The sequence below is a fragment of the Strix uralensis genome, chromosome Z (assembly GCF_047716275.1).
Source record: "Strix uralensis isolate ZFMK-TIS-50842 chromosome Z, bStrUra1, whole genome shotgun sequence".
Taxonomy (NCBI): domain Eukaryota; kingdom Metazoa; phylum Chordata; class Aves; order Strigiformes; family Strigidae; genus Strix; species Strix uralensis.
The window spans coordinates 34030780-34102868 of record NC_134012.1 but is presented as its reverse complement, the minus strand read 5'-3'; the positions used below and the strand labels follow the sequence as shown (position 1 = coordinate 34102868).

General features: G+C 38.4%; 1 protein-coding gene across 1 annotated transcript; it reads right to left on the bottom strand.

The window, feature by feature from the left end:
* Positions 1-27060: 27060 nt before the first annotated feature.
* On the bottom strand, positions 27061-51676 carry LURAP1L (leucine rich adaptor protein 1 like). Its single transcript, XM_074855647.1, has 2 exons — positions 51090-51676; positions 27061-27965 (listed from the first exon to the last, which is right to left on the bottom strand). Exons 1-2 carry the CDS (start codon positions 51312-51314, stop codon positions 27591-27593), a joined length of 600 nt encoding a protein of 199 aa, XP_074711748.1. The 5' UTR covers positions 51315-51676; the 3' UTR covers positions 27061-27590.
* Between the last annotated feature and the right edge of the window lie 20413 nt (positions 51677-72089).

The following is a 72089-nucleotide window of genomic DNA, read 5'->3' as shown; positions in this document are numbered from 1 at the left end:
CAGAGAAACGTTAGAGCTTATTCAGACCTTGCCTCTACTCAGACGTTTCTTTCTATGTTTGTGCTTTCACTACTGGCTCACATGGAGGCAAAGCATTTCATCCACATGAGCGCTCTTTCAGCACAGTAATTGCTGTGTCCTAGATTCTCGTTCTGCTACTTTCAATGAATGCCCCACTTTTTTTTTTTTTTTTTTTTTTTAAAGAATGTTAGAAGAAAAGCTCTTTCATAACAGATGTAAAACTTTGTCTTTTTCCTTTAGATTTTCAACTCCGGATGTTGAATATTCACCCCGAAGTGGAAACAGGACTCAGGCACATCACCTTTTTTATCCTTTTTAAGTCACTTTTATCCTGACCTTGATGATTAGTTTTGTGCCAATGAACAGTGAATGCTATGTAGATGAATTTTATATGTAGCTATAATTTTAACTACAATAATTAAAAGTTCTCTTAATGATGTTTGCATTCCTTAAGCCCAGAATAGACAAGTGCATAGGAAAAGAGTTATAAAACATTTCTGCATGTGAATATTAATAAAATAATGCTTATTAATGGATATTGCTTGTGGAATTTAGAAAGAATCACACAAGAAGTTTGTATTTTCAAACTGCTGTACAAAGTATGAGATCAAAACGCATGGGACTTAATATATTTATTAGAGGATTAGATACTTCCCACATGTATTCACCTGAGTTCACCCTAAAGTTTTTCATTCACTAGCTGTCAGGCAGAAGAGCTTGACTATAATGCCCTTTGTTGTAGCACAGAGAGCCAGGCCATCCACATCAACTGTCCAACTTTTGTTGCTAGTGCCTCTCTTGCTTCACACTCTCCAAGTCTGAATAAGCCATCCTACATTTTCCTACAATATCACGGTCACTTATCAGCTCTCTGAAGCCATGGCATTTCAGCTCCTTCTTCCTTGTTTCTTAAATCAAAGGGTACTTTATTGTTCCATGAGACCCAGACAACTCTTTCAGCTCTGGTTTTATCTCAGTACAATAACAAAATATGCCACTGTGTGAAATCAGAGACTAAGCTAATTTTTTAGACAGCCTTGAGTGACAAAAATGAGTTTCCTTAGCTTACTCCTTTATTTCCTCCTAATGCTTTCCCCTTTCTCAGACACTGTAGATATTCCCTTCACAGATTTAGACTAGCTTCTGAGTTATCTTGAAAGTTTGCATCTCTGTTCCAGATTTTCAATAATTAGGGAAACTAGAGAACCCTGGTAAATGCTACATTATAAAAAATACTCATAAAATTTAGGCTTCTCTCAAAGTCACAGCAATGGAGAAACCAACTATGTCACATACACATCATTTGCAGACTGCAAAAACTCCTTTCTATGTGGAAAATTTCAGATTTTCCTCTGGTGTAAACAGAAGAATCTGAAACAATTTTCTCAGGAGACACAGATGTGCCAAGGAACTGGAAAAGAAAAGGGGAAAAAATGAAAAGGGAAAAGTTAGGAACCTTTCACAGTGTGATTTATTTCATATACATCCCTACTGCTTTGACTGCTGTTTTGAGAAACCTGGCATCAAAATTGTTCTGTTTTCCTTCTATCTGCAAATTTCTTTGACATACCAGACAGACACTGTAAAACTCAGGATGGATAAGCTTCTTCAGCAATGGCATTTCTGGTATTTCATTGTTTATATAGAGAGGAGTTTCAGTCCACGTGATTCAACAAAAAAGAGTACCAAGGCTGTGTGCTTTTCAGACTCCCAGTTTCCTGCAGTGAACTGTGAGTGTTAGGTATCTAAAGCCAAAGTATGAAGAGAGAAACAACACGTTTATCCTAGTGACACAAGTTTTTTTCCTGTTACATTGTCAAGCCATGAGGCTGGTGCACCTTCAAACAGCTAAACACAGGGGTGCTTTGAAGAAGTCCTTAAAGAGACATTTGGTGAAGATTTACCTTTCTAACACTTGCTCAATCCTTTTGAATATCATTTACAATATTGCATGTTTTGGGGAATGGTGTGTGGCTGTGGGGCTTCTGACAAGGGAGAAAAATGGAGAGAAGTAAATTTGCAAGAAGTGCATGTGAGAGCTCCTTGAAGTCACCGTTTTTTTGGAACACTTCATGGTACTGTGGTAGGCAGATGAGTTTCATGGGGCTGCAAAGGGAAGCTGCTCACGCATGGTGCAAAGCTCTATCTTCGAGGAGGGGTTTTTATGTATAAAATTAAAAGTAGTTTCAGAATTAAAGGAAACTTTGAGTGCTTTCTCTTTCCCTCCAATTATTACTCAGTAATTAAAGGCCATGTTTACCAGGTGCTTAAATACTCAAAGATGTATCTAAGTGGATAGTGACTTTTTAAAAATTGTGCAGACTAGCTTCATGAAGGTGTTCAAGATTAACTTGATTTTAATGTTGTCCTTAATTTCACTGAAACCTCTTAGATATGCATACCAAGATGCTTCTCAAACTCTGAAATTAATCTACTTGTATAAAAATGAATGTAAATTAATCTACTTGCTTAGAAATTACTTTCCTTTCTTTCATATTATTAAAGGTACCAACCATGTGTCAATGACTCATGTACCAGCAGTAATCCATGTGGATTCCCTGTGTAATGACACCAGCATCTTCTAAGAGAGCCTATAAACATGAGAATCTCATAACCTTTGTCACTGGCTCTTAAAATCAGTGTGGCCAGCCCTGAAGAAATCCAGAGGAACAAAAAAGTTTGAAAAACATTAATACTAAATAATTTTCATGGAGGTTAAAGACTCATTTTGAATCATAATATGGAAACTAAAACCTTGTCAATTTTATGTACAGATCTACCTCTTTATGTATGATAATGAGTTCTGAAAGAAAGAACTGTTTTAATTGGAGCCTATATGATTTTTTCCTAATTATATATTTGATTTGGAAGGGATTATTTCAGTTATTCTTGTCTAGAGGTTTCCTGGGTTGACTGATATGGGACATTAACAGTGGCAACAGCAAGAGCCACCTGGAAGTTCACAGGTTTCTGAGGAAATAAATGAAATTCTTGAGTATTTTAAAGCTAGATGTTTTGCTGGAGTTCACAGATAAAGGGTAGTTTGCATTCTACAAGTATTGTATTCATTAAAAGAGACAAAACACAGTATGCATATAAGGTAATGACTCTTGCCAGGACTAGAAAGCTGTAAAACTGTGTCTGAAACACAGCTAAGGCTTTATAGCTAGGGCAGTCATCAACTTTCAGTTGCTTTTGTCAGTTTGTTTACTTCTAGCTCTCTTCCTACTCATTACTTTCAGAATCATGGTTACATTCTTCATTCCCACCTCTCGTTCATCAGATTAAATTTTATAATATCTAAACTAGCAGGTGAGGACTATGTTACACGAAAGATCAAGGTGTGCTATACTTTTAATTGAATATGTTGTTGATCAACGATTTCAAAAATTTAGTTAAATTGTTACTCATTAATCACTAGTGACTGCCCAGATGAGACAAAACATGGAAAGTGCTGTACAGAATTCTGCTACCTCAGAGCTGCAGTAATTTACATGACATCCTGCAGAAAATGCAGTTAACTGGTAACAGGGTCTCCTGTGCTAAAGGCAGACTCTTATTATGAAAAGCAGCAAAATTGTCCTAATGCATACTATTATCCATTTTAGATAGAGAAAAAGTGGAAGTGACATTCAACAAATACCAAACTTCACTGCTTACAAAAGTGAAAATCAGATAGGAATACAACTTGCTGCTTACAAGTCTGAATTCGCAAAACCTGCATTGCTACAAAAAAAAAAAAAAAAAAAAAAAAAAAAAAAAAGACATCTTTTGCAGGAAAAAACAAAGGTCCTGGAGACTGAAATTACATTTAAAAGGAGGATCCCTGTCCTAAACCATGATTTTTTATCACAGCCAAAATGTAGCCTGTGATTTCTTTTTTAAACACAGACCATTTAACTCAGATGCAATGCTGAAGTACAGGTCAAGATATTCTTACTCATTCTGTAGAGGTGAATTTTGAGACCATATTTTCATACTACCATTGACTTCTTTAATTTCTGAGTCTAGTGACCCAGGACTTATGATTTAAGAAACTGCAGACAGCAGAAACTAGTAAGAAGAATAGTTCTATAAAAGCTTTGTGAACAGGAAAACAACTGTTTTGTCTTGAGAAAGCTGAATAACTCTTACTTACTTTTAAAGTCTTTCACCATGTTCTTACATGATTGTCTTATGAAATGTGATACATACAGATATGCATAGGAAGCAGAAGAGACATGTATCTGTTGTTATCACCTGGAGAATCTTGTTAATCTTGTCATTTTTTGTATTTTGAGACTTTGACTCAAGGATCTACCATGACGGAATTTCTAACATTGTAAAATTCTCTGAATAAGTAGCAATATATGATGCTTTAGTTGTTATACTATAGACTTATCCTTGTGCAGCATTAGAAACCTATATCTTATTTGTCATTTCACAGGGTTGGACAAATAAACACAATTTTATAGATGACAGGTGACATATGGGGATTTAAATATTCAGCCTTCCAGACGATGATCAAAACATTTTGAGTTTTAGGAATGAATTCTAAAATGTAAAATATAATAAAGATGCATTCTATGTGCTCTAAAACCAAAGATCAGTGGTAAGAGCAAAACCATTCCTGTTTAAAAGTTGCACAGGAAACAACATTATTCAGGTTCAGAATTCAGGGTCTTAATTCACAAGGATTTTGTGTTATAGTTAATTGGTCTATTCAATTTATTTTTAATTAAAACTACTTGCTACCCTAGGTTTAGGCTAATCCCTAAGAATTATAGACACAAACAGATATATAAACCAGAAGAGAGAAAATAGTTACTCGGGGAGAACAAATCTGGTCTCTTCAGGTTATCACAAGTGAGCTTCAGAAGTGAGGATTAACACATAGGTGGACATCCAAGATTTTGTTTCAACCTGTAATAAAATAACTTCGAAGCATGAAGGTCTGCAGTTTTTCTTTCACCTTGATTTATATAGCTATAGCAAAGCAATACAAGGGGGCAGGGGGGACAGGGGATAAGAGACAGTGGAGGAAGGAGGAAGGAAGAAAGAGGAAAGGAAGGAAATGAGGGAAAGGAGGGAAGGACACTCATTTATCAGCATGTTCTGTCTTTGGTATTCTCTCCATTAAACATTCCTAAGCATTCTTCCTTGGGGTATAAACAGTCCCATTTCCATTCAGGGCTGCTGCAATTTGCATTGGGGCAGGTAAACACACAGTGATGATTCTGGTGGTATGTTTCAATAATTTTTAAATAATAACAATTTCAGAATTGTTCTGCTTGTTGCAGATAAAAACAAAAAATATCACGTAAAACATCTATCAACTCTAAATTGCCTTTACTACATAGATGCTGTAAACTGAAATGTGTTTAGATGTCATCTAACTGACATGGATCAACAGTAGTCCTTTTAACCAGAACTATGCCAATTCACAGCATAATGCTGTCTACATTAAAAAGCCTTAGTGACTCACAAATACAGTAAGGATGATAGAACAATAGTGTGCAAGAAGAAAAGTAGGGCAAGGAGCAAGTAATAAGGTTAGATACCATTTATTATATATTTTATTATCCTCAATCCTATAGAAATAGCTAAGATTTATATGACTAGTCCCTGTTAATGAAAATCACAATACTGTAATAGCCCTGTCCTGTTTACAAGTGACTAGTAACTCTAACTGAAGTTAAATGGAGCAATTTGGGGATGAAGGTTGTAGCTGTCAGGCCACTGTGTCACACTGTACACATTCTGAAAAACCTAAGCATTGTTTCTAAGAAAGATTCAGAACAAGCTTATAATTTTCTTTATCTTCCATCAGGGAAGGCTTCCATTTCCTCAGGAATTACTCTTACTGTCTTGTCTCGGTCTTTACTGCAAAATGCACAGCATTCAGGATACCTGAAGGATCTTCTTTCTTTTTTCTTATTTTGGCATGGGGATGGATGAGATATGTAACATTATCTCAATCTATGGTTGATTTCAAAATCCTCATATCACCTAGACGTGTGCTGTGAGAAACATAAGGTAAACTGAATGACAGATATGAGTGTAATGTTGACCTCATCGAGATGTTTACAGAACTTTGTTCCCCAAGGATTCTCATGGTGACAGAGTTAACGTGTGAATCATTTCAATGTGGAAAGGAAAGGAAGAAAGACCTAAATTCATACTATTAAATGATAACAGGATCATTTATTAAGATGAGGCTTTGTTCTTAGTTTTGAGCAAGCATAAAATGAAACCATCATGCGTATTGGTAAAGATCATCTGAAAACTATACCTGTTGCTGCCAGTAGAATGTAGATCGGGGAAGAAACTGTTTATGAGAGTATGGCCTCTTCTTTCTTCTGTTCTAAATCTATTGTTGAAGGAAGTACTGTAGACAGATAACTGTTAAATGGAGTTGCCCTTGCTCCCTTATTAGATGACTATCAAGGAAAAGCTCTTATATGCATAAATAACTTTTGATTCTCCACTGAGTTATGATGAATGACTTCCATAAAATGTTCTCTAAAAAAATTCTTTATCTCATCCTAAGTATGTTGATCAAACTTGGAACAAATTGGCAGCAAAATTTTTGCCAATGTGTTGGCAGGAAACAGAAACATTTGTCACTATGGAAGCCAAAGGAGCTGCTAAAATGAAGAATTATTTCCATATTGTTTCTCATCTCACTCTGCATAAGCCTTCTGTCTTTTTTAATGGAGAGAAAGACAAAGTAAATGTGACATCAAACCAATTAAGTGAAACAGAGATAAAAGATAAACCTTGAAACAAGAAGCAGAACTGCATTAAGTACCTTTATGTCTGCTCCCCAGTCTGAAGTAACCTTGCTTAAAATCATGACTTTCATAAGATTGAAAAACTCCTGGCTAGGACCTTGGAATGCAATGCACCTGATTTGTTTAGATCCTTCACCAGCCACTAAGATGCCAACTTTTGATAATTATACTTTATTAACTGTAGGAAATATCTTCCTAATGCTCACTGATGAACAGCTGTGATAGCAGCCTCATGAGACCACTGTTATCTGCCAGTCCTTCCTTTCTGCTCTCTATGTTCTTGTTTGTAGGTAAAGATCTGGTGTACTGACTTGAATAATTGTGCCTTCAATTGAATGTATTAAAGCAATTTACAAGCAAGCATTCATTGATAATGAAAAAATGCATAGGGAATTAAGTATTCTAGTTTATTATTTTTTAACATCCTTATTTCTGATTTGGAATACTAGGTCAACACCAAGCACATAGTAAACCAGAAATACAGTATTAATTCACTATATATGTTACTCATTCCTTCACCTTCCACGATATAACTAAAATTTTCAGTGGACTTAAACCCAGCACATTTTAACAAAAATTCAATAATTCTTACTAGTTTGGAACATTTTACTGTCTTCTTGTCAAAACTGTTACAAAGAGAACATCTTCTAATATAAACACACAAAAAGAGGATTAAGAACACAAACTTTTAAATAATAAATACTTTATAAAAGAAGAGATATAATGATTTTTTTTAATGTCTTGGCTATGGAATATTGTTTTTCAAAACATTTTTATTTCTCTTTCAATTGAGTAATTTAGAAAGGCCCTCTGGAAACAGATTAAAAAAAACCAAAACAAAACTATGTAAAATTGATTTATCAAGATTAGTTGTCTAAATGATCTGTATTTATACAAAATGTCCACACAGCAGTATCTGAAGAAAGCTATTACAGAGTAGAATCTTAGTCTTCCTAACACTCGAGACATACACTTTATGATGTCTAGGCTCTCTACCAATAAACAGAAAATCTCTAATGGGTGATATTGCAGTTATTCTTGTAACAACAATAGAGGGTTGTTTAACATCAGAAATGTCTTAATTGTGAAGGAAGAACTGATGATAAATCCTCCTGAAAGACACTCAGGAGCCTAAGGCTGTTCAAAAGGTTAAGACACAACAAGAAGCTATGCATTGCTGGGGAAATAAATAGCGGTTTGGGAAAGACACAAATCCTGGGATACAATGCTCCTGCTACTACATCAAACCATGTTTTTCAATGTTCAGAGCAGCTTTTCCACAATTTCACCTCCATTATCTCTGCTTCGGGGTTCAGGGAATACAAGCTTGAATGACTTGAGAGCTAATTCTTAAGGTTGTCTCTAGTTCAAGCGAGCAAATCCCACGGGATGTCTTAGTGCCTATAATAATTTCATATATCTTGACCAGTCTCTTCTTTGAAAATGAGGATATACCCACTAGGTAACATGCAAGAAGCAAAGCACCCAGTATCCATGTCATACCTTCAGTATTAGCTTGTAGACATCAGAAACACCACTGTGCATGGAAAAAATCTGTAGGACTTCTGTCCTGTGACATTCTGTCTCCTGAGTTATTTCACACCAAAAGTAAAGAAATCTCAGACACAGGCAGTGGAACAGGCCAACACCGAAGTACAATCTGAAATTTACCCAGTCCACGTAGCAGAAATTAAATTCTGAACAACTGTATAACACTAGTGGTTTTGCACTAAAACTATCATTTCTGTTTGAATTACAATGTATCTTTTGAAAAGACAGCTTGTATTGATTTAATAATTTCAGGTGACACAGAAACTACTCCACTATTAATATGGTGCCTTATTTTTAGTTTGCATTCACCTCTACCAGCTTTCTTCTCTTGATATTTTGATGCTTTTTTTCTGCTAAAACCCATAAATGTCTCCTATGTAGATGCTTTGAAAATGAGATCAAGTCATGGGCTAACCTCCTGTTGGATTATTTGATGGATTGATACCTTAAATCTTCCACAGTAGAAGGATCTTAAAACTTACGCTATATAGTCCATTATTCAGACTTCAGACCATCTCAGCAGACCTCTTCCAATTTTATATATTACTTTTAAATATGTCTGCCAGACACAGTAATAACCTCACTGATGTTATAAAGGGTAAGAACATTCTCCTTCTCCTCCTAGTATTCTCCAATGGCTCTGTTTTCAGATCATATTTGAGACATGCTTCTCAAAATTCTTTTGAAATCAAAGGACACCTCTTTTAAAAAAATATGGACCTTTAATGAAAGCATGCCATCCTTGGATGAAAATTTCCCATTTATCTTTTTGACTGAGTTTACCCATTCAATAGAGGCTATACTTACTGTATAGTATGTTTTTAATATCAGAAAATGTGAACTGAGCCATACGCATTCTTGGTCTGACTTCCTTTACAGTGAAGATATCCTACTCTGCAGAACTGCTTTAAGTATTAAAAAATAAGGTCTTAAATCCATAAAGGACTGCAGTGTTGCTCTGTAGCATGCTCTTCTCAAGCAGGTTGTAAATATTTTTGCAACTCTAGACACATGTGAGCCACAGAAAGGAAGACACAATAATGTTCATATCAGAGCTTTACTGAATACACAAGTGTCACTCCCTTGAGGTGAAAATAAAAACTGTCCAACCAAGCCTCATGTTGCTATTCAAAGAAAGGGTAAAACCAACACACTGCAGGTCAGTAAGCATACCTGGTGCAATTGTTCCCTGAAACATCTTTTCTCTCTGCATGCTAAGTGAAACATAGGAGTTGAAGCACAAAGCACTGGGCCTGAAATTTTACACACTGCACTATCATAGTTGAAAAACCACAGGAAACAGTTTGCACTTCCCTTTCCTTTGAAAATGAAACTAAACCAAAATAAATCCCATCTTGCCTCATGGGTGAGAAGAGGGGTAAAAGAATCTGACAGCAGTTGTTCTTGGACTGTGATGCTGTATGGCACTGAGTAAGAGCTTCCTTCCTCTGCCTATCAGACAGAAGCCTCTCATTATATGCACTCGTATGTTGCATCCTCCAAGAGGTAGTGCCTCACTGCACACCTAGAATGACACTGAAACAAGCACAAGTGTTTTTTTGAGGCCAGAAAAAACAACGAGGAAATCTGTGTGGAAATACAACAAAAAGTGCTTTTTGAATTTTACTTCATAGTGCTTTATAGATATGCACTCTTATACATGGATCACCACGTTGAAACTCTGGAGATGGAACTACTTGTCCATGATCTGAAATAAAGTTAAGGACAGAGCTGGTTACACATGCATTCAATCTTAAGGACCTTCATTTAGGAGCTATCAGCAGGACTGTAAATTACTCAGATTTAATTCCTTGGGAAAAAGATCATCACTCTGGGATATTTGAAAAAGCATTTAACACATTTTGACAAAAAAAATCATTATGTTTAGATTCTATACGAAACACTTTAAAATCTATGACATGCAGTACAGCATGCAAACCATTTCTCAAGAACAGTGAAGACCTGTCCAGGGATCTGTTGTGATATTTCTATGTCTACATAAGGTTTTGCAGGATTGATGAATTTTGAAAAATCTCTACTTCCAGACTGTCTTGGGAATGGAATTCCTAAGGTATCTCTTGAAAGAAGAGACCATGTGAGATGACAGGATAAAATAATATACAACAATTTGCTGCCCCATAAAGGAGAACTCAGACTTTGCCACTAAACATGAAGGTGTGGAATACCTTCAACAGCATATGGTAACACTAACATCTAACTGCCTATGAGTAATGCCTTTCAAGGAAATAAATCTCCACTTTCCTGAAGTCCTTTTTGACATGTTATAGGTTTTTGGCAATATCCATGGCACCTCGGACCAAATTGCATGGTAGCAGTTAAGGAAAGGTGTCCGAACTACAGTTTTTAGAGGTACTGCTTTAAATTTCCAAGGCTTTATATTTTTTTTCCTTAACTCCTGCCCCGCCCCCCCCCCCCCCCATCCAAAACCCCTTATCTAATAAATCTAAACTTCAAAAATTTAACTTTAAAGCATCACCCTTTCCTTTTATTTCTTCATGAAAACCATTTGTTATGTTCTTTGCTGATTAAGTAAACCTCTAAAACATTTGGGGGCACATTTCTCCATCCTATTTGTAACAGGGTGTCAAATAAAATATTACTTCCTCTTCAGATCATAGACACCCATCTCATCAGTGCTTCTCCATTAACAAGAAAGTGGAATCCAGGCCTGTACTTAATAAAACTGACGCCTTTCCACATTCCAAGTAAAGCCATATCAACCATCTCTCATTCTTTAAGAAATAACAAGTCTTTCCACAGTTATTATTCATCCATAGAGTCTTTGCAAGCACTGTTATTAAACTCCTTTTGATGCTTGCTCAGAATAGCTCAGAGTGGTGATTTTGCATTGCCCCAGCCTCCTTTTTCAACAGAGTGATTACAGAGTAAATACTTTGAAGCAAGCCTTGGAATTAACTTTTATATGGGAAAATTAAACCTTTTTGTAACATTACTGTTCTTTCTGCATATGTATACATAGTTTTTACCTCATTGGGAATAATTCTCTATAATAAGAAATGAAAATTCTTCATTCTTGTAGTTTCCAGGGCATCTTTTTCAACTGCTTCATTATTTCATTTCAGTGAAATCATATTATCCATTCTCTCCATTGATTTAAATTTCTCTGAGAGTTACTTAGGACAAGGACTTACAGTTCACTAATATGATGTAGTAGGTAGAGTCCAGGAATGGCAAACCTAGATTTCCTGTTAGTCATAGCTTCAGTCTTTTGTGCCATAGTCCTGCATTTGCATTAATACAATAATAATGACAAGTTAATTAAATTTGAAATTCTGAAGTTCTCAAATGCAAAAATAATATGTACATATAAATTCTCAAGGTAGAGTGTACTGACAGTTATGCCTCCAAGTTCCAAAGTCATTTTACTAATCTGAATTCTTGTTTTACCAGCTACCACAGGAAAGAAGTTGGGCAAGAAAGAGATGTCTGATAGCACATGTTCAGATTTTGTTAGGGGTTGTAGTAAAAATGTTAAAAAAATAATGCTTTAATAGGCAGAACAGCCAGTATCGGAGAGAGGGTGGTGGACACAAAAGAGATCTACCTTAAATTTTGTCTCATTTAACTTGCTCACTGATGAACTGAAAGCAATGAGAAATGGAATGTAAATGAGATTTCCATATTATAAGATTTGTTGTGGTAAAAGAAAAACACTGAAGCCAGAATAGAAATGAGAAAGGTTAGAAACTTGGACAGGAAATAAAATGACATCCAGTCTGGAAAATATGCAGGCTATTGCATTTAGGGGAAAAATAACCTGAAAAGCAGACATTTACCAGCAGAGGGATTCAGCCAAAATCCCTCAGGGTGACACTGGATAGCAAATTATAAGGGAGCTTGCAAAGGAACGCAGCAACAAAAGCCACCAGTTTAAATTTAGGCTATACATGTAGAGACACAATACTGTGGACTAGGGATAAGATAGCTCCAGTCTGTGTAGTATAAAGGAGACCACACCACAGATACTGCTTATGGTTAGAAGCACCCCTGTGCCAAAAAATTTCGGCAAGCTGGAGGAAGTTCAGAGAAAGCAACAGAAATAAACATGTGGTTGTAGGGATTAATTTATGAGGAAAGCTCAGATGAAATAAATACCTTGGTTTGGCTAAATAGTTACTAGGAGGGGATATGATTACATTCTTCAAACACTTCAGGACTGTTCTCATCAAAGAAGAAGATAAATAGGATGTACAGAAGATCTGGCTCTACATCTACTTTCATAATGTCCATATGCTTGAAAAAACTTTGTGTTGTCTTCCAGATGACCTCTTTCATCCTACTTCAACTCCCTGTCAGAAATGGATTTGTTAGTATAGAGGTCAAACTAAAAAAGAAAAAAAAAAAAGTGTTTTAGGTCAAATTAAGCATTTTATCTAGCTTGAAATATTATTTTAATTTTATTTCACTTTCAACTTGGTTTAGAGAAGACATTAGGACAAAGGTTTGCTGTTTCACAGAAGAATGCCCTTAGAAGCAGGTGAGGAGGTATTCTCTATGAGTCCTTCAATTTCTCCTGATAATGTGGTTCCATTTTGTACAAAATAAATATATACTTATTGAGAGCAGGACTGAGACTCAGATGTGTCACTTCCTAGGGGAACGGTTTAACCTATAAACCATGTCACTCAACCTAGAGACAAAGGAATTAAAATCAGGGATAGAATGAATCTGAATCAGGATTTTCACATCTGAACAGTAGTCTGAATAATGGACTTCAAGAAGAAAAATTCTGTAGGAAGAACTTCCTTAATCATTTGAAAGATGGGTTTTGGTCCCCTTTCTAAGGCTGACTTGGAAACTTTAAACACTATGTTCACAAAAAGTCACAGTGAACTTTCTTGAGATCTCCAAAATAATTCTCCTTTTAGTTCAACCTAAACCATTAATTGAATTAGGGCTGGATTTATAAATAGCTTTAATGTGGCAAAGTGGCATTTCTCAGCAAAAACGACTATAACACAAGCCAGGAAACAAAACCAGATCTCTACCATAGAACTCATTTAGGCTATAAATAATTCCTGTGAAGATGTGTTTATCCACATCATATCTACAGCTTAACTGATGCTCATAAAGTCCGAGTCATTTCTGAATTTGATGGAGTTAAATCATTAATGAAGCTGTTCAGTCATGTGCATGGTTAATTGATTAATATCAAGTTAATAGGCATTCTGAACTTAGCTTCACCACTGGGGACATAGTGCTAGTAAAATTAATCTTTCTTAGTGGAAAGATCTTCGCTCTGGGTATGTGTAATGCAGCTAGCCATAGTTAAATAAGTAGCCAGAGTCATATCAGTAGGACTCCTAATGAACACAATTGAGCCAAAATCTCCAAGCTAACTGCAAAGAATGGGCATTTTGGCCTGCTTTACAGATTTCAAGGACTTCACTACGTGCACTTCATCTGTGTACTTGCTACACATTTCCAGACACAGAGAATTTAAAATTAGTACCTTTCTCCTAAGGTGTTGGCAGTACTTTCCACTGAGCAGAAAGTGTAAGCATGTAGTTTCACGTTGCTGCTCAGTGTTTTGGAAGCTGGACCACTTCCTTGCGTTCCTAAGTGTGGATTTATTTTCTGAGTTTTAGGCAATACAGTTTTAAGCTGTTGACCTGTATTTTACTACAACTTATTGAAGTAAAATATAAACTCTCACTGAATTCAATAGAAGCAGTTAAACTGTATCTCATAATATTGGAAATGACATCAATATTCGTCTATTTCTGTTGACAGAGGAAGTCAATCAACCATTAGACTAGATGTTAGTAAGTATTTCTCTCCAGAAGGGGTTGTTAGGCGTTGGAATGGGCTGCCCAGGGCAGTGGTGGAGTCCCCATCCCTGAAGGTGTTTTAGAGTCGGGTTGACATAGCGCTGAGGGATATGGTGTAGTTGGGATCTGTCAGTGTCAGGTTAATGGTTGGACTAGATGATTTTCAAGGTCTTTTCCAACCTAGATGATTCTGTGATATAAGAGATTCACATTGAAAAATAATTGACTGTAGCTGCATAATATTTTGAAAGCACCAGGCTACATACTTTCTGCAGGGAAAACATAAATATGAACCTCACACATAGAAATATCTCTGAAAAGCTGTACAAATATGTCAAGAACACTGCTATGCCAAATTTTTTGAGAAGAGGGTATGATAGTTCTGTTTTCACTTTTTTTTTTTTTTGCCAAGCAAATTGTGTTTTGTCTATCTGTACTGATACGGTTTATGATTTAGTCCTACACTTCTTTGAGATGCTGGTCCAAAATATTTCTGTGTTCTTCCACAATGATCTGGAAGCCTTTCCTGTGTAATCACCATGGAGTCCTCCAGAGCCATTTTACTACATAGCTTTTCAGAGTGAAGTGAGTATAAATTGATGTTTTTACTCTAATGTGATTACAGAGATTCCAGCTGCTGTCAGACTAGATCAGGCCCTTGTAAACACTTAGACAATTCTGTAAGAATTTATGCCACCCATATTTTTCCCACAAAGATATTGTCATATTTTGACAAGAATAACTCCCTGTACTGCTTCTGTCTCTCAGTGAAAGCAACAATCAGATCAGATAATAATTCCAAGGTCTTTTTCTATTTCTGGGCTCCAGTGCTTAAACAGAATAAAGCTTCAAAAGCTCAAACACTTGAGTGTGCTTATATGCTTATATCCTGGGGATGCAATCTACTGTAATATTTCTTTTTGCAACAGCCATTGATTCCTTCTGCACTGGTCAATACCTATTTAATTCCACAGCCTATTAATCAGATTTCTTGGTTCTTGCATTCTATTTGGTATAATCCATTACATGTGGTCCAGCCGACCATTTGTCTGAATGTCCTTGAGCTTCACAATGAATCAAATGAACATTCCCTGAACAGTCCTCCACTTCCACTGAAAACAAAATAAATGCAGATTCTGGCAAGCATGAATCACCTTTTTAATTAAAATGTGAATGATATTAAAGAAATGAGGACTAAATAACTGGAACTTTCATTCTAAGATAAAACAACCAATGCATTATAGAAATGGATGTGTTCTGTAAAATAAGGGTTTGTGTCTCCTTTCTCTTGTAAGAAGACTGGCAGCTCCAAGTCTACCAACATCTTCTGGATTTACATTAAGTGCTTATGATCTCAGATTAAGGTTTGATTTCCCCTACCAGGTCTATGATTTTTGGAGGTCACAACGTACACAAGAAAGGAGAAGATAACATATCAGATAGAAAAAAATAAATTACACTGGTTACACAGTGTGGGACTAAGCTTTGGTACACTGTGTGCCACTTATTGTTACACACAAGTCATTCTATTGAAGTCCTTGGGACTATTTGTATGAGTAAATCTGAGCAAATGTGTAGCTATTGTGAGAAAGAGGGTTAGTCCCTGAGTATTTTTGAAGGATGTAGTTCACACTAAGATCTTATTCTCATATCATCATTTTAAATGATAGCTATTTCTATACATTTCTGCTTCCTCATCCCTAGAACTACCATGTCTACCTATTTGCTGCTTATGGGGTGTGTGAGAAAATATGAAGAGTTAGGACACACCTAACTTTTCTCATTTTAAGAGAAAAAAGGAATCCCCATTTGTTAATCCATACCCAGCTCCAGAGACACTGTATGAAAAGTCCAATAACATGTCTGAACTTCTTAATCATAAGACACATACAGTCCTCCACAGTGATACTGCTTCTCTTGTATATCCCTATACCTTCTGCTGCATTTCTTTTCCTTTGTCTGTGATAGTCTCATGACTTCATAGGCTCTTTAAGTCTTTATTCCATGGCTTCTTAGGAGATAATAAAAAAGAAGAGACTTTTGTTGCTTGTTTTGCATAGATGGACAACAGTGGAACTCCAGTAGTAAAAGAAGCATTAGCAAAAAAAACCTCCAAAAATCTTTGCCTACTGTTTGACCTAAGTCAGTACCAGTTGACAACTCATGGAATGAGGATATCAGGAAAAACATAATAAGGACCTAGCAACAGTATCCATACAGAACAGTTAAGAGAAATACAAATAGATTTATCCTTCCTTCTCCTGCTCTCACTTTTCTGGATTTTAATAACACATGTAATGTCTTCAGGCACAACACTACAGTATGTTAGCACACAGTACACAGAAGTACATACTGGCAATGTGTAGGACTGCTCTTCAGTGAAAGAACTGAGAAGTGCGGTCTTAGTATGATGAAACAGCTTCCCTTTTTTTTTTTTTTTTAACAAAAAAGAGAAAGCTGTTGATAGCTCATATTTTCATGGGCTCATTTGAAGATATCTGGCAAACCTACAAAGAAGTTATAAATTTTAAACATCTTAAGCAGGTGCCATGACATAAAGAAGCACTGATTTAGCAATGGCTGAGTGATTAGCATTTTTCTTTACTCCTGGCCCAATGCATGTTCCATTTTTTCCGAAAGACTGACTGAAAAATTGGCCTACATTATCACATCCCTTAAAACAAGTACTTGCTCTTAAAAAAGAAAACTAACTCATACTCTGACTAATAAACTCCCTACTTTTTGACTGAACCCTGGTATGGTCTGAGTTTCAGAGAATATTGCTACATGATGATCTCTCTAAAGATTAAGAAGGAAACAATGGAAAGTTGAACTATCTTCTGGTAACGTGATGGTTATAGAGGCATTTCAGAGGCAGTGAATCAATGAACTGTGGATACAAAGTGAAGACCATTTGGTAAAGTTTCGTTTGGAAAGATTCAGTGTCTGCACAGAGTCAGCTCTGTGCAGGCTGAAGGATAACCAGGAAGATTTAGTTCCTGATTCAGCCAGACATTTAAGGACATGAATAGTCCCATTGAAGTCAACGAGATTACTCACTTACTTGAAGTTAACCACATACTTAAGTATCTTTCTGAAATGGACGCCTACGCTTACAGAACAGTAGTAGGAAACTGGTTTGCCAGAGACTGGTTAAAAATCAGCCTCGTAATATTTGTTTGGAAAGTCTGTCAGAGCTTTCCCATGAAAAGGTACATTTCTCCACCCCACTGAACTGCTAAGATAGCTAGGGGCAAGTAGGTAAAACAGATAAAATAGTCCTTTGCCTTGTTCTTTAAGATTATGCTGGGGCATAGAGTAATCTCTTTCCACATTACCTTGTGTGTCAAGAGAGACAATTTTTTTCTGGACTTGATTTTCTCATATTTGAGTCTCAGTGAGTGAGCTTATTACTGTAGCAAATCTTCCTCCTGGGAAGCACTTCTAAAATGAAATTAAAGAACAAGTGCTGATTGATTTTCAAGACTTGCAAAATACTCACTTTGGTTGTTTTTCAAAAAGGCCAAAATATCCCAACAGCATTACTCCAGAAGTTTGAAAGGAAGTCCCCTATCACTGTCAATGATCAGCATTCTCAGCTGAAAAGAAATTGAAGCTGAAAAGGAGGATGGTACTATTATTCTTATTTAACTTCAGTTAAAGAAACAAAAGAGAGAAACCAATTTCTATGTTTTAGCGTTATGAAAACAAGATGCTCCAAAAAAATAGATGACTGATTCAGTTAAAATAATTTTAAACACCAAAAGGACAATGAGCCTGTACACAGAAAAAAAAAAAACCAAACCTGTCTAATTTCCAAGATGAAGTTAACTGTCCAAGAAATTACTATGACTTGTTTATCTGAAAAAAAATAAAATTCTACACATAGAGGATAAAATACTTAGAAAACTTGAAGCTTTATAGTGTACATCACTTTTTCCCTTAGAGGATGAAAGGCGTAAGCCATGTTAGAAAATGAGATCCCTACAGCAGAGAACAGTATTTTGTCAACAGGAGAAGGTAGTCCTTGATAAAGTTATGTGACTTCAGGTACTCTGGGCTTTATTCCAAACCGTACTTTGAACTTCCGTCATTATCAGGGAAAAGTGACAAACCTTTGTACCTTATTGCTCCATATCAAAATTATAGATAATTCTCTTTGCTTTTTAAAAAAAATTTCTTTATGACAAAGCCTAGTCTTTCTTACCTGCTATTGTGATATTTTGACACAATATTTTGTATACAAGCTGCTGAAACATAAACGAAATGTAGGCTGTTGCTTAATTAAGGAATTACCAAACCTACAGACTTGGTCCTCTCACCACTAGTTTTTGGCTAATAAAGCTCTATTTACAGTACTGGCTAACACAAATCAGCAGCAGGCAAAGCCTGAAGTGCAGTTCTGAGAAGGGAAGGTGGGTTGAATAGTGGTCAGTTCTCTCTCTGCCAGGTTTCCTTCCCTGAGTGTTACAAGGTCCAGGTTAAGGTTTCTTCCAGGTTCTCCCCAAGGTGAAAAAGGAAAGCAGTCTGGGACAAGAGGTAGAAAAGGCAAGCAAGCTGCAGCATTTTAAGGTGTTCACGAAATTATCCCCTAGATGTGTAGAAACAGCCAGTGAAGAGGACTGATGGCTTATGATTGCCCTACAAGTGTACATAGCGATGACATCTTCAACAGTGGAAAGGAGATAGACTGGACAAATGAGATGCAACTCTTGCTGTTCCTGTCTTTCATGACTGATCCTACTTTGTGCTCTTGGTTCTCAACCACCACATGGAATCTACACGACACCAGCATTTTTTGTCATTGGCTGTGTTATAATCCTTTTTCCCCTCTGTCCAACTCCCAGTCTTTCTTGCTAAGTAATTCTTTTCAATTTCAACACATGCTAACAACCTCTGAAGATTTGCATCAAATAATCTGGCACTGATGGAAACGTGTGTTCCTTTTCCAGGCCTGGTTGTGAGAAAACCCAGCAAAGCAAGCTGTGAGTTTATATCTGAGAACATGGCTTCTGTCCAATAACATGTCAAGTTTGTCAAAAGTGTCTGACTGAAGCCCTTTGTTATCACACACTGGTGAAATGATTTGCCTGAAGGGGAAACAGAGCATTAATAAATTGAATGAATTGCACATTGTTCATGACAGACTGTAATGGTACAGTCTTCTGTGTACTGTACATTCCAGATACCACCCCAGGTCCTACCTGATTAATATACATCTGTATAAAAGTATAAGAATCAATTTGGGATTGATAGCACAAATCAGCCATTCCTAGGATGCCTCACTGAAAGCATTTCCCAAGCTAGATCATATGCCACCTGGTCTTAAATCATGGCAATATATCATGTTTACATTGTCAATGGCTCCTCAGCCTGATGACATGGCAAAACAGGCAATTCAGGCTTTAAATATTTCTGTCATAATATCAAGATTAACATCCACTTAGATATGTGGAGTAAACTAAACTTGTACTTTTTATTGCCCTAATTGCCATGATAAAGGAACTGAGGACATGGATGTTGCCTTGTAAGTCTTATACAATTTTTGAACTCCTAGAGAAAAAACACAGTAAATTTCTCTGTCTTTCTAAATGATTCTTACATCTTTAGGTAATAGCAAGAGCTTAACAGTCTTGCTAGAATTTTGTTGGCCCAAATGACAAAGGGAAGCAGAAAAAAGCTCTATAATTTATTGTATCATGGAAAAGAGAGCTACAAAAATCAAAGAATTCACGTTGTGCAGAAATGTAAGGAAACCTTGGTACAAGAATAACTTCCTCAGTATATCTGCTTCAGGTTGATTTTCCACTGAGGAGATTCAAATATGTACTAAATTGTTTCATGTTTCATGTCAGCATTTTAACAGAAAGTCCAACTCCTGTCATGGTGTTACAGATCAGCATTATTCAGTGAATGCCTTGTTGTCTTTGATAGCCAAGCACTTGAAAATACAGACAGAAAAAGGGAAGGTATTTGATTTCCTAAACCATGGATTGGTAGGAATGTAAGGTTTTTACCTTACCATTCAGTAAGGAAGAAAAAAACAACCAAAAAACCAATAACAAAAGAATGAAAAAAACCCCAACCCAAACCCTAAAACCCACAGCCCCAAACTTTTATCCAGAAGGAAGTCTTCACAAATACTGTATCAAATATCCTGTCTTTTGTAAGGTTCACCTCTGGAAATCCATTCGATTTTAATTGGCTTCCAGGACCATTGCTAGTGCATACTTCACTAGGAACAGTGGTCTACTCTGTTCATTCAAATTATTCTCTCCATATTCATTCACACCTTCATCTGTGTGTCCCAGTTCACCAAGAAATAACAGCCCCTGGAGATTGTATGTTCTTTCCATCTCAAAAAAAAGAATAAATTGTCTTTCAGAAAATCCAAGGGTATATTCTGAATTTGAATTAATTTCAGAGGAACAAGTATCATGATAGCATTTTCATAAAAATTTTGTTGGCATCTTTCTCTTTTACTTATGCTTCCATGTAAAGGGTCATCAATAAAATACCAGTTTTGCTGTTACAAGCTGAAACTTACCCTTCAGCTTTCTTCAGTTGTCAAAGTAATTTAAGCTACAGTATGACAAGTGGAATGATAAGACTGAAATCCCTAGGCTTACATTATTTTTGAAAAAAATACAATTATTATCTAACAGCCTTTCTCAACTCTACTTTTCCTGTTCTACGTGAAGTGTTTGAAACAAGTTGGTAGCTTCCCATACAGCACTATGAGTCATTTTGGAAATCTCTGCTGATATCATGCTGATATCAGCATGTTGAATAACAGAAAGAAAGTGACCCAGCAATGACTTTGGGTAGCTTCATGGACTGAAGCAAATATTTACATTACTTCAGGCAACGGGGAGGTGGGGTGGCAGAATGAAAGCCATATTTGTCCTAAGGATTATATCAGTGTTCTAAACACAGCCTCTCTGTGCAAAAAGTGTGGAGCATTTTAATTACCCTTCTCCTACCTCGTTATTGAAATATTTTTAGGATTACTTGACTGTGCAAACTGTGACAGCCAGTTGTCAAGAAACAAAAGGCACTGTATTCCTGAGGAAAAGATGGTTTTCTGAGCAATCAAAGTTCTTGAGATGCACAAAAGATAAAAAGGTTCTCCCTAATTTGATCATTTGTGATATCAACTGGGCAGCTAATAGCTTTGCCTAAATAATTTGATTGTGAAATATATAAGCATTGGGAGAGTCCTCTCATGTTCACAGGAAAAACCTACCTTTTAGAAAAAAAGGTACCAACTATGAGTAAGATATAGCTCACAAACAATGGATAGGGGAAAAATAAATACCAAATACTTCTGTAAAATATTTTTTTTATATTCATATACTACTTTAAGACAACTGTAGGACTTTGTCTTTAAACATTCGAGCAGTCTCCTGGAAATCAGCATGTCTTAGGGCTAGAATGAGCCATCTAGGAAGCCAGATTACCAAATGCTAGGCTCAAATTTTCTTTTTCCTTGGTTTAACAAATACTTTTAGGGAGAGTTCAGAAAATAGTTTGTGATGAAAAATGCAGAGGAGGCATTCAGATTTATTTTCTATGTGTAAAACTTCTAGGATGTCTCCTGCAAGCTTAGTCATAAGGTCAGATCTGTCCTTAACATATTGAGATTCACTATCATTTGAATGCACACAGGACTAGGTGCACCAATAATTATTATTGTCTCTCTTCCTTCCACTCCTAGAGAAATGTGGGGCTTCTTGTGTTTGTTTTTTGTTTGGGTTTTTGTTTGTTTTTTTCTTTTCTAAAAAGGCAGCACAATTGCTTTATTACAAGTACTACTTTATGCTGTATTGCTTAATTTTGATTTGTCTGAGAAGTCATACATTATTGTTTAGACCGCATCTGGTAAGATGATGGTAACACTTCTGACAGCAAAACTTGAACAAATAATTAAACAAGTAATTTTCTACAAATACTTTCACATATAGCATTTGTTGCTCTCTTTCTGTAGTGTTGATTCTTGGAATATGACTTGGAATGTAAATAAAAAAGAACTTGAGTCAAAAATGAGATTTTGTTTTCTTTAAAATGAAATTAGTAGGGATAGCCATATTGCTCAACAATAAATAGGTTACAATGAAAATTTCTAAAGCTCAAAATCTATTTTTTAACTCAGTATCTTAGTGCACTCTTTTAAATAAGGAACTACAACTGTTAGCTTTTACAACTTTGAACAGTTGTGACAAAACCTCACATAATGCCATCTGAAAAAAAGTAAACTTCTTTTTGTTTTCAAGTGGTATAATAAACATTGAAGAGAAAAATTGTCTCCAACAACATAGAAGAGAACACAGTTTACTACAAGATAGACCTAACACAAAAGATTTTTTAATTTTATTGTGTACTTTGTCCTTTGAGTTCATCATTCATACACCAGCATTTACGCTGTTCTAACAATATTTTCCTTCACAAAATCAAAGTTGTAAACTTTGTAAATTAAAAAGGTTTCAGTGGTCTTTCAGGTTTCCAGAAGATGATTAATACAGTGATCATATGAAGGGGTTTTAATGTATTATAGTGTTATAGCTCTTAGCTATAAAATTTTGGACCCAGCAATGCTGACAAGTTTTCACTGAGGATAAATGTGCTCTACAGTCTACAGGTGAAAGCATGATTTCAGACCTTTGGGGCCAACCTACTGCTTTCTCTCCATATTGATGTTAGACAAAAAGGAAAAAAAAATTAAAATTGCTCGGGAATGCCAACATAGTTTCTGCAGCCACTTTTTTTGGGGGAAAAAAAAAAAAAAAAGATAATTTGTATTACCGGTATTTATCTCAGACATTTGTATCATGTGGTCCCCTAACAGTAACTAACAGAAATATCTTTTCAGACATGTTTCTTTCAGGACTGAGTCAATGAAACCAAGAAAGACTATAGGGAAATGTCAGTCCTGAAGACCAGACATGTTTGCTGGAAGAGCATGCTTTTGAAAAGACTCCATGAAGATCGTTTATCTTATTAGTAGTATGCCATAGCATAGAAAATTCCACATGGGGAAAAAAAAAGAAATTGTTTTATTTTCACTGTAGATATACTTACTAGGGAAATTTCATCTCTGACCAATGGAAATGTCAAGTGCAGGCAGTATTAATGTCTTTTTAATTTATGTAAGGGAAAATCTATTTGTTTCAGGGCAGAATGCTCTTATACTGTTTCTATAGTAAATTCATAGCTATTCTGGAAAGACAAACTTGCTGTAACAGAGCACACTTAAAGTGAAACAAAGCCTCCTTTCCTGTAAGGTGATACATGCTTTCTACTGATCTCATGTTTATTTGATATCAAAGACATACCTTTTACGCTTGGTTCAGAAGAGGTGTTGGCAACATGAAAAATATGAGCACAGACTTTTTAGGCAGCTTAGTAAATACTTAAGATTACCAAACAAAAACCCCACAGTTTCTCCGTGGATTATGTAGGGTTATACGAGATGCAGCTACATGGTGTAACCAGTCATTACAGACTGTACTTTACCCACCTTGACTAACCCAGTTCTCTTTTTCAAAAGGAAATGTAGAGAAGGATTTTTGAAACTTCAAACCTTCAAGCATTTTGACAGTACTTCCAGCATTTTACCACTCCCTTCAAAAGTCAGGGTTCATTTTAACAAGACAGACACACCATTTTTCTGCCTTTTTTTTTTTTTTTTTTATCATCCTGTTCCAATTTGCAGGATAATGGTAGTATGCCCTCCAAAGGCAGAGATGCTGTTCTGTCTTGTGTCCTAGTACAATGTTTCTGGATCCAAGAGCTCCTGCTTTGTTCTTCATCCTCTCACAGCATCTGTGGAGACACAGTCAAGAAACCTTGAGATCAATACTAGACCTGGCAGCTGGCAGAGAGATTTCAAAGAATGTTAATTGCTCTTTTGAAAGTGCAACAGAATTTCACAGCTAGACTGTCTTGGCAGAAATCTTTTTTTTAATCTTTAATAGTTTGTTTGTGAACCAGGGCACATCCATTTACTACATGGTTCCTATTATTAGCAGGAAACAGTTATTTTAAAACAGAAAGACTGTCCCTTATTGTTTCTGAATTACACAGCTTACATAGCGGAATGTCTTTCAAAGACAAAATTTCAGCAGTATGGAAATAAGAGTGGACTGGGTGTTGCTTGTTGTCTATGATTTCACAAATTGTCTTGAAATTGTTTGTCATGCCTGGAAGCAAGCTAAGTGACAGAGCCAAGATGATAGAAAATGGCAGAGAATAAATTAATTATATTTGCTATTTTCCACTTTTTTTTTTTTTTTTTTTAAATTCTGTTGCTTTTATCCATTTGAAACAGACATAGCTTTGTAAAGTGCTTTCAGATACTCTGCCCTAATACAGTTTTTTAGTTATTGGTTTTAGTTACAAGGAAACCCAAGGGAAAAAAGAACCCAGGTCTGCAAAATGCTAGAAGAGGACATCCAGACCCCTTTTAACCAGACAAAGATTTTACAAGATCAAGATCAATCAAGTCAAGAGGAAGCTGCAGGAAGTATGTAAACTGCTTAAAAACAAAATTAAATACCCAATGGGACTATTTTTTAAGGAACATTGAACATTTTCCATTGTCTAAATAGTGAAGTTGTAGTTCACTTGTAAGTTATTGGATTCATTTTAGGAGATAATAAAATTTCATGGTCTGTCTTAAGCACAAAGAGTAAATTACTATCTTTTGGCTATGAAGTTAATGCAATTAAGGAATGTAAGTCAAACCTAAATATCTGAGGTTTTTATGCTTCAAAAATAAAACCCAATGTGTTCATGTTCCTGGATATGAGAAACACAACACCTGGAAATTCTTGTTTCCTTCTAACAGTCTCCCAGCATCTCTATTTTGTCATTTGTACTCTTTCTCCACTTCCAGTCAAGAGACACACAGGAATAAAAGCTTCTAATCACATACAGTTTTTACTTCACCAATTCTAGTAGCAGGGTTTTTTTCTGCCAGCTTTGATTCCCATTTAAATGAACTTTTTAATCATAATATGATAAATCTATTACTCTCTATCCAGTATTACAGCTGTAGGTGGGTGGGTGACAGCTAAAGTCTGTATTTTCCTTGAAGAAATTTCAGCATAACTCTAGGGGATATTTGAGAAGGTATGTTAAGAATATTTTTGAATTTCCTTCATAGTAGAAAAATTTTATGTGTCTTGGCCCTCTGCCCAAAATCTCAGTTGCAGAAGCAAAGGCTGTATATATTGCCCATTCATTACATTCAGAGGGAGTACACATCCTGATATTTAACTTCCATGCCAAGCAATAAAGGTAGACAAACTTTCAAGATAGTCACAGTTTTACACCAAGGAGTTAGTTCTATTCCCTAGATTCAAATAATATAAAGTAATAAAACCTATTTCGAATTCACAGTTGATGTTGCACTTAATGGTACACTGAGAAATAATTTTTTCTTCAAACTCTCCTTTTTTCAAATTATGTCCAGCAGTCATAAACTGGGGAAGGAACTGAAAAGCTTAAGAATGTTAAGTCAGCACAGCATTTTCATTTGAGGGCTTGCCCCCATTTTCCTTCAAGCTATCTGCAATACCCTGGTTGATCTCAGAAGTTGAACTGGGAAGCTTCATTCCTGGTAACCACACATTTCTTCACTCTCATTCTATTTGAATAAATCATGATGTCTGAAAGAAAATACACATATCTTGTTTTTTAATTCTGAGGGACACAGACATCTACTGTATTGAGAAGCAATGGAGCTAATCACAAAGCAGAAATTGCCACTTTCAATTTCTTGAGTTTTCACTTTTTCTCCACGTTTGATGTTGATCAAGACTGGACAAGACAGATCCACGGAAACATGGCTTAGAAGAGCAGAACCTTACTGGACCTATTACTTTATCTCAAAATGAACCAAACCAACATACATTGACTGCTTCATATACTAGCTTTATTCCTTCAGAATGTGTAAAATATATTTTAAATAGGGAGCCTGTATTATACTTGGCAAACATTAGTTTCTTTGGTGATGGAATTTCATGCTTTACTGGCAGCCAGAATACAGTCATGGCAAGACAGAACACTTTTAGATGATGTGTAAGTATCAATATCTTTTTCACTATCTGTAAATTAGAAATACACATTCATTAATCTGTTAAAGTGTCCAGTTCAATTCTATTTCTTTTATTCTTATTTTTTCTTTACTGTTGAAGGATAAAATCTTGTTTCTTTATGTTTCTGAAGCAATTAAAAGAAAAATCTGCCTCCTAGTCTTCAGCACAAAAGCATGGATCAGGGGAGTCTCAAAGCCAGATAGTTTCCCCACAGCAGTTTGTTCCTTCTCAGATGCTTCCAACATGAATGACTAGCCATAGCTCTCAACTGTACCAGTAGGCACAAAAAAGGTTAAAGCAAACTCTTACTTGTAAAACAGGAAACAAAAAGACAGGAGGGCAGCATTTTCTCTTGGTAATAATATTTAGTAAAAGCAAAGTAAACTTATTAAGGATAAGGGTATGCATACAAAATACAGGGCATTCCTTCTAGCATGTTGTCTCATGTAAAACATTTCACCAGTGCCCTCTAAATCCCTCATAATTTCAAGATAAAAATTGTCAAGTCTTTAAATTACATTTAAAAAATAACTGCTGAGGAATTTTGGCTCAGCATTCACACTGTTAGAATTTATATTTTTAATGTGGGATGTCTCTTTTTTTTTTTTTTTTTTTTTTTTTTACATATCTAGACTGTGCCTATAAAACTGCAGGTTCAATGCAAATGAAAGGTAGAAAGTACAAAAATAAAATATACTCTTATGTAGAGCTTCCAGTATGGAAATGCATCAATGCAAGACTACAATGAAGCTCAGAATTTAAAGAAGGATGAGAACATTCAACAAGAAAGAAACCCCACACAGAAAAGTTTAAGATACTTTATATTCCAAGTTAAGACAGCTTAACAGAATCAAATATCATTGCTTACAAAAGAAAAAGCATTTTGTAGAGGTATTTTCAAGGTTCATATTTAAGGCTCAGTAAGATCAATGTCTTTGGAAAGGCCAAACTTGGTAGTCAAGAAAATTTACCACAACATATATTTATCAGAAGATATTTTATTGCCAACAAATACAAAATTATTGCTGTCATTCACTCAGTGTCTCATTTTAAAGATAAAGCTTTTCCTTCACCACTTTTAAAGACCAGCATTGTAAAACATTAAAACAAAAAAAGAAAAATTGCAACAATAAATTAAAAAAGGTGAGGAGGAGGAAAGCCCAACCCATCAAGGAGCAAATGTATTAGAAGCAACAGAAAAGTTATGAAGTGGAATCAAAGCATCATATGATATTTTCCTTCCAAAGAAGTTTGGGGTTTTGCACATGAAACAAAATAGCAGCAAAGAAAAAGGATAAGTACAAGTGCATTTGTGTCCCATGAACTTGTTTTTATTATCCAAAACAGTAGTACTCATCAGAATCAATTTTGGGATGCTTATGCAGAGGCTGTGAGTCCTCCATAATAGAAGAATCACTGAAATGGTCCATATCTGAAGGGGTTTGGTGACCAGGGACATCATCCACTAAGGTGTCCAAATAACTCCCCACTGATATTCCATCCAGTCCATCGCTACAGTCTTGTAAGCTGTTACAGCTGCCGTGGAGGGATGTGTCTTGACTTTCCAGCAAGCTGCACAAGCTGCCACTCAAACTGCTACCTCTGCTGGCAATGGCCTTCTCTTCAATCATCCACTTGATTGATTCAATACTTTCATTGATGATGAGTAGCTGGCGCATAAGCTTCACATCAGCGGCTCGGAGATTAACCTACAAGGCAAAAGTGATTAAAAAAATACTAATTTTCTTCAAATCAAACTCGAGGTAGCAGGCTGGAAGCAATGAACGGGTTAAAGAAAAACACAAAAAATCCACCTTTCACAGGTAGGACAAATCTATTTAAATAATTAGTAAAAAAAACCCCAAAAACCTAATGCTATACTAATACTTTCAATATAGTTCAAGTGTGAACCTGATCAGGCTACCTAAGCAGTTCATTAACAGGAATGCTAGTGAATGACAAGACTTGTACACACAATAGTACAATGCTATTTAGATGAGAAACACAGCTGCTATGACAGCTCTTGGGGATAGCATTTCATTATTCAGAGAAGCAAGAGGCAAACTTATTTCCATTTACAATTACCCTAAGCTACTTAGCAGATCAAGGCAGCTAAGCATTTACACCAAATTATCCTTATTACGGCTTCTTGGGTAACCCAAAACTTTCAGATGTGCATCATTTGAAAAAAGGCTTGTGGACTTTTAACTTCTATTCACACTACACCTGAATTTATGTTGCAAGATGCTGTATAAAACTCTGAGAGTTGAAATATTGAATTTACTGAAACTGTAAATTTCAAATTATTTAAACCCATATTAGATGAAGGTGATGAGTTCACAGTCAACCATTTATTATAGATTAACATAAAGAACAAAAACTTGCAAAAAATAACTAAATAATACACATTAAGCACAAAGTCCTACTTTCCAACTTAGCTGTGGTGTTTGATGCATACACACAAAAGTGTTAATGGTAAAGCACAGTGGAATATTACAGTGCTGCATTTCACAGACAAGTTAACTGACTTCATGTTTTACTTAACAGACAAACTTTATAAGCCACTGTTTTACTCAAATTTCCACAATGAGGTTACACATGAAGGTGAGGCTTTTATTTGTTGCTTCTTTCTTTTCATCTGAAACATCACAAGTGTTGGCAAAAAAAAATCTGTGTGACTTCCTATTCATCACATGAAACAAGTGAAAATACTGAACAGGCAGTCTGGCAAACTGAAGATGATTCCAGGTTTGACCATAACAAAGTGTAGAAAGCCAGAAGCTATTTCCACCCATACTGTGAAAAGATAATGATAGTTTGTGACCTAATCAACTATCCAGCCCTTTCCAACAGCACCTCAGCCCTGCTAAATGTTTGTACATTACAACAGACACACTTTCTGTCTCATCACTGCCACAGTAAGACCTCCACCTAGATGAACTTTTGCCATAGTGTCAACATAGGGCATGCATGCTTAATACCATTGGAGAAAAGACACTACTCATTTTAGATTAACCCATAGGGATAGTCTAGCATGTAATTTGTGTCATTTTATCACATGTTCTTACATCCTCTAACTGTATTAATCAAATACATGCAGATATGTCACTGCTTTAATACATGCATTTTGAGAATACTTTCCCTTGTGTATAATTTAAGTGTACTTCTCTACAAAAATGTGTGCCATAATGTCTGATATATACACATATATTACATGCTTTTCTTCCATAGGGCACTAACATCTTAACTTTCAGGTCATTAATTCAAAAAAGACAATACAGTGTATTGAAAATTTGAACATCCCCACTCAGTTAAGAAATAAGGAAGATCTGTTATGCCAGACAACAGACATTTTGTGTTATTCTCCAAGTCCACAGCCATTGTACAGAAAAACAGCACCTGTATTGTTCATCCAAAATGGACTGGAATGGAATCGGTATTCTCAAGGAAGCAAAGACTGCATCTTGTTTTGCCAAAAGTACAATCTGGACATTGTTTTTTCCATGCTCAAATGCCATCTTCTCAAAATCCTAAATTACACTGACCTGGTACAGTTCAAAAAGTTTTCTTAATGTATTTTATTCTATTAGATACTGCAGAAGACTGTACTGGCTCTGGCTGGGATGCTTCACAGCAGCTAGTACAGTCCTGCAATCTATATGTGGGACTAAAACAGTGTTGATAGCATATCAGTGTGTCAGCTGCTGCTGAACAGTGATTGCACAGCACCAAGGCCTTTTCTGTTTTTCACTCTGCACCCTCAGTGAGTAGGATGGGGCTGGGAAAGATGTTTGGAGAGGACAGAGCTGGGATGGTTGACCAGAACCGAGCAAAGGGATATTCCCTGACATTTAATGTTGTGCTCAGCAATAAAACATGTGGGTTTGATCTTTCAAATGTAGCAGCTGCTTGGGGACTGGCTGGGCATCAGTCTACTGGTGGGAGATGGTGAGTGACTGAATTTGCATCACTTGGGTTTTTTTGTTTCTTTCTTTCACTTATTAAACTGTCTTTATTACAACCCTTCTAATTCTCTTCCCCATCCCACAGGAGAGGGAGAGGGAAGTGAGTGAGCAGCTGGTGAGTGCTTAGTTCCTGACTAGGGTCAACCCAACACAAAGATATTTCAAGCTTTGCTCGTAACAGAATATCTGTGTAACTCTCATATGTATTCTCAGTCTCCTTCCCCAGTCCCCAGAATGATTTCTAAATTATCCTCAATCCAGTATCACAGGATTTAACACAGCTAACCTGGTACTGTGCAAAATAGATTTACCATTCATTGTTTTAATAATACTGCCTATCTATCATTGTTCCAGATGTGAGGTTCTGAAAACAGATTGACCATTTCATAGCCCTCCTGCTCAAGCCAGTTCCTCTACCCCTACCCATAAATCACTATAAACCATTTGCTGAGCAACTAGGCTGTCATGAAAGCAGTAAATTACCCGACTTCTCAAATGCAACTACAGACTTCAGCAACTTGCTGCATATAAGCAATCTTGGAGACAGCAAATTTCCCAAAAGGCTGATTAAGGAAATGTTTAAGAGAGCTAGCACCAACAGGGCTCTAATGAAACAGACCCTTTTAGACAAAGTAGGTATCTCATATATTTCAGATTCAGTTCACAGGAAATTATTTTTTGCTCTAAATAAACCCACAACTTCAGCATTTCTGTGGAACAGCCTTACTGGGAGTAAATCTTTGCATTTCTGCGTACTTGAGTCCTTGTCCTCCAAGCTACCCATATCCAAGCTACCTCGTTCTAAGCCTCCCGTATCAAGAATGTGCTTTTCCTAAAGCAAACATTAAAATGTAGTCCACCAAGCATCATCTTTCTTTATTATGCTTTACTTCATCATCTGCTTGATAACACAAAGATGTCACTACAACATTTCTTGCCTCTTATCTGCTTTAGCCCAGACACAATCACAGTAGTTTGTACTCATGTAGCTGCAATCCATGTAACTGTTGGAGTAAACGAGTCAGTTCCAAAATGGTTCAACTAAAGAGACTAAACACAATGAAATCTCATCAAGTTTGACAACTCCATTTGTTATGCACAGTAACAGGTGCATTTCAGAAATAAACTAAACAGGGTGTATCATAGGTAACATAGGTATTTCAGAACAGTTTCTACAGCTGCACTTAGAATTAAAGGTTGAGCACAGCACCACCATAGGGAAGGTGTGTGTGAGTATGTATCAGTCCTCAGCACAAACTTGTGCTGTACAGAGGAAATGAATTGTGTCTAGAAAGCAAAAAAGAAATTCTGGTTACCGACTAGCTTATATATCTTTCTGCTTAGTTTGTATGATCACAGTAGTGCAGATACCATGAAGGACTGTAAATGTTTAACATTAAACATCTAGTCATGGCAAAGAGAAAATAATGAAATTAAAGTGACAGCACCTTTCAAGTAACACAGTCTGGTAGCATAGATGGACAGAACAGATTAGCATTCAGACACAACCAGATCTTCAGTCTGGATGGGATAACTGGCCTAAACACCTGTCTGTGCCTCCCTCCCTCTCATACTGTTCTAACAAGATACTTCTTCCTTACACAACTAGCCTTGCTTATGGTCTTCCATAGTAATATGTACAATATTGTCATAATTTATTCAAGAGAATTTATATAAATAAAACATATGGACATCTGTGTACATATACATATACACAGATAAATACAAATATTCATGTTATTTTTATATACACAGTGTTTTTATAAAAGGACTTCACTAGGTTATTGGTTTTAGAATAAAGCTCTTAATGACTAGAGCTGTTAACAAAGACAATTATCGCTTCCTGGCAGTCACCCAAAATGGTGCATTAGCTTCCCTAGCCTGGTGACTTTGCTTTTGATCAAAGTCACACTTACACTCAGACTATGAGCAGAATGGACTTGTGTTTTCCTGCTGCATGTTCTGCAGACACAGCTTCCAGTTAACTCCAAACACAGCTCCTCTTCCCCTCAAAAAATTACATAGCTAAATATTATTTCAATATAGCTTCAACATAGCTAAAAATTATTTCAATATATCCTTTTAATGTATCAAAGCTGTCTGCAACTCTAGTTCCCTTCTGCAGATTACTTTCTTTTCGATTCCCAGGGTCATGTGCTGCTGCTGCTTCTTTTAACTACAAGAAGTCTGCAGAGATATTAATGGCAACCATAAAACACGGTATGAGGAAAAGATAATCCTAAATTTATTTAAAAGATATTAGTTTTGTTTTTTCCTCAATACCTTTATGTTGTGTGCTGTAAAGAGCCTACTAGTAAAAGGAATGAAAATGAGTGAGCCTGAATAACAAGGTATTTCCTTCAAGATAAATCTTTTAGCCAGAGGACAGTAAAATAAATCACTATGAGACACAAAATCTTAAACTTACAAGTTAATGGATTCAGGGAGCTATTTAAGTCACTCAGCTCAGAAGCTCTGCTCTGCACAGGATCTTGAACAGGACTCAAACACTGATCTAGGGTTGGCTACTGTGGAATCTGTGTTTCTAAAGTTTTATAATTTTGGACAGAATTTCCACAATAAGTGGAAGTTGGATGGAAACAGTAGCAAAATACAGTGCCTTATTGAAAGCCGCTAAGAGGTTTAGCATGTGAGCAGTCTTGCAGAAGAGAGCTAACATGTGAAGAGGTTAGATGAAATGGGCACTTGTGCTGATTCCATCTGTTGTTAAACACTGCCATACCCCTTTCTATCACCCATTTTACAAACAGAATTTCAAACCAGTAGAATCTTTCCATGCCAAACAGATGTGTGTGTGACCACTATGGCTTAGGAGTATTAATGCTACTGGTGTTTTCTGTTTTCTAGGGTGTGTTAGAGACAACTTTCCACTTTTCCATTAAATTTCTTCTATTTCCCATGTCATTCAGGATAAAGAGCTTTATGGTTACCCAGATGTGCCTACCTCTCCTTTCTTTTTTTAAAGGCAGATTACCTCAGTTTTCCATGGAATAATGAATTCCATTAATTCATTTGAGATGTAACAAAAACAAAATTAAAAATTAACAATCAATGATCAATTAAAAATTTGTTTTGAATTCTGAGAAGTCTCTTTCTTCACAAAAGCTAACCTTATGCCACTTCCTTCTGGTGTTACTTTTGCTATTACAAACACTGACTGACAATTTTTAAAGTAACTAAGAAAATTAATTCCCAAGGAGAAAGGTGAGAATGTGAAAAATAAAATAAACATTAGCTGGCAAAGTTGAATTATCTGAGTCTTAGGAAGATATAGATTTAGTAAGCAGATATAAAAGGATATAAAGCTCATTAATAAAATTTCATCAACCAATTCTGTGAGAGAATATACATTACAAGCTAAAACGACCATAGGCAACCTAAAGTCCAAAATTCAGAATTGTGAATGTAAGCATTGTTTAATTGGAGTGACTAGCTAACACGTTTACAACAGGGGTGAGTGTAGTCACATAAACAGGCTTTGTTTATTAAGCAACCACCATAAAGCATGAAGCATGCCACATGAAGGTTAGCAAATTCAGAATGATATTACAATAGCTTCTCAACACCAGTGAGTAAAAAAATACTTATTTTTCCATTTAACATGTCTAAAATAAACCCACAAATGATAGATAAGAGACAAATGTCTGCTCCTTAAATACACAGGATGATTAATAGGCTGTGCATGAGCTTTGTCCTACTTTAATTAGTACATATGCATGTGCATGACTTTAAACCTCTTGTCTACTCAAAATTGTCCCCCTGGTTCAGAATGTTTGCATTGGTTTCTTCATATAAATAAGCCACTTTGGGCACGGGTATTTCAGGATCAAGGTGGAAAAGCAGAATGCTTAGACTGACTTCTGAATTTGAACACAATCTTCAGCATCACCTGTCAAAAAGCCAAGGAGCTTTTATGTGACAGAGCATAAGAACACAGGTTTACTATCCTTAGCTGGAAGGCATCATCTATGCACAGGTGGAACTGCAACTGCTTGTGGGAATGCTTCACATACACTCCACCACAAAGTCCACTAGCTTGGATTAATTCAGGCACTACCATAATTCAAATTAACCAATAAACCTGACACTGTATGTGAGCTCTTTCATTTCTTCAATTTCTTCATAAGCAGAAACAATGGAGGTGGTGACAAAAGTCTGGCGGAGATGAGACTGTCTGTGAGTCAAGGTAGGTGATCTGGTGTTCATCATTTTACCATGTGTGTCTGACTGTGATTTACCTCACATTTATTTAGGTAAATTAAATTTCAGACAACAGCGACATACATAGATCAACAGCTTTTTGCATATCTGGTTTCTTTCAGCATGTACTTGTGTTATAATGTACTGCTGGGACATTTTCCCATTTCTTTCCTCATGTTTTTTAGGCTTGTGGTAATCTTCAGACAACTAGGGAGCACATACAAAAGCTACATAAACAAAAGTTAAATTTATGTTGATTTGTAGTTGCGGTTTACTGATCTAGTCTATTTCTGCAAATTGAGCAAGTTACATTGACCTTTTTCAGCTGTACCTCCATAACGAGTCACAATAAAAACATTATGGCAGGTTACAGAAGCAGTCTTGATTGCCTACTTTTTGCCGCCTTTTGCAAAAGAGATTATTTATACTCTTGTTTCTCTTGAAGACTCCAAAATTGTTAAAACCCTCATAGTAGATTTTTAGGCAGTGTTCATTACACTCACTGAAGTCCCAGCTGTTCAGAAAGCAAGCAGTCTTGAAGTCTTCAGCTTCTGTCTGCGCCCTTGACCTTGCTAGTTTAAAAAGAAGCGCTAGCCTAGTCATCTTGTTTCAATGTGCTGCAGTTCCAGTGCAATCCTCCACCAAATGGTTACGACAAATATTTCTACAGGTCCTTTAGTAAAATTTGGCAGCAACATAACATAGCTTTGCGAAGAGCGTTTTTTAACTACGAAGGAGAGACAGTGGAATTCAACATCAGCCAGAAGAGGATTCTCCTTCTGTAAGCAGAGCTTACTAAACACCCATTAGCTAAATCAAGGAAGTGGGCAGGTCAGATCTGAGACACCACCAGAATAATCAGGAGACAGAGCAACTTCATGAGGGAGCAGGTTAGCTCAGTAAGCAATGAGTGTAAATAATTTAATGAACAGGTTTCAAGGACATTTCTTGCAAATATATGAACAAAACATTATGCTAGTATGGTTATCATCTGGTATAGGAAATTACAGTATTGGTGATTTACATTTCTCTTACACCACCATATTTTTAATATGTTGATTTTATACATACTAATTGATCCCCTTCAGACTTGAAAGGAAAATACATGCCACCAAGTTGTGCACTTGTTTAATTGCATTATACTGGGAACTGTCAGTGTTAGGTTAATGGTTGGACTAGATGATCTTCAAGGTCCTTTCCAACCTAGTTAATTCTGTGATTCTGTATATCTGTAATAAAAAAGTGGCTCTTAAAGCCTTTTTCCATGTCACTGAAATGTGCATGATCTTTTCCTGTGGAGTATCTGTGGGCAGCCAGCCATTTTTATTAATGCTTAGTAAAATCTCAATGATTTGGATGAATCATTCACTCAGTAGGATATTTTTTTTTAACATTATACTATTTGAGATATCTTGTATGCTTAAGCATAATACAAAATTCTCAGGCCAAAAATCTTTTTTTGCTTGTTTATTCTAGTTTTTTTGGCCATCTTTTTATTTTATTGTGAAAAAGAAAAAAACAATTTAAATACCTACTTAGTAGATATGATCATGATTATCAGAGAGAAACATGCTATAGATCAGAGAACAAGTAGCAGGAAAAAAATAAAGGTTAGTTAAGTCCCTATTTCATCACCTCCTGCCCAAACAAAATAAAAGCTAAATCAGCTCTTTAAATATGGAAGCATCACAGAATTCAGGGAGAGAAACATCCAGCCTCAGAAGGATGAATTAATATAAAACGAAGGTCCTGATTATTTAAAGCTTAGTTGAATGAACATGAAAGGGAGCATTGAGGAAATGTAGGCATTTGAGAAAAGCAAAAAGCTTCTAATACTATGGGAAGTTTTTACTGAATGTTTCCAAATATCCCATACTGTTGTCATAAAAGCAGCGTCTGACCTTAGAAACATATCTACTATGACAGAGGTGAAAATGTCCAGAAAAATCCATACTATGGACTCACATATGTTGACAGACAAGATAATACCACTGCAAACATTCAGGTCAATATGCAGTGGTAACAATCGGCTGTGGGTGTCAGAAAGTGTTACAACAGATGGACGATCATAGCATCATTATAATGTGTTCTGGACATGAGCCACAACACAAGACTGTACATGTCTTCCCTACTGACATGAGACAGCACTGGGGCTCAATAGCATATTTAGATTTTTTTTCATTGATTTTACTTTCTGGCTTATTTATGCTTGTCTTGACCAATACACGCTCTTAAAAATACAGTGCAAAAAATGGATAAAATATTTCCTCATTCCTGAATTAGATTTGGTTAATGAGCACTCCAGACCTGCTCATCCCTTTAAAATGAAGTAGTTTTAATATTGGCACTATGTAAGTACACTCAAAAGCACAGAACTAAAATAAAAGTGAAAGAAGATAATGGGTTTTGCTTACTGCTATATTCAAAGTTTGAAATGTTGTTTTTATGGAGACAACAGTGATCCTCACCTCATTATTACTGTTAAAAAAAAAGAAAAAAAAAAAAAAAAGGGAAAACCCCCCAACTTGTTTCATTAAATCAGAGCCAAGACACAACAATATTACAATATTACTACTGAAGACAAATCTGTACTTGCTTGAAATTCAAGTCTGCTTTCACAATACCATTGGAGAGAAACGTAAGATTTAAAAAAATTAAATTCTTCACCTGAATCTCCCCAGATTTCAAAATGGGATTCTGCTTGTAATACTTCTGTGGCTCTGCAGATGGGGTAGGTCCTGTTAAAAGCATACTTTTAATCTAACAACACAATCTTTACTAACAGCAAATTCCTGTCCAATTTACTGAAGGTTTATCTGAGTAAGAATAAAAAGGAACTTCAAGACAACCTTGTCTTGATTTTTCAGTTTCCCATGCTCTGCCAGCAAGCAAGTGTACAAGAAGCTGGGATGAAGCACGGCCAGGACAGCTGACCCAAACTAGGCAAAGGGCTACTCCATATCATAAAATGCCATGCTCAGTATATAAACTGTAGAAAGTTGTCTGGGGGGGAGGATGACTGCTCTGGCACTGGTCAGTGGGTGGTGAGCAACTGCATTATCACTTGTCTTTTCTTGGGTTTTATTTCTATCTTTTTGTTATATTCCTTTTATAACAATTATTGTAATATTTTATTATTACTATTGTTATTATATTTTATTTTATTTTCATTATTAAATCATTCTTATCTCAGTCTGTGAGTTCTACTTTTTTTTTGTTTTGTTTTTTCCAATTCTCCTCCCTATCCCACTGGGAGAGGGGAGGAGTGAGCAAGCAGCTGTGTGGTGTTTAGATGCTGGCTGGAGTTAAACCACAACATGAGTCAACATCTTATCAAATAAGTTTTGGGGTTTTGTTTCCTTAAGTTTAATCTGTGCACTATATGAGTTGTGTGTCTTTCAGATTCAGCCTTATTTTTTCTTTAGAATGAAAAACCATCCAAATCTCCCCATTGGTGTATTACCATGCTGCTAAAATATGGTTCATACACAGGCTTTGTGCCCACCTGAATGTACTAGCAAATTTGAGATCTATCAGATAAAATGAAGCAAAGTTGTCTATTTTGAGTCTTTCAACCAAAAATATCCATCCAACTTATAGATCCAGATACCTATAAATAGTTCTTTTTCACTCACTAAAAAGGCATCAAACAGCTAGCAGCTAACCTGCATCTGGGATCTCTAAGTTAAAAAGCCAGAAGAAAACAAGAGGCTAGAACCATTTTTAGCAAGCTGAAACACTCAATTTGGCCATCACAACTAGCCAAGCAGGCTGCTGCAGGCTATACTAGCTGCAGCTTTTGAGCCCTTTTGGCTCAAAAAGCCCAAAGCCCCTTTTTCTCCTACAGAACACACTGCAGTAATCTGTTCTGAAGGTCACGAGGCATGATTATCCAGGTAATAAAGTGAAAACATATATTAAAAACTCAATAATCAGAAATCCTATGCTTCTAGCCAAGGGCATCTCATGAGACAGCAGCAGCAGTAATCAGTCATGAACTATAAACTTCAGGGAAAAACCAGGTACTCTAGGTACCAGTCTTTCCATATTATTTGATCCCTCCTTTGATCAATAGCCATCATCCACACCATGTGTTGCAGACATCAGCTTCTCCTACATCACTCTAGCTCATGTCATATTGCTCTTTTTATACCTAAACTGCTCTTAGCAAAGATTTCTACATAGCAAACTACTGAGGCAGTGTGGCTTGATCCTAGTTCAGAAAAGAGTATTAATCATAACTATCAAAAGAGGTATTAGTAGAGAGGGAAGGAATCAAGGTCATTGGTTAAATTTCCCATTTCTCCTATTGAGGAAATACTAGCTACTAAGCTAGTTGGGGAGCAGAAATAAGGTGCAAGACTTGCACTAGATGGCTAGGAAAAGACAAATATGACCTTTGCCAACATTCAAGAGTGACCTGGGAAGCAAGAGAACTAGACAAGGAAATCTGGGACAAAACAGAGTTGGACTAGAAAAGTATGACTGTATTTGAAAAGAGCTGGTTAGGACTCTTCTGAAGTAAGTCTGACATTAAACTTCAACAGAGTAAAAATTAATAAAAATTAAGGAGAGAAATGACAAAAGCTTAAACATCACATTGTTGTTTGGGTTGCATTTCTTTCTCCTCTGAAATGGGAGGACTACTGCTCTGCACTGGTGAATGCATAACCAGCTACAGGAATTGATGGCCACTGTGAGCTACCTCATCTGCCTATGGGGAAAACAGCAACTGTGCTGTGTTTCCACTGCATTGCTCCAGTCACAGCAACTACTGGTAGGTGCTAAAGGAGTAGATAAATTCCATGGATATTTGAAGTTGAAGAAAATTACTGTTGCTTTGGCATGCTAGTAGTACTGCTCTTTTCTTGCAAAGAGGCTTTCTCCTCTACTGTTGCAAGATTTACAGTTTTCTCCTACAAATCCTGTAACACTAGGAACCTGTCACAGGCCACCACTTGAGACTGAAATATTTCAGTGTATGGCACAATTCTCTCATGATATATGGCTAGCTATTAATGGTTGCAATGGTTCAAGTGGCCCTGTGAAGGCAAAATCCACTTGCAGCCACAGATCAGAAAAAGTCCTCAAAAATTATTGTTCTGGCTTCATGTTTGCTCCTCTCATTACTGTATAGCTTTGAGAAGACTAGAACAATAGTCTAAGGTCAGAGTTTACAGTGACTCCTGAATGACTTCTTGAAGTTTTCATGGTTTTGTGCAGACCCATCCAAATTCTGTTAGTCAGAAAACCTGACTGTCCGTGGAAAAGATTCTTCAGTACTAAACTACATAAAAACACTACATTGCCACTGTTTTCTTGTCAGGTACTTTGTTCTAAACACACATTGTTTGGCTTTGTCCAACAGAGAAAAGTGTTGGTATTAGCAGCCAAACTTAGAGTACAAATTCAAGCTTGTGGTATTGCTGGAACAGGTCTTCTCCAGGCAGTTTTCCAAACTGTGGCAGTCTCATCCCAGGAAGGACACTAGATGTTCACTTCACTAGTTTTCTGAAGAGGTGGCAAACCAATGTAGATTCTATTTCTGCTTACACAGAAATGCTTCGCAGTTTTCTCTTTGCTGTCAGAACTGTTTTTCCTAGCCATTTATAATTATTGCAAGGGTCAAGGTCAGAATCTAAAGCTTTGTAAATTAAAAAAAAAAAAATCTTTTCACCACACAGTATTGAGAGTCATGTCCAATGTTTGTTATGTCTCATAAGCACATATTTGAGTTACAAAATGCAGTGCAACCATTTAAAAGAGAACATTTCTTTAAACAAGTGGAAATTCTGTAGGAAGTCAGAAAAAAAAAAAAAAAAAAAAAAGAAAAATGCAAAGCAACAGAGCTGTTCTACCTTTGTACCTTTGGGTAAAAACATGGGAGCTTGGAAACGCTCAGCACATTTGTTACATTGTACTTCTCGGACGTTTCTTCCTGCTCTATCTAGAAAGAGGTAGGTTTCATAGCCAAAGCAGCAATGCAGTAAAATGATGCTCCTTCAAGGAAGCATTTTAGTCATGAATGCAGCTGGTATCTAACAACAGTGAACAAAATTACAAATTAAGCCAGTACAGTGTTTATAAAATTTGAAACTCCAAGTAGTTAAAGAGCAATTTAGCATTGCTTTACAGGTACTAAATGCTTTCACTTCACCTGGCACTGCACCCAGCAGGGCCATACAGTATTGCAAGGAGTTTATTTTACAGCATAGCAAACGAAACATTCAGGTAACTTTTCCTAGCAACTTAGCTAGTTTGTGTTTCCTGTTAATTAGCAAAATGTGCCATACCATTTCTTTGACAAAATGCAAGTATTAAGAAACACCAGGTTGGTGGGGAGGCAGAAGGATTGCTGAGAGCAGGGTTGCACAGCTGTGCCACTATTGTTCTTCTCCATGTTTATGAAAGCTCTGGGAGGGGTTGCATATTCTGACAAAACAGTAGCTAACTTTAACAGCTGACATACTCTCTAGTGTCCTCTCCTTATCTCCTTTTATGAAGGAAGGAAATTTCCTTTGGACCAACTTCAAGGGGCGAATCCTCAGACACATTTTATTCCACACGCTCATCCACAGGTAGGCAGTTAGTGAGACTCACCACTGGAAGACACCACAGGGTATTTCTGAAATAACTGACCATCTGAATATGCTCCTAGATTTGAAAGAACTTGAGCTGTGTTTTTTATACCTTTCAAAGGTGTAATACGTATGTATTTTGGTCACCCTCCAGTCTAGGATTCCTTTCAGTTGGTTATCATGAACACTTCCCCGACACAGTCAGCATCTCTTGAAGCTTGCAAACTGCTCAGGTATGTGGCTGAACAGCTTTTCAGAACTTGTTGAAGAGACTGGACCCACTGGTCACTTTGGACACAACTCAGTTCTCACTAGAGACAGACATTTGAGTCTCTTTAACCAAGTAATAAGCGATAGGACAAGAGGGAATGGCCTCAGGTTGCACCAGGGAAGGTTTAGATTAGATATTAGGAAGTATTTCTTTACAGAACAGGTAGTTAGGCATAGGAATGGGCTGCCCAGGGAGGTGGTGGAGTCCCCATCCCTGGAGGTGTTCAAGAGGTGGGTTGACATAGCGCTGAGGGATATGGTGTAGTTGGGAACTGTCAGTGCTAGGTTAATGGTTGGACTAGGTGATCTTCAAGGTCCTTTCCAACCTAGATGATTCTGTGATAGAAAGACATCCATTGACAGCTAAGCTGCAAATGACTGATGACAAAGAGAAAGCACGTTAAAAGCTGGAAAAAAGAAGGAAGATTATTTTGATATAGTTAAAATCTTTCTCCAAACCACATCCTTGAGTACTGGTTACTTTACAAAATAGAGCCTAGACATGTTGCAGGCACAATCCTTAGCGATGTTTTAATTTGACAGAAGCCACTACATAACTGTGAATTCAACAACTACTGAATTAAATATCCTAGTCCGGTACCTATCTACTACAGAAAAACAAATAGTAATACCATGTGGATTACAATGCAAGTGTTTCAATGGACGCATTAAAAAATACTGTCTCTGTCATTGTAGGTTTTACTCCTAGCCCAGCTACAGCTTGCTACAGACTCAAAATAAGAGTATACTTGGCTCTAGGAATACCAAGACCATTTGTATACTCTGTGAGTCATGGTACAGAGTAAAATCAAGTTCAGAAAGCAACTTACCCTTGGGTCAAGGCTTACTATTTCATAAACAGCATTACTACAGTGAGTATAGGCACAGAAGGAATTCCAGTTAGATCTGGTTTATATCCATTCAGCTGATAAAGGAAGAGCCTCTCACAGTCATATCCTTAACTGCAAGGTACAGATGTGCAGGGATGTTTTATCTTCTACATTAAAGAAACATCACTATTTTAATTATTAATCTCCTCCTTTGCTTTTATTGCAGCCATATGTTTCAGAACAGATATTTCAACCTCTTCCTCAAACTCTGTAGCAGTCATTTCTATTCAGTTCTTTCTCCAATCCTTCTCTAGTCCTTGAACAACTTATCCTGTTCCACAAAAAAAGTTAATGTTTTTCTTAAGTGGTCAAAAAGACCAAGATTCACAGGTTTAAAATTCTTAGTTCTATGATTCCCTTTAGGCATTAACTAAAGTTATCCAATGACAAGGATGATATTTCAAAACTGTACTTGAAAACAACTGTACAAGGTCAGCAAGACAGAACAGCTTAAGTGACCAAAATACATATGGACTTTCTTAACAAGAAAGAAAAGAGACATAATGTCTAACAGAGTTTGGTTTTTTTGTTGTGGTTTTTTGGTTGTTTTTGTTTGTTTGTTTTCTTTCTTTTTTTTTTCTTTCCCCTTAGCATTCAGAATATTAATCAGCCAAAACTGAGTAATCTTGTTCTTCAGAATTGCTGTGCTGATGGAAACCCTCACACATCAGTCCAAATTCAAGTTTCTCCTGCCTCTTTCTTCAGTTGCTTTTAACAGCTGCAGTTAACAGTTTCTTCAGCATTGTAAATAATGTAATACCTTTCCAACAAGCCTGCAAAAAGCCTTTTTTGTTGCAGTTATTTTAGAGCAATATTTAGTCAAGTTACTTCTGAGCCATCACAGCTTATAAAGTCATCAGTTTTCTATATATCTCCAGTACAGATCGTTAGCGTTCACAAAAACCATGCTAAAGTTTCAAGCACTGCCTGTTACCTGTATTTCAGTAAGAATTTAAAAGTATCTATACAGAAGATTACAGACTGTGTAGGGGACAGATCCTCTGATCCGAGGTGGCCTAGCATTGCTGCCCAAGTAGTTACTGACTTCTCAGATTAAGAAACTAAATGATACATGGATGCCACCTCAGGCTCCAGTTGTCCGACTAGATACCAGGTCCCATTCCACATCAGTAAGGACAAGTGGGTGATTGAAGCCAAGATTCAACAGAGAGAACAACTGGCATGAAATCAAAATGTAATCCACCACGGGTAAATGTTTGTGACTGCTTGTGAGAGTGAGGGCTGGAAAACAAAGGCTACAAGTCTGCCTTCTTAACAAAAAAGTTCCCCTTTTGTTATGAGATGGCCCATAATTTTCTCTTCAGAGTTGTTCATCTTTACAAACAGTAATCAGAGAACCATCTTTTGGAATTGCTTGGATATAAGATGCCCAACTTCCATGGTGAAAATCCAAGAGAGAAATTGCACCCAATTTAATTAAATTTCAATTTCTTTTCAACAGCTCAGATCCTCTGCCTTTTCACTCCTGTAACTTCATCCTCATTTGCTCCAGATTCCAGTATCCAGCCTCTGTCCCAGGACACAGACAGAAATGAAACACAGGAAATAAATGTGTCCACTGTGGAAAGCTTACTAGGTTTTGAGCCTGAAGGCAGAGAATAGACAGAGGATCTTGTAACCTTTAAAAAATGAATTGAAAATGTATCCTTTTTCTTTATTTACTATTGTCTATTTACTATACTACTACTTTAACTATTAACTATTGTCAGGAAGAAAAAAAAAGTATTGAAGAGTAGAAATGCACTTGTTGGCCATCACCTCTGTGCAATATATGTATTTGGTACTGTGGATTTCAAGTTTTTCCTGCTCACACACGAAAGAAACTTTTGAATTACTGTTAAACAGAAGTATCCACAAAAAACAAACTATGCATACAAAATGATTATGATCAAAGGGATGAAGAACCTACCTTGTGAGGAAAGACTGAAGGAGTTAGATCTTTTCTCTCTAGAAAAAAGAAGTCTCAGAGGGGACCTCATTACATTATTCCAGTAGTTAAAGGGTGGCTACAAAGAGGATGGAGGCTCTCCCTTCACAAGGAGTGTGGTGGTTTGACATTGGCTAAATGCCAGGTACCCACCAAGTCGCTCTATCACTTCCCCCCCCTTCCTTTTTTTTTTTTTTTTCGCAACAGGGCAAAGAGGGGAAAGAAAATAAAATAGGAAAAAACCCCCAACCCTTGTGGGTAAAACAAAAGCAGGTTTAATATAAGCAAAGCTAAGCAAAGGTCCGCACGCGGAAGCAAAAAAAAGAAAACAGATTTATTCTCTACTTCCCATGAACAGGCGATGTCGGGCCTTCTCAGGAAGCAGGGCTCCAATACGCGTAGTGGTTGCCTCGGAGGACCAAGGGTGACCCCACCCCCTTCCTCCTTTTTCCCAGCTTTATACTTGAGCAGACGTCATATGGTCTGGAATATCCCTTTGGTCAGTTCGGGTCAGCTGTCCTGGTTGTGTCCCCTCCCAAGATCTTGCCCATCCCATTGTCCTCCCCCTGGTCACGCGGAGCCACATGGAGAATACAAGGGTCAACAGGTACAAGTTGTACCGCAAGAGGTTTCATCTTGATATAAGAAATAATATTTTTACAGTGAGGACAATCAATCACCAGAAAAAACATGCCAGGGACATGGTGGAGTTCCCATTGCTGGAGGTTTTCAAGATGCAATTGGACAGCATGTTTGATAATCTCATCCAGGCTCCCTTTCCAATGAAAGGTTGAACCAGATAATATTTGAGGTCTCTTCCAGACCAGGCTATTCTATGAAAATCATGCTGTTCTGCTGATTTAATCAGAAAGTTTGTAATCTGTTTGCTGAAAGTTATTATTAGTCACTTAAACTATAGAGCTCTATGCAGAAGGGGTTTAGTCTTCATGTCTTCTGTTACAAACTGTCAGCAGACTTTAAAAAGCAACTTCAAAGGCAAAATGCTTCCTCTACCTTGAAACAAAGTATTCAGGAAAGAAACATCATGAAACCATAATATATGTTCTTCGAAATAATGGCTGGCAAAAGTCTCACTGTACATGGCCAGTCCAAATGGAAGTCTTGAGTGAAGTATCCCTGACATTGCTGCGACGATCCATACACAAGACAGAAGCACTTGTACTGAAGTATTTCACACTGATGCTGCTAGGTAAGGTATCACCAATGTTTCACAGACTTTTGGTCAAGCAATAGCTAATAATGTATAGCACATATTCATCTGTACTTCCTGGGGACTTAAAACCTTCAGTGGCTGCTATAGCTGAATGAGAATGGCCAGAAGCAGTGACTGAGTGCAACATAGAGATGTTCCACAATTCAAATCCTTTTGCCATGTTTAAATACGCATTAATTTAAATAACTTTGCTCACCTCATCCTTCCAAAGATGATCTGAAAAGATGGAAAACTTGACAACGTTCTGGTATTATAATTAGATTGCAATTTTTTCTTGCTAGATTTGTCCATTTTCCCTAAGGATCAATCTACAAATCCCTTTTAACCTGAGTATCCTGGTATCACTGCCCAGTCTGCATTATATGCAAAAATTACAAACTCCTCACCACATCATGCAAATTGGAGGGTATGAAGGAAAGAATTCATTAGCAAGATCCAAGATTACCACCTTCGTCAGTGAACTTCAGGAGGGCTTGGGGAAATAAGTTGATTTCTATTTCTGTATGCCTTCTTTCTACTTCTAAGAGCCTCACTTTAGGGATTCACTGAATAACTGCGCACTAAGAAACCAAGGTTAATCAAACCCTCCTACACAGGCTTGAGGCTTAGCCACTAGTAATTTTATATTTAAGATTTTATCTTCAATCAAGTTTTTAGGCAAAAATTCCAATTAATCTAACAGAAAAACCAGCATCTGATACACAGCTTTGCACTGCTGACTAGACACACTGAACCAGATCTTGGCTTCAGTTAAGTCAATTGATGTTATCGTACAAAACAGTGAATGTAGCAGCCTGTACCTACAGCATCTGTTAAAGAGATGTTTCAAGTCATAGTTGTTGACTTTTTTAAAAGAGGTTGTTTAAAGAAACTAATAAAGGCAGACCTCCCCACAACTGTGGTTCTAATAAATCTAAGCAAATCTAAAATTGTTCAAACTCTTAAGAGCTGGTAAAATAGAGTTACAGCAGCTCTGCCCTCAAACCTGCAACTTCATTTATATGGAAAGGATAGGTAAAGGGTTAGGAATAGGGAAAGGAAAAGGACTGGCATCATAATGATCCTATTTGCCTTAATTCCAATCAGTAAAAAGTACTTTTACTTTTGCTTCATCTTGTCTGGGCTCCATGTTAATTAGTCTTTTAAAAATAGTTATACTGAAATAGAACTAGGAGAGCAAAGGGGGAGAAATCTCAACTAATGAGAGAGAATTGGAATATGCCTCTATCTCAAATAGCTTTAGCGTAAATCTGACAAGCTCAGCTTCTTAACAGTAGGATTGTTTCCATTTCTTTATCCCTTCACCCTAAAAACTGCTGCACTCAGAATACCCAGTTTGGCCTTCAGACTCATTAACAATATTTGATTCTCAGTGGCGTTCACTGGAAGGAATCTCATCTAGAAGTCCCAGCACTGCCATTTACCCCTCACTTCCAAGACACAGTTTAGCTTTTCTGCCTGAAATATTTTCATGCAAAGCATGCTATTTTTTTTAATTATACATCATGCAGACTATACTCTGTTTAGCTTTTTCAGCTTTCAAAGAGGCAATAAAGAGTTGATTTGGGAAACTTTTGAACAAAGAGGAAAAATACCCCACCACACTCTTTTTCTTCAGGTGTTAAGGAAAATCTCCCTTTGAGTAATCCCAGAACTTGTGAAGGAGAAATGAGGCTTCTGAAGCAGTATCATTTCGGGCTGCAGAATGAACCTCACTGATTATTTACTGCAGTGTGTTGCTGTTGAAGTCAAATGTATTGAATGGTGACCTCAGGAGCATAATACACCAGAAACAGTGCTGCAGCTATAAAGGGTTATTATTAATCCCCCAGTGGAAGATTCCACTTAAAATACCAGAGAAGGAAAGAGTTTAACATTAACACTGCGACAAATTTCATACTGAATAAAGGGCACATCAGCTAGTAACAGGCAGTCATCACATCCTAGGCTGGCCAGAGCACAGTGTTTTGACCCACACAAGCAATTACATCTTGCTTCTCCTGTTACTTGATGGCCTTGTGCCTCAAAGGTTTACAGGATCCGACACAGTCTCCATCATTACTGTAGTGGGGAAAACTGAAGGTAAAGAAAGGGAAGGACACCTGGCTGAACAGGTCCACATTTCAAGAAAGATACTCCGTGGTGCTCTGTGTGTAATCCCACTGACTACCAGCAAAATTAGGCTTAAGTGGAAAAGAACCACACACTGGGAACAGCAAAGGGATCTGAAGAAGCAAGATGCGAGCCTTCAGGCCTTCGGCCAGATGTACAATTGCCACCCACACAACACACAAACCACCGATCTGTCAGGTGCTTTAACTCACAGCATTTCCAAGTCAAATATTGACACGATAATATGCTTATCTCTTAACATTCCCCTTCAGCAGATGACACACGGGAGGTAATCACTTCCACCATTTCAACCATGCTTTTCCAGGCCAAGGACATGGCAACTGGATGAGATAAAAGTTCTCAAAGCTTCCACCATCTCTCTCTTCCTCAGAAGTATCCAGTCCAACAGATATCGCTACTTTGTTCTGAAGTGAGATAAGCCCTAACTTCTCATATACAAGATGGACGTAAGAAGAGAAGATCAGTTTCTTTGGAAGGACAAAAGTATTCACTGACAGGAAAGGAGATGGCCCTACAGTTTTAAATGAACAAAAACTTCTGCCTACTTCCACTCCTGTATGTTTTAATTTCCTCTGGCTACTGGACAGATTATATGCTGCCTGAGCTGACTTGGTATCTACTCCCAAGCTTTACGAACAGGTTAAGGTATGCTTCCCTTGTTCTTTACTGTCAGGGGCTAAACAATAGGATGTCAAGGGAACACCATGATTTAAACGCAACTGTAAGTCAAAACATGCTAAGGCAGTATCTATAAAATTGCTTTGTTTGTCAGATTTAGTTGAAATTTGTCAGCACAGACGCAGTCATTGTGACAAATAGCCGTGGGAAAGGACACAAGTTGAGCTGCATAATTGCACAATTTGTATAAAGCCAAGTTTAAAACAAAAAACTAAATAGAAAATAGCCACATCTGTCCAAAATATTATTAACAAAAACAAGAATACAAGAAGATAATGAAGCAGTAACGCTTAGCATATGTCAGCACAGTAACCAGTGTCAAGTTTTTTATATGTGGATAGAAAAGCCTGAATAACCTTGTTTTGTAAATACTTACAAAATGTTTGTCTCAAGTCTGAAACAAGCAAGCAAAAAACCCACAGATGTGTCTATTCAAAGTGGGCTGCAGATGCTGCCATCATAGCACAACTAGAAAAAGATAGCTTGGTGAATGACACTTGGTTTTCTAAACTTCTAATCTTTTCCATTTTTTGCATCTGTTTACTACTGCAGCAACTATAAACTACTTTTCTACACGTTCAAGGTCTCTTAGACCTTTAAGCCAAGGCAAAGGCTAATATGTTGCAAAGAGGTGCGAAATAAGCTGGATAGAAGTTTTGGCTCTGTTCTAGGAGTAATGTGTAGAAAAAAGAAAAAGAAACATAGAAAGAAAAAGTAAAAACCTGACGTTGCTCTTAAATGATCAGATCCGTACAATGTCACAAAGAAAACTGCATAGGGGAAAGTGACAGATTAAGAACTTGACAAAACTTGAAGGATTGAGGAAAATCCTTAAATTGCTAAAGCAAGTAGAGGAAAGCCCCAGGAAGACAGTTCACTTTCATGCTCTGGATTACAGAAGATAGCTGAGAGCATATGAAATACATAGACAGAGTACTAATACTTCACCTTTTACAAGCAGTCGTTATATTGGTGGTTTAATGAGCGTACAGAGACTAGAAGTCAAACAGGAAGAGATGTGTAACAGAACTCCCCTTATGTAGCATGACCAATGAGGTCAGATGTGAAAGTCAGACATCGAAGTGACAAAGAACTGGAGAGGTCAAGGATGTTGGGACTAAAACATGTTCATGCTGAGGGCAGGGAGGGAAAACAGGGAAACTGGATGGCAGGAGGAAGAAGAGGCAAATTAAAGATTGTGACATGAAACTTGCAAGTGTAAAGTCGGTGAAGAGACCAACTCGAAAGGAATAGGTGATGTGGGCAAGTCACTTGTTCACCCCCGTCCTTTAATATGCCTAACTGTCATGACATGTCTAGACAGTCATGCCAAGAACTCTGGCTACCATATTTGTTTCCTATGTAGTCCAACATTCCTAACAGTTTTACATTATAAGCTACCTGCAGGTCACTCTACAACCCTTGTGCAAGTTTAAAATTAAAAAATAAACATGACATATGCTGATGATGTGGAACTTGGTGTTAAAACTGAAATTCACAGTGATTGTTACACCAAAATACATTGACAGTTTGATTTGTGAGGATTTCTTAAACCACGTGAAGCCAAACAATAGTGTGATTTATAAATTACCTCTCAAGATTAAGGTCATCATCTTGGCTATTAACTTTCAGAATATCCATTCTTGACTTTCCTTCTCCCCTATCAAGCTTATTCTTTGAAAACTTTTACAAATCCACCCACCTTTTGCTTATATATATATAAGGTTGCACAGGGACTGATTGTATGGCATTATACTTGTTCACATAGTAGAAGATTGCTTTGACTGCTGTAAATGCTGAGTTCCAAGATAGTTGCATAAAGTCATCTCAACATGTTGCCAGCAAAATCGTCATCCAACAAGATCAAACTCCATACTGTTTTCAAAAAAGCTTAGTGGCAAGAGTTATGGAAAGGGCTGCTACCAAAGAGAGTCTTTTGAGATCTCACATAACAATTACACCCTAACACAAGTGGAAGCCAACTATGCTTACACATCTGAAGTACTCTGCATTGTCAGAATCGTATCTGCTGAGTGTTCACTAGTTGCTTGCAAAGAGTGGTTTTCTGGTTTGCTTTAAAAAAATGAAGCCAGTTTTACAGCATCATCAAAAGATAAATCATCAAAAAATTGAGATGGTGACATACAAAGTAAGACAAGGACTTGCATTAAGATAGTAAACAAGTCAGAAGTTCAGAACTAAATACAGCATGGTCCCGTCACAGACCACTGGCAAAAAAAACCTCTCAGCCAAATTATAAATAGTTGTTTGTTCAAGAATTACAGTGCAACTTCTGTAAAGTCTGGAACAAAATAAGTCCCTGAAGACCAATGCCCAGAAATAGAGTCACTGAAGACTAGGCCAAATTTTCACCCCCAAAACATCCAGCGTCTTTTTTTGGTATTAATCACCAGCAGGAAACAGGTGCGATGCAGAAAATGCATTTACAACAGAGAGCGGTTAGTGCGTTATTTCGTTTATTGAAACGCCAGCTTTCAGTACTTTTAACGAGCTGACAGAGGAACAGAAGCCAGCAACGAGTCCACTCCACAGAAGCCACTCTGCGAGAGAGCGCCAAGTCGCACTCCCTCACCCGAACGGCCTCCTCCTTACCGGGGCAGCAGCGGAGGTCGCCGCCTCCCCGCTGCCACCTCGGCGGCACCGGCCCGCGGCGGCCGCGGCGTGGCCACACCGGAGGGATGCGGGGCGCCGGCGCTCGGCGGCGGGCAGCACCGCCTTCCTGCGTCCGCGCCGGGTCGCAGGGTGGGGGGAAAGCCCTCCGCGTCGCCGGCCGACCCTGCGGGGAGCGCTGCTCACGGAGGGCCGGTGCCGCCGGGAGGGAGGCGGCTGTGCGGGAGGGCTGCGAACGCTCTGAGCGCTGCCGCAGGGCCCTCCGGCCAGCGCCCGGCTACTCACCATCTCCTGCCTCAGGAGGTGAAGTTTCGTCTCCAGCCTGGCCAGGGCGGCGGCGCGGCGGCGGCGGGGGCCGGGGGCCGCGGCAGTGCCGCGGGCTGGCGCAGCGGCGGCGCCGGGGCGTCCCGGTAGCTCCTCCCCGCGCAACGGCCGCGCCAGGCTCTCGGGGACCTTGCGCCCCAGCTTTTGCTCGATGTCGCGGAGGTCTGGCGGGGCGCTGGGCTCCATGGCTTTCCCCGGGAGGGGCCCGCGGCGGCGGCGCCGGCACTACCCGCGGCCGCCCGGCCGCTGCAGGGGCGCGGAGGCGCGGTAATCCGTGGCAGCGCCGGGACCGGCGGCCGAGCCGCGCAGGTGAACCGGCGCAGACATGGGGATTTCCTGGGCGAACCAGCCCCCCGCCCTTCCCCGGCCCTCCTTTGCCACCGGGTGCAAAGACGAAAGCAGGCAGGCGGGGGCGACGGAGAAAAACTCCCCCTAAGCCAAGGCGGGGCGCGCCCCGGCCCTGCTCCGGCGGCGGCGGCGGCGGCGCACCGCGATGCGGCCCAGCAGCTGCCGCCCGCCCCGAGCACCGGGATCCGAATCACCGCGCGTCGCGGCCGGCTGCAACTTTAAAGCCCGCTGGCAGGTGGAAGAGACGCGGCGCGGCCCTCCTACCGTAATGCCTGGAGAAGAGGCGCGGCACGGCGGCGGCGGTACGGCGGCCCCGCACGTCGGGGCATGCGACCCCCGCCCGGGAGCGGCCGGCCGGGGCTGGAGAGCAGCGTGTTCCTTCGGGGGAGGAGGAGAGGGAGGGGGAGAGGGAGGGGGAGAGCAGAGGAGAGGAGAAGAAAAAGAAAAGCGAAAAAGAGAAAAGAAAAAGTGAGAAAAAGAGAAAAGAGCAATGGAAAAAAGAGAAAAGAAATAAAGTAGTCTCCAGAGCTCTGTGACCCTAGATCACTTTCTAACAGGAATAGGAGTATACGTACAGTGTGAATTTTATTCCCACTTGTCAAACAGGTTTTATTGCAGGCACGCTGATTCTCCCCCTCTTGTGCCCCGCCCCCCCCCCCCCCCCCCCAATTATTTTTGTTATTTTTATACCCCTTCCTCCTCTTTAAAGAGCAAAGTGTGCGAGCTGAGCCAGTTGCTGTAACTCTGATAGCAAGTCACTTGCTGGCCATGCAGATAGCAGTGCTGGAAGTGCCCTGTTGCTCTTTGGCCCAGGGTATTGCTGCATACACCTGTCACAGCACTGAAAAAGCTTTTAGGCATGAAACTTAGAGTATGAATAGTCCATCCACGGAGCTGCAGCTGACGCATGTCAGGGGGTTGAGAGAGTGAGGCCAGCCACTCTGTTTCAGTGCCAGGTCCTTTATAGCAACTAGAATCACGAAAAGTGGTGTGGTGAACTTGGGAGAACAAGATATTGTTACAGCAAACCGGAAGGTCTCCGTGAAATAATTTCATCAGTACTTTAAAAGCTAAGCATTATTGATCAGAGAACTTTGCAAGGGTTTTGTACAGTCAAGCAAAAATCCCAGAGACATGTATGATAATCGTAGGTCCACTGATTTTAGGCCAGGATCCTTATTGCGTCAATATAATCAGACCATCTGGAAGTCCTTTGCTTGAGACACATGCAACGGCATTTGTGTCTCTCATATTTCCCAGGACTGTTTAGTTCAGATGATAAAGAAAAATTGTTATTCTTGTCAGAAAAGAAAGCCAAAAGAAGCCATACACAAAAAAATCACAATCCTTCTCACTGCCACTACCCCCAAATGTGTCCTACAGTTCTATTTTAATCTATGAATATTTGGATGACAGCTTCTGTATAACCTCAAATTAATATTGATTTGTGCCATTCTGTAAATTAGCAAGGATCATGTTGAAGTTCTTCCTATGCGAACTACGAACAGCTTGTTAAGTAAAAGTTTACATTTATATTACTGTTCATGCAATATTGAACTATAAAAGGAGAGTTCTTTTTTATACAAGAAACACCTTATAAAAAAGGTAATGATTCAACTGTATTCAAACTTTCTTTTTGAAGAGACTTTTTAAAAAGCTTTTTCTTTTTTTTTTTTTTTTTTTTTTTAAGATTTCAGGTTGCCTGAATTGTTAAGATTTTCAAAATAATGTAAGAAAAATTAATGCAAAAATTCATGGTAATTTTAAAAAAGTGTTCCTATTGCTAAAAAAGTTTCCTGAACCCTACTGTAAATAAACATAATGAAAATAAGATCTTTCTGTTGTTCCAGATGAGAAACATCCAGAAAATAAATTATATAATGTACTCTATGCATTCACGAATTTATGCTTTACTACCTGCTGGCCTGATTCTCACCTCCCACAGTCTTTGCATCAGTATAACAGCATGCAAGTCAATGGGTTTACTCTTGAATTACAAATATTAAAAAATATGCCTATGTTAAGGCCACCCTATTGAATCTTTGGGGTTGCCAGATTTGGTAGACTAATCTGTGTTTCAGGGAAATAGATTTCTCTTTAAGTAAACAAAAACATGTACATGAAGCTATCTAAATTGTATTTTTGTCCTGTGGGACAGATCCTCTGTCTTGATTTTAGAATCATAGAATATCTCAGTTTGAAAGGGACCCACAAAGATCACAAGTGGAACTTCCTGCTCCTCACGGGATTACCTAAAACTAAAACATATGTCTAAAAGTATAATTCAGATGCTCCTTGAACTGACAGGCTTGGTGCCATGATCACCTCCCTGGGGAAACTGTTCCAGTGACCACCCTCTCAGTGAAGAACCCTTCCCTAATGTCCTGTCTGAATTTCCCCTGCTGCAGCTTCATTCAATTTCCTTGTGTCCTGTCACTGGTCACCAGAGAGAGGACATCAGCACCTTCCCCTCCACTGCCTACCTTAAGGAAGTTGTAGACTGTGATAAGGTCACCCCTCAGACTTCTCTTCTCCGAGTTGAACAAACCAAGTGACCTCAGCTGCATCTCACATGTCTTGCCCTTGAGGCCTTTCACCATCTTGGTTGCCCTCCTCTGCACACATTCTAATAGTTTGATGTCCTTCTTATATTGAGGTGCCCAAAACTGCACACTGTACTCGAGGTGGGGCTGCACCAGTGCAGTGTAGAGTTGGACAATCACCTCCCTTGACCAGCTAGCAATACTGTGCTTGATGCGCCCCAGGACATGGTTGACCCTTTTGGCTGCAAGGGCACACTGTTGACTCATATTCAACTTGTCATCAACCCAGACCCCCAGATGTCTTTTCTTGGTGCTTTTCTCCAGCCTCTCATTCCTCAATTTGTAGGTATAACCAGGATTACTGGAGAATATGGCACTTGCTCTTGTTAAATTTCATGTGGTTGATGATTGCCCAGCTCTCTAGTTTATCCAGATCTCTCTGTAAGACCTCTCTACTCTTGAGGCAGTTCACAACTCCTCCTAGTTTAATATCACTGGCAAACTTACTTAATGTACATTTGATTCTTGTGTCCAGATGTTCTGCTCATTGAGGATGCCAATTAAACTCAGACACCAGAGTGAAAAGAGTAGGTTGATTTTACTGTTAATAACTAAAGGATATAACTAAGTAATACAGAAAATAAGCAGTAAGAAAAATACAGAATAGTACACTTAGTTATTAATACATACATTTAGGCAAGGCAATACACCTAATCCTTACTACATGATGGGGAGAATAGTGATTAAGAAAGATACATCACCACCTGCATACGTTACCAACATCCAGACCCACAGTCACTGGGGAGTCCCAGTTACAGCGAGGATTTGGAGAACCTTTCCCTGCAAGTGGGAAATCCTATGCAACGAATCCATCCGTAGGCGAGGCCTCCAAAGTCACGGCAAGAGGGTCCAGCCTTATATACAAAAAACCAGCAAGTCATAATGACTTGCTCTTTTCTTTGAGCGGAAACATCTGGTGTCATCCTCCTGCTGGATTCCACCCAAAGCCTGGCCAGGGCTCGGGGCGGGGGGAGAACCAAGGGAATTTCTACAAGGCCAAACACTTGGGTTCTCAGCCTTGAACAAAGCTAAGCGTGGGAAGTTGGATACATTGTCACAACATTTCATCCTCACTACTGATTACATTTTGTCTAAGCTACATCTTTCACTAGTGAGCTTACATATTTCATTAATGATCAGATACTAATTAATAAACAGTAATGGTAATACAGAGTTTACTAATTAGCAGATACTAATAATGGATAATGTTTGGTTGTGAGGTTCATCTAGAGGTCAACTTTGTTTCAGGGTCTATTATTCAGGCCCTAGCACTACACCAGATCATTTATTAAAACATTAAATAGCACTGGCCCTAGAATTGAGCCCTGGGGAACCACACTGGTGACTGGCTGCCAGCCTGATGTAACCCCATTTACTGTCACTCTTTGAGCCTGACTCATCAGCTACTTGCTCGCCCAACATATTATGGGCTTGTCTAGCTGTATGCTGGACATTTTGTCCAGAAGGATGCTGTGAGAGACAGTATCAAAAGCTTCGCTGAAATAAAAAAACCCACATCTACTGCCTGCCCTTGGTCAACTAGATGGGTGACCTTGCCATAAAAGGTAGACTTTATCCTCATGAACCTGTACTATCTATGACCAATGACTGCATTGTCTCTCAAGTTTTCAATGACAGCTAGAATAACGTTCTCCTTAATTTTACCAGTCACTGAAGTGAGACCGATAGGCCTGTAATTACAAGAATTACCCTTCTTGAAAATTGGGACATTTGCTAGATTCCAGTTGATTGGGACCTCTGCAAACTCCCAAGACAGATGAAAAATAATAGAGAGAGGTCCTGTGTTGACATTGGCCATCTCTTTCCGTACCCTGGGATGAATCCCATGGGACCCTGTAGATTTATGTGTATTCAGATGGAGCAGCAAGTCTCAAACAAGTTCAGAGTTGGCTGGGAGTTTATCATTCCCCCAGTCATGGTCTTTCAACACAGGGCTCTGGGAGTTCCAGGACGCATCACTGGTGTTAACAACAGAGGTAAAAAAGCATTAAACATCTCTGCTTTGTCTATGTCCCTATTTGTGAGGTGACTGACCTCATCAAGTAACAGACCAATGTTATGTCTGGTCCTCCTTTAGCTCTTAACATATTTTATAGACCCCTTTATGTTGTTCTTCACAGTGCCGGCCAATTTGAACTCTTATGGAGCTTTGTCTATATGAATTTTCTCCCAACAGTGGTGAACAGCATCTCTGTAGTCCTCCTATGTCACCCTGTTCTCTTCTGTCCCGTGCTGTCCACTCTTTGGCTGAGATCTGGAGCTTTCTGAATCTCTTACTTTGAATCTCTAAATAAGGCCATTTAGATCAGTCTTTGCTAGCTTTATTTTTTTTTTTTTTTTAAGTCCAGATAGACATATTCAGTGATTTTAATGCCTTGCTAAATCCCCCTATCAACCAGTTCATTCTTTCTGTAGCTAGAGGTCTTGATAGTTCAGTCCAACAAAGTGTGGATGCTTGTGTAGATAAGAAACTAGGCCATTCAGCCTCTTGTTGGATAGGTTGTCTGTTGTCACACCATCTTAGCTGCATATCATACTGGGCGTAAAAGCCAAGGAATAAAAGTTTATTCATATGATTCTAGTGAGCACTGCCTTAAACTTGCCTAGGTCAAACCATGCTTTTTTCGTAAGAAATAGGAGAGTGGATGTTATGCTAAACATTTTGAAAGTAAACTGGTGATCCTAAAATGATTACACTGTGTAGTTTTTCTTGACTCCTTAAACCTATGAGGCCTGGAACATGGTACTGTCTTTGTCCAGAAGGGTGATAGTACTGTAAACAAAACCATAGTGCCATCACGCAACACACCTGCATTTTCCAAAGATCAAATTGTCAGCCTGATTTTTTGAACTTTGGGCATGTAGTTTAATCGGGTAACTGCCTTCCAGCCTGTAAAGTAGGATCCTTATTTTAAAGGTAGTTCTTTGCAGATTTAGCTCTTGAATGATTGCTGAGGCTAATCACATGGGAGATCAGAGGACAAATTCGGTTTATGCTTTCTTTTGCTTTCCATAAAAGATGGTGCTTGTTGAGGAGTGCTAGAATTCAAAATTGAAATGAACAGCAAAACAAAAGCAAATTTTTTAATAGGGATGATATACTTAAGGGATGAGACACAGCAGCTCAGGTTATTTATATCATTGATTTTAATAATAATGTAATCTCTTTATAATATACTGGTTTTCAATGTCTATTAAATAAAGTCTTTAAGCTCTCTTACAGGTCAAAAGTAGCTGTAATATGATAATGCAATGTAGGAATTTTCCTGAAGCCAGATCCAAAGGGGGGACATACAGCAAGGCCCTCCTTCAGCTAGGGTGCAGTCCAGGATGAATTTGACTCAATGATGTTGGAAATATTAGCCCAATCTAGAGACTGCTCAAGGTTTCCACTTAACTGGGTGGGCAATCAGGCAGATCTTGACCTTTGACCAACATAAAATGCTTAGCCATAACGAGCCAAGTGCTCAAATGTTGTCATCACTGACTCCCCTTTATAAAAATTATGCTGGAAGAATGTCTTGGAAAGTAGTCAGAAGGTACATAGGTCCATACAAGTTCTCTATTTCCTTAAAGTGTTGACATTGTCATACAGATTCCTACAGTACAAGAAGAAGTTTGGTTAATATTTAACCTGGAGTTATGTCGTATCAGACTGTGGATGAGTAAGGGTTTAAAAAAATAAATTTCTTGGTGGACAGCCAGTTTTGTTGGGGTTATTTTTCATGATGTAGTAAAATAGCCTTTTTTTAATGAGGAAACTACTCCTGGTAATGAAGTATACTTTTTCTTAAGTGTTGGACAAAACCAATACCATATATAATGACCAGTGAACATCCAGTTCAAACCACCTCGCCCTCCTATACTGATTTATATAAGGCTGCAAGCAAAACTGGAGACGTGTGAAGAATATATAATGAGGAGAAAATACTATTTGCATTAGTTATGCCAAGGAGCTGGGGACTCTGATGAATAAACCGTAGGAGATGAAGTTTTAGTAATCTGGATCCTGAAGGAATCCCACAGTCTCACTGAAGTAAATAAGCCTTACTTAAATAATTGCTGTAAGTGGACCTTCCCTTGGACCTTCCCTTGGAAGTATGGGCTACAGAAGTTGGACCTTTGTCTTGTCTTCAAAGGCTGCAGGAGCATTAAAAGAGTTCCAGGTACATGACAACACAGGGTGTGGTAGACAGGAGTCCTGCCTTTCCTGCTCTCAACTAGTTACCTCACTAATGCCAATATTCTTTGTCAGAAGCTTCTAGGAAGCAATCATTATTTGTTTATTCAAACCAACACCCAGAGGAGGGTGTTGGGTGAGGTGGTTTGAGCTGGATGTTCATTGGTCGTGCTTCTGTGTCACATTGCATGACTCCTACTTGGGGAGGATAATGCTGAACTTCTTAAGTAGGTCCCTTAGGAGGAATGAAGATACTCTAGAACTGAAGAACTACTACAAATGAGTAAGGTCAGGCAGACTAACAGAAGCCATTAATAATCACCATCAAGATGACTATTACTCAAATCCACTAACAAAATAAAGCCTGGTGTGTGCTTACAGAGCAGAAGTTTGGGTCATACCAACCAAAGTCAGAACTTGGGACAATGCAGTGTGTAGGCAGTTGATGCCAAAACAGGCTTTCCCCAAATTAGGACTATCCAGCTCTAAGAAAAAGAACTATGAAAGTCTGAAATGGCTATCAAGGGCACCTTGCAGTCACAAACTTAGAGAGCAGAAAAAGGAACACAGGAACAGCATTTAGGAACACAGATCAGTGTATTTCTTGGCTTTGTTTAAAGGGAGGAGATGCGACTGCTTCACTTGCTGTTTCACAGGCTTGTAGAAGAACCCAGAACTGAAGGCATATAGAGAAGGCCCAGTTTTTCAAAGTGTTTGTAACTTGTAATAATGCACCCTACTGACTTTAGACATTAATCATTGCACATAGAGAACATAGAAGCATATCTAAAACATTATTATTCTTTCTCTGCTGCTTTGCCCATGTACATACATGATTTCTTTAGCCATTACTGCCACTGGGCACAGACTGTAGATACCAGTAATACAACCCAGCCTTTACTTCAAAAATACATGGAACAATGAACTGCATCTATGAGTCAAGCTTAATATCAAAGCCTTAAAGGTTTTTATCTGTCCCAGAATTACAGTGGTAACTATACTGATTTATATAAGGCTGTAAGCAAAACTGGAGACTGTGTGTAGAATTCTGGGCAACACCCAAGAGCATGCAGCCATCTCAGCAACCTCCAAATCCAGTGGTTTAACCTTTTTTCCCAATTGCAAACTTCATAATATTTTCACGCAGAAGATATGTCACTGTACAATAGCTTTAAATCTACTGACAGTAATTTTTACAGTCTTCTTAACAAAACAAGCCTAACAAAGAAACACAGCACAGATCTCCCAAGGTTTATGAGCCACTGATTGAAAAACTACTTCAATATACTGTGTTCCCATTACACCAACAGAAAAGTCCTTTAGCTGCTGTGAAATTCATAATGTGTATCAGTTTTACAAATAATACAAACAAGAGAACTCCAGTCAATGCAACAGTCTAGACTGAAGCTTTTTTTCCTGGGACAAAAAACGTCCAACCATCCATTTTGCCCTAGAGTTGTGTCGAAATCTTCACATCAGGCCCAGACATTGGGTTACATCACACCTACAATAGAAAGCAAATTAAACATCAAGAAGCAGTCTGATTTGATGCATCAGGAAGTCGCAGAATAACAACATCCTATGAATCATGCTCATCCTTTGCTGTTTTGACATGTTACAGGAGGAAATGTGAGAGTTGCCTAGGGGAATTTCTAAATCACAGAATCACATAGGTTGGAAAAGACCTTGAAGATCACCTAGTCCAACCATTAACCTAACACTGACAGTTCCCAACTGCACCATATCCCTCAGCGCTATGTCAACCCGACTCTTAAACACCTCCAGGGATGGGGACTCCACCACTTCTCTGGGCAGCTCATTCCAACGCCTAAACAACCCCTTCTGGAAAGAAATACTTCCTAATATCCAGTCTAAACCTTGCCTGGTGCAACTTGAGGCTATTACCTCTTGTCCTATTGCTTGTTACTTCAGTAAAGAGACTCATCCCCAGCTCTCTGCAACCTCCTTTCAGGTAGTTGTAGAGGGCGATGAGGTCTCCCCTCAGCCTCCTCTTCTCCAGACTAAACACCCCCAGTTCCCTTAGCTGCTCCTTGTAAGACCTGTCCTCCTTCAATTTTCTTCCCTTCTACTATGACAATTGCATCCTAACGCAAGGCTTGGGTATGGGGATTGCTTTTGCTGTGAAATTGAATGTTATTATTTTGTTGTAACACCATTTCCAGACACCATCACTTTGCTGGAGACATTTTCAGTTTTACTTCTGACAGAGTTGGACGTATACATGGGCACCAGTAGTTTTATTCTGTTAAAAATCCTGGCCTGTACGCTGAATTGAGAAAACAGCATCCAGCACCTACAGTGGAAAGATCAGGTGAAAGATATTTAACAAAGTAGCTAGAGAAAATCTGTGTGTCATACTGGTGTAGCAATGTTACCTGGGGATCACATCTTATACTGAAGAGGGGAAAAAAAACCCTCAGGGGAAAAAGCTGGGTGCATCAGCATAGCACAAACAGTCAAATAATACTGAATTAGCATTCAGGAGGCCTTAGTTCAGTGTTCAGGCATTTTGAGGCCTTCAGAAAAATCACTTCATGTTTGTATGTATCAAGTCCCTACCTATAAATTAAACTTGGCCTCTCAGTTAGAAACTTTTCAAATTGCATAGTAAAACCTAAAGACATAAATAAATCTTCCATAAGAAAGAAGGGTTTCAAAGGAGCCTTATTTTAATTATGATAGTTCTTGCTTATCTGCATGTAGAATAATGAAGTATCTTATTATTGTCAGAGGTTATCACTATTTCAGTTTCTGGTGCTTTGCTTAAAACATAATCTAATTTGTCTATCTCTGTTCACAAAGTGAAGGAGTTTCCATGTTACTGAAAACTGAGTCAGCTTTGTGAGACCCAGAACACCAAGGTCTTTCCTCACATAATCCTCACGTATCCTTATGAAAGCATCATGTATCCCACCAAAGTGCCAAAAAATACTCTTGCATACAGCAACATTTTTTTTCAGTTTTTATGAGCACAACTTTCAGTCTGTCTAGCAAGCTATACTGAAGCAATAAAATCCAGCAGGTTTCTCAGAAATTTCCTTAGCAACTTGAAAAGAAGAGGAACGGGTGAGTTGGCTAGCAGTACAGTAGGGTAGTCTCAGAAACCATACACTTTTTTGTTTACTGCTTCCTCTAAATCCTCAAACAAACAAAACAGAAAAGGTGTTGGAGAACTTGTCCTGGGGAACTTAGGAACATGCTACCCTTCCACCTTCTCAGTCTTTTTCACAATTCCCTTCTTGTCAGATGTGTGTCTGCAACATTGCATACTCAAATGTAGCCTTACTCAGTTGAGTTTAAGGGTCATTTAGATGAGATGCTGTGGGATATGGTGTAGGGGAGAACTTTGTAGAGTAGGGCTGATAATTGGACTCGATGATCCCAAGGGTCTTTTCCAACCTGAACGATTCTGTGATTCTATGATTCTGTGAGTCTTGGCCATGTGCAGTCCTATGCTTTAACATATAGTGAAGAACAGATGATTTGATATAACTTTCCTTTCTACATTATTAACTTTCTACATTATCATGGATGACAGTGAAATTGCATCTCTTCCTACTATGTATATAAGAAATATTTCTCTGTAAAAAGACTTAGGAAGGTAGGTCATGTGATAAACATAAATCCTTCAAGCTTCTCTTGCTCACCATCCCCAAGACATACATGATGAAATGGTAGACTGTTGTAGCATACGATGAAAACATCCAAACCATCTGGACTGTAACACTGGAAGTCAGTGTCTTTACATCTTGCTGCAAATCTTTGGAGAAAATGTACATTTTCTGCTATAACAAAAGTAGTTAAAGGGCAGACACTAGGTAGCATGATGTTTCAGTTAAGATTCAGCTCTGCTACTTCTTTCCTTGTTAACGAAATTACTTCTTTCTGCAAACAGTATGTAACTACCCTAGTAGTGGTCCCAGAAATTAAGCACTCAGAAGTTTGGAAAGAGTTGCAAGAATACGTATAACTCTGTGCAGCTCAGCACAAACTGTCTTGCTGTATACTCTCAACATTACCTTTAATTATGAGGTTACAGGCTTTATTCTCACCCACATCTTACCCCTTCCCATTCAATTGCTTCCTGACTCAACATCATTTCTCTCACCCACATCTTTCAGTTCCTGCCCTCTTCTCAGCTTTCTCATTTCAGTCTTACTCTTCTTGCTCTGTTAGTCCTGGGCTCATGACTGAATGTCTAATTTTCCTCTGCCAGTCAAGTCCCAGTCCAAGTCCAACAATATCCCATTTCTCCTTCTTTATCCTCTTCCACTGACAACCCAGTCTGCTGTTGTATTCCCCATTATACCTCCCAACCATTAAGAACCATCATGTAAGTCCAGGAACCAGCTTACTTGCTTAAACCCAGCTGCTTTCCAAATCTGTCTCCAGCACTTTCTTAAGAATCTCCTTCACTTTTCATCTGATAACACTTTTCCCATCATATTCCACCTGCCTGCTTCCCTTCCACTCAATATCTCCCAGTCATTAACCTACACCTGACTTTCAGGTTTTTTGTGTTCTGTTTTGTTTTGTTTTTTAGCATACTGCACATGTTCCTTTTCCTTAATTTCTGAAGGTCAGCATGGTGGGCTCAGTAAAAATGAAGGAAAGAGTAGTTTTCTGCTTTCAGATCTGGCACCTGACTCCGCATTTGGACTTTCCAAAAGCAAGCATCAAGGTCTGTCCTAGAAGTCAGTGACCAACTTAATGGTTTATGTGCCTCCTCACTGCACTGTGTTGTAAGGGGATAGAGCAAAGCCCCTCTGCTTTTTAAAGGAGCATGTTACATGAGGGAGCATAAATCATTGAGGGGTTTAAGAGTTCAGCGTGGAGAAAGCTAGCTGAGCGTAGGTAAGGTACCCTTTTCATCAATGATCAGGTCTACAAGCTTTGTCGTTACACACATTTTACTTCGAAGGCAAAGAAGTTCTAGAAGAGAAGCAACACTTCTTGAAAGTGTATTCAAATGTAAAAAAATGGACTTGACTGCCACTTGGTTGTGTTTTTTTTTTTTTTTCTTTTTTTTACTTCTTACCCCATTTTCTTCTGCCTAGCCAAAAGTGTTGGATTGTTGCTTTTACATCTTGTCTGAGTTTTCACATCTCTCCTATGTCTCCTCTGTTAAACAAGGAGAAAAAAACAACATAAAAACTTCACTTATCTTATTTCAGTAGCTGCCATGAAAATCTATTGTTTTACTAGATGTCAAGTTACATAAACTTGCCCAAGATTGCTGCAGGAGGATTGTGCTCATCAGGTCAAAAGGGTATGTCAGTGCCATGACTGACTCTCCTTGCACAACTCAGAAGACCCATCATATGGAGCTTGCCTCCTCTTTTAGTGATGCCAATATTATTCCAGGTTTCAGCCTTGCTATTAGAAATGGCCAGACATCTGGCAATCTCATTGTTTTTGTGCTGTGAAACAGTTTAGAGTTTGTAATAGATTTATAGAAATAAAAACCATTCTGTGGCTTTAGGATTTGTGGTTTGACCCTGGAAAAAATTAAGAATAAAAGGCTGAAGTTATGCCTCTGGGATATGGTGGATTACTGAGAAGTTGACTAACTAGTCTTCTTAAGAACTAGCCCTTTTTACCAAAAGTGTTTGCATATTAATTTGCAGATATTTGTCCAAGATGAACAGAGGCGAAGAAAGGCTGTATTTTAAGAAAGGGCCATCACTACTGCTAGGCAGAGAATTGGACTGCAGACTATGTGAAGTTACTCAGGGCTTTGAGAATTGCTAAAAGGAACTCATATACTCAGTAAACTACTCCTGGGAGCACAGTCATTCTAATACTGTTGAGAAATGCCAAAGGAGCTAAATAGAGTTAGGTTCAAGCAGAGGCCAGTTAGGTCCAATTTACTGGGTAAGCTATAGAAACCACACCCTACTTTCCAGCTAAGAGACCTGAATGGAAGCATCTTTTCATATTATATTGAAATGATGACTGTTTATTTGGAAAATTGTAGCAAAATAGTTAAATCCTGCCTGAAGCAAGAGATGAAAAGAGAATGTGTGGGGATAATATAAATACAAAGAAGAGCCACAATAATAACACATACAGTTGTACCAGTCTAACCAATAACTAGAGAGTAGTGTAAGATTCATTTTATTAAACTGTTTCATAAGGAACACATGACTTGCAAAGCCATTCAAATTTCTTTTCTGTTCAGCTTGGATGGACAGAGAAAACTTTGTGGCTTTGTAAGCCAGTTGTGATGTTTTACTACTCTTTGGCACCATGAAGACATTCAGGATCCTGAAACTTTTATATCACTTGAGTAATGTGAAGGTACATGTTTTCAGTTTCAGCAAAAACACAGGGAACAAAGTGCTTATTCCTATTTCTGTTGTTCCAGCAGCATAGATGTAAGGTATTCCATACATTTGTCATGTTAAGTGGAAGATAGGATTGTTCTTCTTAATGATGTATTTATCACCTGCATTATGCTCATTTCTAGAGTTCAAGATAAAAAGATTCAGGTTAGCTATACTCCTAACAGTAGAAGCTGGTCACATATTCAAGACAAAAATAACTAAAAAAACCCAGAATTACAGTTATAAAGGACAAAACTACATCACCAGCACTTACACAGTCTGAACAGGAGCTAAGGCATATTATTCCCAGCCGCCATCAACTCAGTCTCTAGGGAGCGTACTCTTCAGTTCTTTTTATATGAAAGAACTATTGAGGTCAAAGCACTAAAACTCCTAGCACAAAGAAACAATGGGAATGTCACTTGACACTGGGACACCCATTAAGACTGTTTAAATACTTTTAGGATTGTTTCTTATCATGCAAAGATCCCTGTAAAATCTTCTGCACTCCATAATTTAGGTATTGTCCCCTTGCTTCTCATTACTTCTCCCCCTGCCCAAGGAAACTGCTGATCATTTGCAACACTACTTCCTCCTGTCACTCAATCCTTCCTCTGGAGTGCCTCCATGTGGTTCAATAGTTCTCTACATTTGGTGTTCTTCCATCAGAATCTTTGATTGCTTTCGCAGGGCCATGGCTCCTAGATAATGGCTGAAAAGCTTGGGTGTTTGTTGTGACCCATGTTTAATTTCACTAAAAAGAATTCATGTATTCTTGGGCATCAGAAAGAAACTGTAAATTTTCAACAGAAACATTCCTGTGTCCTTCCACTGTGAGAGGTCTGAGGGGCAGAGGGTGGAAGGAAGACTCAAAAGGGATAAAAGTGCTTTTGACAGCATCAGAATCTGTACAGCTTCTAAAGATGCTACTTTCCACACCTTTTCTATTAAAAAAAAGTATTTAAAATTCAAGTACAAAGGGTTTTTCCCCCTTAAATTTGAAATGCAAGTGAATGAAGCTGTTTCGTTTTTGAGACATTACATTAGATTCTTTCTCAGTTAAATCCTCTGGATTCTGGTATTATATGAGTTCACTTCAATTAAATTGATTTGTGTGGCAAGTAAGCTAAAATAGTTTCTTGGATTTACAGGATTTCATAACGCGTATTAACTGGTGTTTCTTGCTGCTAAGGCAAACCTTCATTTCTTAGAAATTTTAAGATGATAGCAGAAGGCTTCTGTCTTCTGAACTTGGACAGCAATACTCTTGTTGAGAGCATATTACTAACTCTTCCACCAGTTTTGAGTTTTGCAAATAAATACAATCTCCCAGAGAGATGATAGCAACCCAAACGCAGACCTGGCACAAATCTTCTGGGCTCTCCTAGCAAAGATACCATGCTCATTATTCAAAGCACAAGGCTTCTCAGCCTCTCCAGGCAGAGAGTGGAAGAGCAAGGGAGGTCAGGAAGTGCATGCAAAGGAGGTCATTCTTGTTGTCCTACTTTTTATCTTGCTGCTGAAAGATTCACTTTTGACATTTTATTAAAGACAGTCCTTGTGCAACCTCTCCCTTCTTTTCCTTTGCACACCACTTGATGTCAGCTAGTCTTTGCTTATTAGATAAAGAGGGCGGATGTTTACTCACAACAATAGCAGCTATGTAGACAGGCTCAAGGCCTGTCACAAACATGGTAAGGTCGGTGTTTAGCCTTGCAGTGATAGAAAACAGGGTCACAAGAAAAATGTCAATGAAAGTGGTGCTGAAGGCTGATCCTATTTATTATGGGAAGTGAACAGTGTTATTAAAGCTTGGCAGGTCATTTAGTATAGACAACTTCCACATCTTTGAAAGGAATAAAATTAAGGGAACCCATTCAATTATTGCCAGGAACGACTCCTTACCCTCCCCCAAGACAATTATTTTAAGTGGTGGAAGGAGAGGAAATAGCTCATTATTTTAAGTGGCTTGAATTGCTTTCCATCCCTCCCAGTTCTACTGGGAAAATATTTAACATGTAACAAACACAGTGGAATCAATAATCTTCCTGTTGTCAGCTTTTAACAGTAACTTCACTAAAATTTATGGGCAGGGATTGAGGGGTAAAAAAAGGATGATTTATTTCCTCCTTAGATAGGTAAAGCACACCAAAATTCTAGCACATTCCCACCTTGGTTATACACAATTTTCAGTTTATACCCAGCATAAACAAATTAATGACAAACACCAGTGTCCATTAAAGTCAACCAAAATACCTTCTCTGTCAGTGATGCTCTTTGGTTTCATGTGAGATCTATTTCAACTGTAGTTCGCATGCAGCACACTTGTAACCTCCTTTCAGCCTCAACACAGTGGCTCTGTGCCACTGTTGAACCAGCAAGTTCAACCAAGATAGTCTGTAGGTCTGTCCCAATGACGCCATCAACCTAATTTTGTCAGTTCATCTGAACCTTGGTTTGTCCCTAACCCTCAGCCATTCTGTTTGCCATTTTGTACACAGGTCTAGCAGTGTCATTTGCTCTGAACACAGACACATCCAAAATGTAGGTTTAGCCTGTGGGATGTCTTCAGCTGCTAAATCAAATTCTGCTAATCCAAATTGTGTCTGCCAAACTAGCACATCAGACCTTGTTGGTTTGAGCCCTAATCTCATAATAAACAAGTGACTCCCAGCAGTCCCTATGGCTTCTATAATTTGATTTATTTCTTTTAATATTATTTTCATTTAATATTTTCTCTTTAGTCAGACAACTTAATCCAGTTGTAAACCTGTTCCAGATATCATCTATACCCTAGCACACACTTTCCTACAATGTATTCCTTAAAGGCATATGCTTTAACATATACTCAGCAATCCCAATCAGGACCACAATGACCTATATTTAAATGCTTCTTGATGACTTTAGATGCTTACCCTTCCCCATCACCTTCATTAAGCACAGACCTAGTCTTGAGATCTTTTCTCTTCAAAAAAGTAATTCTTACTGCTTGTTTTCCCTGACAGCATGAATATTAATCCCAATACTATCAGTGCTTTAACACATCAAGTTTCTATAAATTGAGGTGAAACCTGGAGCAAAGCTTCCAAACCAGTTATAATACTGTACAGAATTACTTACATCTGAGTAAAGTCTCTAGTTACACCACTGGCTGCAGATGTACAGCTCAGGCAAGTGATCCTCATTTCTTGCAGTCCACCCCCATACCCTGAGACAGTCTGACACTGCTAGATTTAATCTATCAGCAGTAATCTGGAATTACATATACATGCACTGTGATATCATTCCCATTGCTCTACCTTAGCTAGTGGTTCTTGCATGGCCTACACCTAGAATTATGTCAGTAGCACAAGCCACTGTGAGCATTAAACTTATCTGGGCAGGCCCTAGAAAGCCTAACTTTCTAACTCCAGCTGATTCCCTCCTACTGGTTTGCATTGGTTAATCTATAGTTTGCCTAAGTTAGGTAAATAAGAACATTAATACCCCTTTATGGTAGCAGTCACCTAACAGGTGCGTAGCCTAAATCACCTCTCCTGTTGTTTTCTGATCTTAATTAAACTCTGCCTGTATGGGGACAAGAGCCAGATTTCTGCCTGACCAGAGTATCTAAAAATTGGGTGATCACATTTAGGTTTGATTTCAGGCTAAGGTTAATTGCAGCCAGGTGATTGTTACCACCACAGATATAAATTTTGCCAGGTAGCTCTGGATTGGTCTGTGGAGTCTTAAATACAGTTGGTTATCTCAAGCCAACTTTTCTTGCCTTCATGAACCCTAACTGCAGTTCTTGAAGGATCTTCTAGCACTGATCTTTCCCCTAGCTGACCTGCTGTGAGAGACTGAAATGTCAAATGACTGTCTCAAAGCTTCCTGGTGTCTGTGCAAACCTCAAGGACAAGCTGCGGTCTTTCGATTACAGGAATGTCACTTAAGGAAGCAGGAGTGTATGGAAGGATGCACCCCCCACTCCCTTGCAGTTGCATTATCAAACTCCTTAGATAAACCTAAAGGGGGAGACATAGACTGAGCAAAATCAAATGTTTATTAGTGGCTCTATTGTGTAGCCATTTGTGGCTCTATTGTGTATGCCAAACACCATGCATGCATTGCTAATGAACTGATAAAAGGTGAGCATTTCTGCCTCAGAAGCCAGATGCAACAAAAACCTGTGGGACCAGAGGAAAAAAAACCAACAAACAAAAAGGGTGGGAGATATGCTAATCAGCGGATGCAATGAACTTAAAAAGGCAACAGAAAACTTTGCTTAGTGTGCACCCACCACTGAAGAACTGAAGACCAACGGGATGCCGTTGGATCCATGGTGGTGATTATTCTCATGACTCTCTCCTGCATGCTTGCTTGATTTGTTTTTTCCTTCCATTCTGTTCTATTGCTACCCCTCTTCACTTTTAATAATAAAAACTGTTTGGGGTATATGGCATTCGACCTTGTTTGTGTCTTAATCTCTCTCTTGGGATCATATAGAAATCTCCCCCGACATCGGATCAGGACACCTGCTCTATCTTATGCTTGTATCTCTGGTAACCTGTATCTAGCAAGGTGATGTCTGAAAACACCAATTTTAGATGGAAGAAAACCATGCCTAGCCATGGTTGAAGATTGTGTCTGTCTATATTCTAACCCTAGAATAAATTTAAGATTTTAAATTATCTTTCTGCTTTGTATGGTGGTTACCATCTGTGCTTCACAAAAAGAGACCCAGAAGCACAGTCCATGCCAATGAATAGCCTGGGGTAGAGAAATGTGGAGGTTATACAGGCTGAGTCTATGGGCTGTTCAGACATGTGGAAAGGTTGTTGACTTAAGACTGTAATGGCATTTTACTTATACAATGATAAATTGATTAAAAAACCTGAACCTTTAGGGAAGTATCTATTAATTTAAAAATACATGGTGTTGTCAAGTAAATAGTCACTCAAGAATTTGGTTTTTGAGGCCACAAAATATTATTCTGAAATTCTGTTTTATTTTCAAATTACAGTCTTCAGTCTATAAACCCTTTTCACTGAAGTAATTACAAGTCCAGAAGGAAATACAACACTTCATTGACTAGTTTTATGGTGTCACAGGTATTCTTTCAGACCCCTGTTCCTATGGAGGAAGCAAAACTGTAGTGAAAATGTAGTCATGATCTTGCCCTTTCCCTGGTATCTTGGTCTCATTCCCCAGGTGTCAAAGGAGTCATGTTTACACACATTATCTATAATGTACCCATCTCTCAGGGACTATCAGCAGTGTATCTCCTAGGTAGCTTCAAGTGAAAATTTGATGCCACCAACATCTGATGGTAGATGACAAAAATTTCCCTCTTCTCTTCCAGACTGTGCATACCTGGGACAGTAATGCAATTTTATTTGAGAACTACTGGAGTCCATTTGCTTCTCTGGGGTGGAAACACAATGCAAGCCAATTGAGAAACCAGAAGCTGTTCCTGGAAGTGCCTGAACACTGGCGCTGAAGTTAATCTGCTTATTAAAAGCAGGAAGTAACATATGCTGCAGAAAGGATTGGAGGGGTGCACTGGTCCCTGCAAAGCTCAGGATTCAAGGCACAGGCAGCAGTCCATCACTGGGACCCTGCATGCACCCCCAGTTGCAGCAGTGCTCTGAAATGCTGCCATCAGGACAATGGCACCAGCCCGGGGCTCAGGAACCCTTGGCCCCTCCTCAGCTGCTCAGCCTGCAGAGCTGCTGGGTGGTTGGAGAGTCCCAAGCCCTGACACTGAAGACATCCCTGGAAACATAAATCTGCACTGACTGCTACATCCAGCTCCTAGGGAAGACCTGTAAGCATACAGTGCTGCGCTGTTTCCTCCTGGGATTTTAGAAGAGGCTATTGCCCACAGAAAAAGGTGATTAAAAGGCTGTTTCAGTTTGGGTTTGGATTTAGAGCTTTTGAGAAAGTTATTAGAGGCATAACATAATATTTTTTGCACAAAACACATGGATGTCAAACAATAAACAAGATTGTTTGCTATCCTGAAAAGAAGGCTGTGCTAGAATGATAGACTAAGAGCTACTTGAACAGAAAGATCCATGCAAGAGGGAAACTACAGTTGTTTAAATACAGGCAAATATTTCCACGATGGAATACTCATTACTCCTTTTTTAAATATCTTCCCAAAACTTGATTAAAGCAAGCAAATCTCATTTATGTTTTAGTTCTCGTTTCCCTTTATGGCCTCCCATCCCTCAATCTTTATTAATTTTCTTTTTTTTTTTTTTCTTTTCTTTTTGTTTTCCTTTTTTAATTTGTCAGCAAAGCAATCAATTATCCTACTTTGGATGAAAATTTTAAAGTCAAAACTTTGGATGAAAATATTTTTCCAGAAGGTAAAGTTTCCTCTCAAATAAGTGAAGTTCATCCATATGCAGAGGGCTTGCTTTCAGCAAGGCATGATGCCGACCACCACAAGTCCTTTCAAGACTCAGACAGTGAACAGACATTGTGCACAAGATAACTTTCCCCCTGCATGAGCTGGCAGTAATTATTGTCTTCCTGTGTCCCCTGTTTATGGAGTTCTCCTGACCTGTCCAGCCCTCCTATACTGACATCACCAGTAACTCTCTGCAGGTTTCCAAACTGAAGGCTGATGACGTATTTGAAAAGCAAGCCCTCCCTTTTCCTGTGGTCTGAGCCTTGGCGCTGCTGGGCTACCTCTGAATAAGGGCTGAGAGAGGAGGCAGAACAAGAGGGATCTTTACACAGCAAAAGGGTGAAGCACTGGACACCAGCCAGTCAGGCCTGGGGAGCTCCTACAGTCTCACATGACTCAAGCAAATATCAGAACTAAGGCTCCTGCTCCACAGGATGTAAAATGCAGCCCCTGAGGATGATGCAGGACATGATCTTGAGATGTCAAGCTTCACAGAATTTGAGACAGATATCTACTATTTGTTGATTACCAAGAACAATATTTGAACTTTGCTTTCCATGTCATTAACCTTCATTGTCCCTCATTTCATCTTCCATAGCTAAGAAGACAGACTTTATTTTTCCTGCCACTTCATTAACACGTGAAGAGTAAGAGCTGTAATTAACATTTCTGGTTATTTTTCTCTAGATCAGAAATAGTTTTGAGGTAATTTTGTGTAGAAACAACACTTGTTCTCTGTGATGAAGCTGAGATGTGAAGTACTTTCCTCTCTGTCACAGATCTCCACTCCGAGAAGTCATTTTAAAGAGCCCATTAAAGGTAATTATAGAAAGCCTCACAGTGATGTCATGTGGAAAAGGAAACACCATCAGTGAAATACTGTTTCAGCCTCTTTTCTGTAGTTCATGGCCTAATTTTAGCCTGTTTCCAAATTATAATTTATTAATAATTACCATACTTTTTTTAAGAATGGGTGAACAGGTCGCATGCAGTGAGACTGCAGCTTCTTTTGTTCACCCTTGCAGAGAATACCACAGAGCAAAGGCACAGTGGCCAGAGCTG

Excerpts from the sequence above, each read along its gene's own strand:
- LURAP1L (XM_074855647.1), bottom strand. The coding sequence starts at position 51,314 with ATGGAGCCCAGCGCCCCGCCAGACCTCCGCGACATCGAGCAAAAGCTG. Across the intron at positions 27,966-51,089 it reads ACCTCCTGAGGCAGGAGATG|GTTAATCTCCGAGCCGCTGA; the intron begins GTGAGTAGCCGG and ends TTTGCCTTGTAG.